General features: G+C 38.0%; 2 protein-coding genes across 5 annotated transcripts in view; one reads left to right on the forward strand and one right to left on the reverse strand.

Annotated features, from left to right (window-relative positions):
* Nucleotides 1-7,174, reverse strand: part of NTS (neurotensin) — a 13,137-nt gene extending 5,963 nt beyond the window's left edge. The window contains exons 1-2 of the mRNA XM_057429379.1: nt 7,000-7,174; nt 2,812-2,873 (exon numbers count right to left, since the gene is read on the reverse strand). Coding sequence (XP_057285362.1) covers nt 2,812-2,873; nt 7,000-7,060 — 123 coding nt within the window. The 5' untranslated portion in view covers nt 7,061-7,174. The remainder of the gene's footprint in view (nt 1-2,811; nt 2,874-6,999) is intronic.
* Nucleotides 7,175-25,124: 17,950 nt separating this feature from the next.
* RASSF9 (Ras association domain family member 9) lies at nt 25,125-53,307 on the forward strand. Of its 4 annotated transcripts, none has more exons than XM_057429376.1 (2): nt 25,125-25,418; nt 50,371-53,307. In XM_057429376.1, the coding sequence occupies exon 2, from the start codon at nt 50,387-50,389 to the stop codon at nt 51,644-51,646; it is 1,260 nt and encodes a 419-aa protein (XP_057285359.1). In that variant the 5' UTR covers nt 25,125-25,418; nt 50,371-50,386; the 3' UTR covers nt 51,647-53,307. The 4 variants fall into 4 exon arrangements, with proteins under 4 accessions (XP_057285359.1, XP_057285358.1, XP_057285360.1 ...); XM_057429375.1 differs by having other exon boundaries at nt 25,127-25,405; XM_057429377.1 differs by lacking the exon at nt 25,125-25,418 and adding an exon at nt 25,611-25,754.
* The last annotated feature ends 18,782 nt before the right edge of the window (nt 53,308-72,089 follow it).

Raw genomic sequence — 72,089 nt, forward strand, 5'->3', positions numbered from 1 at the left:
CTATGGTGTATACTAATATCTGCAAAAACAATGAATTTTTATGTGATGACTGAGTCAGGAAGTCAGTAACTACTATGCAGCTGTAACCTCATCTGCCTGTGACAAGAAGGCAAAACTCTCTGCGCGCATACAGTCAGCAATAGGCATCCTAGAACAGTAAGAAGCTCAGAGGATCCAAAATTTTGTTCTAGTGATGATATACTGTTCAAAGAAAACACCTCTTTTTTTTCCCTTTTCTCTCTCTCTCTCCACCCCACCCCCCACCCCAGCTTATATCAGCCTTGTTTGTGCTCGGGACATTCCTCATGGATGGTTTCAGGCAAGCATTTATGAAGCTGGGAATAGAGCTATTTATTTGATACAAAATAGGAAGAGCAGATAACTGCATATACATGGTACTTCAGGTTGTGTTGTCTTGCCAGATCTTCCAAATGCATCTTTGGGTTTTATCTTAGAGAAAAGACAAATCATTTTATCCCTGCTTTATCCCTGCATCTTCTTTGAGATTTAACAACAGGAAAGGGTAATAAACTGTATTAAATCATAGAATCATAGAAGAGTTAGGGTTGGAAAGGACCTTAAGAACATCTAGTTCCAACCCCCTTGCCATGGGCAGGGACAAATGTTGAAGACAGGTTGTAATAAGCCTGGACATACTACCTTAAAGTTGGAAAGCGATCCAGTATGAATACGACTTTAAAGAGAAGTTTGAAAAAGGCCATCAGGCACTGAACAGCTGTCTGTGAAGTCAAAAGCATATGGTAACTTTTTCCATAATATTGAATGGACTCCTGAAAGCTGCAAAAGGTGTGTGCTTAAACTCTAGCTGTAGTTTTGATATTATACTTCACAAGTCCCTATGTAAGATTTTTTCTGTCCAATACTACAACCACAAGTAATAATCCACTTTGCAGTTTTTTTGAGCTCAGCTTTCATAAACAATTTCTGTTCCCTTTTTTTTCTCTCTTTCCCCCTTTCCCCACCTTAATGTTATTTAAATTGTCTGAAGCTTCCTTGCTGCTTATTACTAAGTCAGTGTCAAAGATGTTTAATGTAATTCAACAGTAATTGCCCTCAACTGGAACCAGATCTCAGGCACAGTACAAAACAGTTATTACACGTACCATCAAATTTGTCTCTCACACCAAAACCATACTTTTGTTCTAATGAGGGTTAAAAGCTAGCAGAAAAAAAAAAAAAAATAATGGAATAATGGTATCCCTTTTGTAGAAAGCACTTAGGTACATTTTTTAGTGGTTCCACCATGCCTTACTCCGATGTCAAGAGACAATATATAGCAAACTAATGAATTCTAGGTGGTGATTTAAGCAGTAGAATGTAGAATTAAAGCAACATCTCCACCATGCACTTACTGCTTATATCAACTTCAGGTGTCACATGACTTACGGTATATACCACAAAAAACTTGAGTGCAACCTACACAGTGTAAAACGACATAAAAGAGTATTATCACAAACACCACTACATTATCAGCTGGTGCACTCTATGCATTTTTAGTTACCTGAGATTGTGCTCTGTGCTGAGAGAGAGGAAAAGATGGAAGTGGAGATTAGGTTCACAGTTCTACTGAAGTCAGTAACAGAAATACCAACAGCCGTAGGGTTTTCTCCAAGGCATACTATGCTTGGCCACACAGAGAAAGAACTACTTTTGTCAGCCTTCTAAATTTATATTTGTCTCAAGAAAAGAATATTTATTAATCTTTCTGTACTTTAAAGGAGCAAATGGCAAACAGGTTTATTTAGCATCTAAGGTTAATTACCGTGCCAGTAAGGAACATGGGAACCTAAGAACTGCCAGATCAGATCAAAACAATGTGTTTTCTGGCCTCATTATTCTCTTAGAGTCTTATTCTAGTCTATTCAAAGAATCCTGTGAAAAAGCTCACATACAAGCAAATACAGTAAATACGGAAGTCTTCAAGGCAGGTTTTCTTCCTAACATTCAACTAGTCATTGACTTACGAAATTTTTAGGGAAAAAATTTTCATTTCTCATTTTATTTTCCTTTGAATTTAACTTGAACTCCTTTAGAACAAAGGAATAAAGCATTCAAACTTAAGATCATGGCACTTGTTTCAGTGTTTGTTTTTTAATGTGTTGCTGAATAAATATTAAACTATATGTACCTTAGATCATTTGTGGAAAACAACACTGTTAAGAAAGTGTTTGTCTATCAGCCTGTTCAATAGATATGTGCAACACATGCTGCTTCACCTTGTCAATATGAGACTGGAACTGAATTTTTGTCTATTTGTATTAAATAACATGTACATTGTTCACAGTCTGGGGACTTGTCAAGGAAATGCCATTTATCGGATTAATATTTTCATAGTCAGGTCCCCCTGTTCCTGTGCTAAAACTGTGATTAAATTCTTAAACCAAAATCAGCATAAGTATTAACAGGTTTTGCATTATGACTGTCTTAGTTTTATATGCATATAGGAAAAATTCTGCATAAATATAGCACTTACAGATTTGATGCAAGGTTAAGTTAGCTTTCATCACACATAATGTTATTGGAAACACATTTCCTCCAACAGATTTACATCTCTGCACATAAGACAGTTTTGACAGTTTAATGAAAGAACCAGTGTTACAAGTGAGGAGCACTTTTAGTGTGTCACATCAACACCTTTAAATTTCCTTTGAACTGGAAAAAATCTTGCACCAAAGTAATGTCTAGCACTGAACTTTTTGCTCTAGACCATAGGTTATTACTTTGTGCAGAGACTTCTGTGTTTGTAATGAAATTCATTTGCTCTCTACCAGTCAGAGGAAAAACAATTACCTTTGATGTGTACATATTGGTCAATAAATCTGCTTCTAACGCTTTCATTTCCTCTTCTGAATCTGGGAATAAACCAGAAACATATGTTTATTATTTCATCATAAATTATGAACATTTCAAATTAGCATACAGAATTTAGATATATCACTTAGTTTTGAAAACTAACTGAATAAAACCCAAACAAATGAACAAACATTTTTGATAAAAACACAGCAGAGCGATCTACTGTGAGGAGTCTTCAGGCAGCAATGACACTATGCTAAAATAGATACTATCTTTTTAAAGCATGATCAAACTTACTGAAGTGAATGAATCAATTCAGTAATCTCTCTTCAGTGCAGCCCTTTCAGTAAACAAAACTGCTGAAATACTCTTCATTCAAAACTCAGTATGGGTTTCATAATTGCTATTTGTCACCTCTATTTACTTTGAAGATTTTGTATATTTATTTTCAAATAATATCTACTTAAGTAGCAGCTAAGTATTTACGTGAATGGCAGTTGTGATTACAGTACAGGATTTAGTCTCAATTATTGTTGGTTAAATTAAAAATATATTTACTGATATGAGGGAATTAGCTTCATCAGTTTGTGATACAAGCTTTTGACAATGCATACACCAAAAGAAAGTATTCTAACTTCAGATTTTTTTTACTAGTTTAATTGACCTTTAATAGCTCAGCAGACTTGCAAGATCTGTGATTTAATGAATAGGTTATAAATTGCTTTAGAAAAACAGCCACAAACTTTTCTACCTTGTGCTGTACAGAAGCAGAAGGAAGATTTGGCCTTGAAAATGTAGAAACAATCACAGCGCAAAGATAATATACAAACAAATCAGATAAGGCTTCAGACAAAACAGAGTTCTACACGGCTTTTAGCTTTCCTGGAATATCAGCAGTCCAAAGCCAAATGATACACTTTCTTATACTTTAAACCAAACTAAATCATAATCAATTCCATATTCATAGAAGTCATGGAATCATAGAATGGTTAGGGTTGGAAAGGACCGTAAGATCATCTAGTTGCAACCCTACCCTACCAGGGTCAGGGATGCCTCACCCAAGACTTATGTCACCCAAGGCTTTGTCCAACCTGGCCTTGAACACTGCCAGGGATGGAGCATTTATCACTTCTTTGGGCAACCTGTTCCAGTGCCTTACCACTCTCACAGTAAAGAACTTCTTATACCTAACCTGAACTTCCCCTGTTTAAGCCCACAGAATCATTGGATAAATTCTGCCTATGCCTTCATTCTGATAGCACAGAAAGCCAACCATTATATTGCTCTTAAAAACCAATCATGATCAATCTTAATCTTAGCACCACGATGTTTCTTCTTTGGGGAATTTTTCCAAAGTTTCAGTTATTATTCACCTTCTTCTAATTTTAAGCCGAATTTATTTCTAATTACAAATTTATTAATGGTTTGTACGTAACTTCCTTCACCATAAGTGATGTCTTTCTAATTGCGATATTTACCCAACTCATGTATTTTTGGAGAGCAATCACAGCCCTTTCTCAGCTCAGATTTTTAGGGTGTGCTTATGCAGCGATTACCAGATAAATACAAGATCATTCTGCCTTTTAGAAAAAAAAACCATTCCCTGGAAAACCAATAAATACTTCACTGAATGGCTATGCACAGGGCTACTAAACTCTCACCTGTTCTCCTCTTTTGTAATAGCACTGTATTCCCTAGCTCATCAGAGTGGCCCTCCTCTGTATCTGCTCTGATCTGAAGACAGCAAAGCATAATACAGCTTGGATCAGAAGCATCAGTACTTAACTACCTTAATGCTTACCATTAGCTACAGGAAGTAGCTCTCATGCATTTTTTTACTTTTTTTTTTTTTTATGGTTGAAAAAAATTAGTATCTCATAAAAAAAACAAACAAAAAGGTCAAGTCTTTTATCTCATTAGACATTTTCAATCACTGTGCTTCTGTTAAAAGGAAAATTAAATAGGTTACTTCTACTGCTCCCTAAGCTATTGCATTTTGTACTGTTGCACTGCTTCTCATTATTTAGATCATCAAAAACTTCTTGGCATTATGCTGACCTTCCTCTGTAGTGATGCTCCTGGTCACCGTTGCATTACCAGCACACCACATTCATTCACTTTTATTTTTTACACTGAAGTTGTTATTGAAAACATTAAATAAGGCTGGTTTGTAGATCAGTATTACAGCAAGCCATTAGCAACTAATCTCCACATTAATGCCTTTCAGTCCTTTCAGCACTACTGGTTGTCAGCATTACCTAATATCTTAACTGCTTTACCATCAGCAAAAGTTCTGCTGGCAACACAAGGTCACCTCAGCTGAATTTCAACTAGTGGTAGCAGCAGCTCCTGTGAATGGTGTCACACTGTGACAGCATCATGATTTGTGGTGTCCTGGGTCATACCAGCTGAGGACAATGAAAGTACTGGTCTGCTTAGCACCTGTTTTTTTCACGTTCCATAGAGGATGGAAGGTACCTTCAATACACCATCAAGGTAGGAAGACAGCTGCAGATGTGGTAGATAAGAATTTAAAAACATTTCAGTTGAGAAAAGAACTCTGGAAGACATTATTTAAGAGGCTGGTCAAGATCCCTCGAGTGAAGAATAAAGCAAAGCTTGGAGGAGAAGGGAACACATTCAGGCAATTCAGGAGTGAAAGAGGCAGATAAGGAGTAAAGGCATAAAAAGAGCAGACTCTCAAGACTCTTAGAGAGAAATGTAAAAAAGTCTGGTTATTATTGCTCATATTAGAGGGAAAGACACGGTTTGATGTCCTCTTGAGTAACTTGTTATTGATAAGATATACAGCTTCTATTAATATGTTCTACAGGAATAGTTACATTTTACAGTTACACACTTTCCCCTAAAGGCAAACATTTTCAAAAGAAAATTAAAATGTATTATCATTTTCTTTATGACGTAACTGTCCATATTTGTCAAAATTGATTTGGCCCTTCCACACAAGCTTCTCTATGGCATTTCTTATTTGAATATAAAATTTCATTTTCAAACAAATAAACCACTATGGCAATTACACCTACAATTTTGTTTCTGGGTGTTTTTATAAGCCTATTTTAATTTCACCTGTTTTGGTTTTTGGTTGGTTGGTTGTTTTTTTTGTTCGGTTTTTGGTTTTTTTTTACCTGCTTAAAAAGCTTTAAACATGGGCAGAAAATAATATTAAGTCTTGTCACTAAAATCACCAGCTCTCTACAATATACAGAATGATTGTTTAAACTGTGATAAAATGTAGGTATTATGTGTGTTACACTTTTTTTTTTTGCAGGGGAATACAAATTTCAAACTTTCATCTAATGTGCAGATTAGGAATTTAGAGTCCTCCTGACCACTGAGGCTGAAAAACCTAAGGTATTGTAAATTTACTCCTTAAATTTCATGGAGTTAGAAAATAAAGTAATTTGCAAGTTAGTTAAAATGGGATTTTAAAGCCCATTCTGCTTCATATCTGTGTGTGTGCACCTGTTTAATCCCACCATACCTATTTTTAGTTGTAAAGTCAGGGCATAAATGACACACTCTTAGCTGTGTCATTTTCCAAAGGAGCAGGCAATGTGTTTTAATGTATGGTTCTCTTATTTTTTTTTTTTTTTAAGGTTTCTAAAGCAATTGCTCTGAGATCAGAAATGCATTTACATTAACCTTCCTATTGTGTAATCTGCATCTGATTCATCATTTTTTGTCATAATTTCAGATCAGTTGCTAGCATTTTTTTCCCCAGGATACGAAAATTGTATTTCTGTTTCTGGAAGTTGACTAAAGTGCGTATATAGTTGGATTGGATTATGGTAGCTATTCATATGAGTTGCTGAAATTATAATTTCTAGGGCAGTTTGGAAATGCATGGTATTCAATAAATCGCAAATGAACCGACATAAGCGAGCAGATGGTCTAAACTGACTTATATTTCCCATGTCTAGTCTACCCATGGTACAGATGCTGTGAGGAGGAACGGTGTAGCTGAAGGGAGAAAGTATGACAGGTATATAAAAAAGCGATGCTGACCAGAGCCGGTTACCAGGGCCAGCTCCGTGGCGCCTAGAGGGCACAACCGCTGCAGCCCGAACCGATTTCACCTGCCTTTCCCAAGTCCCTGTGGAGACTGCGGAGCGGCTCAGTGCGCATCGGCCGGGGGGTCTTCGGAGGGCGATGCGGGACGCTTACCTGAGCAGAAGCTGCAGGAGGCCAAGGCCAGCAGCATGACACACAACAGCTGGGTTCTCATCCTTGCGGCGCCGCCCTCTAGAAAGTAAAGTCCATAAATCCTGGGGAGAGACGAAGAGAGAGAGAAAGACAGACAGACAGACCGACAGACTGAACGACCGACCGACAGAGCAGCGCCGCTTCGCTCCGCGTCCTCTTGCACACGCGCTGGCGGGCGGCTGCAGGCACCAGACGGGGCACCCAGACCCTTTCCCAACTATATAAGCCGCGAGGTGATGTCACGACGATGCCGACATCTCCTCCTGATGAAGCTCCCTCCCTCCTCCACACCCCTCATGCCCCCCCGCCCCCATCTCTCCCGCTGCCCCTTCCCCGCCTCTCCGCTCCCGCTACCGCCGACGCCACTCACCGCCTGACGCATGCGGAGCCCCGCATCTCCAGCCGCGGGAGGCGGCTGGAACCGGCTTTTCCCGAAAGGGAGTTATCCTCTGATCTGGAAAAGCCCCGAAATAAGATATCATGAGTATTAGCGTTATTAAAAAAAAAGTTACCGCCGACTGGTGGGACCCCTGACGCGCGCTGTGTCCGCGGTCCTCGTGCGGCCGCCGTCTGATGTGCTTTGTCTGTGATTTGTCTTAGCTTTCCCTGCAGCGAGGGCAGAAACGGGGAGAGAATGACACAGCGGGCTTGGGCATGGGTGTTAAACAGGGGTTGGGCAGGGGAGTGTGGGCCATGGTATAACTCTAGGCATGGGCAGAGGGATTACATCGGGCACGAGCAGCCGGGAAAAAAGACTACATAGAGAAGTCTGTATGTGAAAGAGCGATGGAGAAAGATAACGGGAAAGACACTTGGCAGAGATTTTTCATAGATGCAGAAGAGAATTCTGATACCCGGCAGGGCGAGACTTCTATTACTTGGTAAGAAAGCTTGCCAGAAGCCAGCAGCTAGGGTTTCAAGAGAGCAAGCGCTCCTGAGCAACATTTCTCCTGACATGCACTTTCTCGGCTGATTTTTACAATAAATACCTTTCCTTAAATGACCAGCAAAGAGCAGAGTTCGTGAACAGCACCCAGAGCTCAAGACCACGGAAAACACGCAGGGCACGGGGGGCGGGAGGCAGCTCGCAGGGGCGCGGAGTGGGCGCGCACTGCTGTGGCAGGGGGAGCGGGGTCCCCTGTTTCCCCATCGCACGCCCTCCGCACACACGGCTCTGCTGCCTTCTACATCTCATATCATGAGGCGTAAAAAAAACCAGCAGTGATCCGAAGTGGAGGGTCGGGCAGGGTAATCTTTGACGTCTGAGTGTATAAACGTAACGCTGAAGACTCGCTCGCATCAGCCTCCATCAAGCTACTGCTTTTACTGCCTTTTTTTACTGTCTTTTACTCAGATAACGGACAAATGCTCCATCTGTTGAACGCAGATACTACAATGCGGAATATTTTGATCTGCGTGAATACATTTGAGGACGGATACACATGCCACACATAGCAGGAACGCATTCCGTGAATGGCAGAGTTTGTTGGCGTGGATGTTCACTGCAGAAAGTTTCCTTTAAAACGCAAAGGGCAATGACGACCGCTGCTTTCCTCCCATACCCTCTGCTCACGTCCATGAGACTGAAAAGGTGCCGCAGAAACAGAAAAAACGCAGTTTTTTTTTCCAAAATCCTGGAACACTTGGTGAGAAAAGTTCAATCAATTGGATTCCCTTTTCCCTGAATCAACTTCGTCAAAATTTGAATTTTGTTTTGGTTTATGATTAAATAAATGCAAAAGGAAATTAAGTTGAGTGTGTTCCGCTGGTGTTGGCTGTTTTAAGAACAGAGTTTTGCATACAGTTGGGAACACATTTTTCTGTCCTACTAAGAGACAAATTAGAAACAACCAAACAGACAAATAAACTAAGACCCCAAAACACATTTATCACATTGTATGGGCTGTGCTAGTCTGCCAGAAATTTTCAGCTATTACTCATCTGCCTTAGCACGGAGGTTAGATAGCCACTCACACTCCCCTCTAGTCCCATTTTCTATTATTTCCATGATATAGAAAGACCAATCTGCAGCTGATTTTGCCCAGTGGGTGTTCTGCAGTTCAGAAAGCTCTATGAATGAGAATCATATTTCATAGATATTTTCTAGTGCCTACTCTCTGTCACAGATTTCTTCAGTAGTGTAATTGCCCATATTCTTATATAACTGGAATTTATTGGAATGAAGTTTTATTTTTTCCTCAGGAAGAGAGTAATTGTAATTTTGCTACCATTAAAATCTGTGATTACTTAATTGTTGCTTTTTTTTCTTTATGCCGAGATACTAATAATTAGTGATTTCTAGAGGATGAAGGTATAGTAAGATATAGGCATAATCTTTGTAATAATTGCTGTGTTTTCTCCTTTTTCTGGAAAATGAAAAGGCAGAAACTTTAGTGTTAAAAATCTCTGTTTTCTTATCACTTTGAACCTTCTTGACATACTATCTTCAAGTCCCCTGATCAGGCACAGCTGAGCTTCAACAATTACATTTTTTTCTCAATAGAACTCTTCTCTTTCTCAGATGCTTCTTTCCTTACTTCTTCTACCTTTTTCCTGCATCTGCAGCTTCTACTGCTCCATTAAGAATTGCATATTAGGAATTTTAACCATTTCAACAATTAATTCCCTAAATCACCTTAACTTCCTCAAAACATCTTCTTATCACATTTTGCATTGGGATCCAGAGAAGCTTCTTAAGAAACTCACCCCCCACTCCACCCCGCTGTTTGAGGATCTGTCTCTCTCTTTTTAACTATTCCTTAACTAAAGAAAACATTTATAATTGTTCATTAGTGTCTGTCAGCTTGGGAAACAGTTTGTCTTTACTTGCCCTCAACATGTGATTTAAACAGCCTGTCCAGGACTATAAATCAGCTCCATTCACAACTGTGAGGCATCTGAAGACGATGAAACAATCAGGCAAATGGCAGATTCAAGAAAGAACAGATACAGAGACCTCAATTTACTTTGCCACTGGAACATAAAACTACCATCATAATATATGGATGACACCAACCACAAAAGCCATAATCACCAAGAAGGAGAAAACCATTCTGCTAATGATCCAGCAATAGAAGGTACTAGAGACTATAATAAAGAACAGTCATGTCCCATTTAGCAGTCTTATGCCTTGGAAACAGAAATAACCACATTAATCATGAATGAAAGGTCATCAAGGTGTTCAGTCCTGTCATTAAATAGATTTTTTGTGTATTTTTGTATTTTTTTGGCAAACATTGCAGTAGTTATACAAGTATGGAAACTGGAAGAGGAAGGGAAGTATGGAAACTAGAGGTGGTCAGCGAGACAAAATTTCACACAGCAAACTGGCTCAGGATGCTCACTCACAATCTCAAATTCAAATTTAGTTGTGATGAAGCTGCTTTGCACCTACAGTAGTTTGGCGATCAGCAGTTTAAATTAACAAACTGGGCAGAAAACTGGTGTCTCAAATCAATTTATATCATGTCAGGTCAAGAGATAAAAAGCTTAAACAAAGCAGCAGGTCAGACAGGGAAGGGTATTTAAAACACATTTAAAGCATAAAGCACAGTCAAATGCTGCAGATTGTATTTCCAAGACATTGTGAGTTTTCAGCATCTCTTTCTCTAAGCTTAAAATATGTCTAGGGATTTTTATTCTGTTTGGCCATGACAATGACGCTTAAAAATTGATGGTGCATTCAACTGCTGAAGGTCTTGGAGATCACCTGTGCTGCAGAGAATAACAGAAAAAAAATCAAAATCAAAAAAGGAGATGATGTTTATCATTCTGGATAATTCTTAAGCAAGTAAAACATTAAGCAACCACTCTGCTTCAAACCCAATCTCCTTTAGCTGTTCTGTGACTATTTTTCAGATTTGTGAGGTTGTGCACTTTAAGGAAACCTTGAGGAGTCAAGTGAATAAGAGCTTACTGCTGCAATAAAAACCCAAACACATTATTATCTGAATTAGAAATATTTCTTTATATGCAGCAAATCTATGCCATACTTCGTAAGCAGCTGCAAATCAGCAGAAACTTCTTAGACATCTAATGAGCTATTTATTTATGTTTTAAAGTTCCAGAGTTTGAAACTGTGAAAGTGACATTCTGTGTAGCCTATATATATGAGGTCTACATGCATGGCAGATCTTTATTTCTTTATGCATTAATATTAATAACATCTCATTACCCCAGGGGATTACGATTTTCAAAGCACAGAAAATTTTAAAGTAACATCTCACCAGACTGATCTGAAGTATCCTTTCTTCTTTTGAACTCTGCTTTGGTTTTTGGTTTGGTTTTGGGATTTTTTTTTTGTTTTTTTGTTTGTTTTTTCTCCATTGAAGCACAGCCCTTTCAGGACTTTGAGATTCTCTAACCCTTCTCATGAAAAAATAGATTCTATATTTCCATTATTATAAGGAAAACACAACATGTATGCAGCTACAGTTAAAACCACTAAAAATGTGAACCTTTTTATCTATACATAAAACTCTTGGGAAACTGTTTAGGGAAAGCAATTTTGGATAAAAACAGCCACAAGGGAAGAATCTTCCCTCCTACTGCTAATCTGCATTTTCCTTCTGTTTTGTTTTTTGGTTTTTTTTTTTTGGTTGGTTGGTTGGTTGGTTGTTTTTTTGCTATTACTAGAATCCTCCTGTCTGAGAAAGCAAACACTGCAGTTAGAAGTGCCACCACAGTGTGTCATGGGAGTTATGCTTTGGGCACCTCCTCCTTACCTTCACCTCTCAGCAACGCATTCTCAGGCCAGACTGCATAATTCCCATTTTTCTAATTATGTATTTTCCCCAAATACCCAAGTTAATCAATTTTTCATTTCTCTCCAGTGAGCTGTGAATATTTTAATTCAAGTTGCAGGTTATAATATACAATGGACATGGGTGAAAAACCCGATACAACTTTGTTGAAGATTGCATATTCATGTAATCTACTGTTCATCAGAGTGATCATGCTTTGAAATTCCACGTTAAAGAGATGAAATAGTTACAAGATGCAAAATTATTGTTTTGATAGTGTTACTCTTGGACTGATCAGATTATCTACAGTTCCTGAAAGAGCAAAATGAAATTGATCTGAATTCAGGGGGGTGACTGTCTTTTTCCCATGATATTCAGTTTTTGTCTGGAATTATTCTTCATTTTTCCCTGGAACATAGTAACTGAAGACATGCAGTATGCACTGTTATATTACACTGGTTTAAGTATGTACTGTAAGTAGGAACCGGACTCCACATTGTGAAACTCTTGAAATCAATCTATTTTGTCATTCATACTGCCTTCACAAATTTCTTAAAAAATTGTGCAGTTTCCCTGTACCCAAGGGACAGTTTCACTTTTACTGTTATTCTAGTTATTCAGAATCACACAGCCATGAAAAATTTTGAGTTAAAAATACTAAGGAATATTTCTTCTGTACACAGTAGAGATGCAACATGTTCTTATTACTGTAAATCAGTGAGATTATTCTGAGACCTTCATCTTGTCCAGACATGATTTTTTTTACCAGGAGTCCTTAAGAGGTTTCCTAACAACCAGTAACCTCTTTTTTAATTTTTTTTATTTAATAAAAGGGGGCTTCAAGAGTCAAGTTGTTCTACTGTGGAATCAGTACATTGTAGAATCAGAGAATCACAGAATAACCAAAAGGTTAAGGTTGGAAAAGACCTTAAGATCATCTAGTTCTAACCCCGCTGCCACTGGCAGGGGGCCTCCCCCTAGACCAGGTTGCTGAAGGTCCTGTCCAACCTGGCCTTGAACACTGCCAGGGGTGGAGCATTCACAGCCTTCCTGGGCAGCCCACTGTAGCACTTCACCACTCTCACAATGAAGAATTTCTTCCTTATGTCCAACCTAAATCTCCCCTGTTTAAGTCTGAACCCATTACCCCTTGTCCTAGAAGAAAAGACTAAGAATCACTCTGTTATATTGTAGAAGTGTTTCCCTTATTTGATTTGTTAGTTTTCTTTCTGCAGAAAATTTCATTAAGCAGTGCAGAAACACTGGTTTAAAAATTATTCTTCATATGCAAGGTGCTTAGTTTGATCATTTATGAGTAGACCATTTAAAAATCATTATTAATTTGATTGTTTTTTATTTAGGAGTAAACCTCAGAAGCAAAATACGAATTCAAAGAGCTGTGGTTTCAGTACTGTTCCAGAATGCACATTCCAAATAACACACCCCTTTTGCAGCTTCCAGCCTTTTTACCTTTAGATGGAAAGCATCTGTATAATTTGCACATCTGTTTGCATGCATAGCATTTAAGAAATTCCTTGGAGATTGAAGCACAGGCATCCCAATAGAGACAGACAAAGTGGTAATAAGAATTCATGTTACAACAGCAAATACAGGCAACCAATCTTTTACAGCATAAGCAAAAACATAACTGACAAAGAAAGCACCCTTTTTGAAAAATAAAATAAGGCTTTGCATCTGAAGAATATTTTACATTTGCACAACACTTTTCAATTTCAGTGCTTTACAAGCATTAATTAACTATATCCATGTCTGAACTAGAATATAGCTTATAAATACACACTGCACTGAAAAAAAACCCTGTTTGTCATCTGTGGCAGCCTATGCCAGCCTTCTGTTTACTGGTAAGGCTTATCACAGGGAATGCTGAAGAGCTGCAGTCTTTACCTTTAAACCCTTATCAAAATCATCCAGAGCAGTGCATCTCCTGAACAGGTGTCATGACAGTAGTTCCACGTCTGTGGTCACCATCCATATCACAATGGCAATAAGCCTCGGTTTACTCACTCCCCTCTCTCTCCCCCCTCTTCCTCCCAACAGAAATAAGTTAGACCGACAAGAGAACAATAGTGATGTTACCACTGCAGTTAGATTCAGCGAGCACAGAGCACTCACACCCCAGATTAACACGGTGATGTCAGCCATACCTTGTGCTGTAGACATGATCTCAGCTTCAAACCACCCCCCTGGTGCATTGATTTGTGCTACTGGAGTCATGTTTAATTGAGACCCAGAGGGGACTGTTTTCTAATCACTTGATGATGTAGCCCCAATCCTGCAAACACCTCCATACATGCCTGATTTTAAGAAAATGAGTAGCATGACTCAAATGCTAAAACTTAAGCTTGTCTGTATCTGCAAGTTTCGTGTACCCACACTGAGGAACATGAATTGTTGATTTAAACAGTAACACCTGGATTGCAGCTCTTGATTTTAGTGAGATACCTGTGGAATACTTTGGGCATCAACTCAAAATACTAGCAGTCAAAGACCACAGGTAGGTTTGAAAAGCATTACATTTACTGGTGGTGCCTTGTAACATTTCACATTGTTGATTTGGGTAAAACTGAAAATTTTGAAAATCAGGAATAAATATTTACAGCAAAAGAAACTTCAATTTCTTCCTCTTTTGTTCCTCATTGTCCTCAGTTTCTCCTGGATGTACAAAATGCTTCAGCTCTGTTCACTGGTAACTGTCAGGACAGCTTGATAGTCACTGTTAGGGCTAACAAGTGTCAAGGCTAACAAGTAAAGGACAGTTTTGCCTAGACATAGCTGCAATGGTCTCTCTCCTTAAGGCCATATCTTCATAAGCAAGATAAAACACTGGAAGTGAACCTCTCTGCCTCTATTTCAACAAATATGCCTTAAGGGAAAACGTCTACACAGACAAGGTCCCTCTGCTGTGCGAACAACCAGCTGAGATCTTAATGCAAAAAGAATATTGTTAGATAGAATCCCTAAAGAGCTAAAGGGTATTAGAAGGTGTGCAGGAGTTAAAAAACTTAGCAAAACCATGTTATCTATGGCAGGCATACAAAGGCAAAGCAAGTATATGTAGTTCCTATTCTCTACAATCTCAAGCCATAGAAGAAGGACGAGCACCACAGACCAGCGATTCAGTTCAAGTGGCAGATGCATTTGATTAACTCTCTTTCAGTGTTCTCAGATATTCAGCTCTTACTAGAATCATAGAACCATATAATTGTTTAGGTTGGAAAACAACTTTAAGATCATTGCATCCAACCATAAACCTAGCATTGCTAGGTCTGCCACTTGTCCTTAAGAGCCACATCTACACATCTTTTTAAAACCTCCAGGGATGGTGACTCAACCACTTCCCTGGACAGCTTGTTCCAGTGCTGGAAAATCCTTTCAGTGAAGATATTTTTCCCAATATCCAGTCTAAAGCTTCCCTGATGCAACTTGAGGCCTATCACTTGTTATGTGGGAGAAGAGACCAACCCCCACCTCACTCCAACCTCCTTTCAGGTAGTTGTAGAGAGCAATAAGGTCCCGCCTTGAACTTCTTCTTCTCCAGGCTAAACAATACCAGTTCCCTCAACTGCACGTCATAAAACTTGTGCTCTAGGTCCTTCACCAGCTTTGTTGCTCTTTGGACACACTACAGCACCTAAGTGACTTTCTTGTAGTAAGGGGGCCAAAAATAAATACAGTATTCAAAATGTAGCTTCACCAGTGCCAAGTATACTTAGTAGAGAACACAGGACAACACTAAGCAACTCCAAAGTTTCTCAGAAACATAAACATTAGAGATAAGGAGTTGGCTATTTTTTACACATCTGTTTATAGAAGGTAATTCAGATTGCTGACTTCATCAGCCTTTGATCAGTGATCCTGTACACTTTCTTTTTGTGGAATTTGTGTCTTGCAGTTGTGTTTTGAAATGCTTACAGAGTGCAAACACCAGCACCATCATAATATAGTCTACAGCCCTTGCACCAGGACCAAATTCAAGATGTGTTTCTAACAGTAATTTTCACTATGAAGGAGAGAATAGGACACGGACACTTCTCTGCCACACATAACAACCATTTCATCTCCCCCTAGCCACTACACACTGCTGCTAGATGTCAATCATATTTGTAGTGCTGAACCTGTGCTTTTGTGTATACAATTCAATGGCAGCAGTTTCTTGCCATATCATACCATTTGTGGTTATGAAGCTGACTCTACACCAGTCAGCTGGCTGTACACCAGTCAGCTGGCTATATACCAGTACCAGTCATAGATTTGTGCACCCAGCCAACTAGATCTTTTTTCAGTAAGGTCTTCACAGCCAGTCACAGCTTACACAGTAAGCCTATCCTTATATATTAAAATCAGCAGGAGTTAGTTGTCTAAACAACTTTGTGGATTTGGACTGAGGTGATGATAAACGAAGGCCTCTATTCCTTTTTATTAGATAACTATATTTCCTTTATATTGCTTCAGGAATTAGGATGCTAGCAGCTTAGGATGGAGAAGAAACCAGTGGAGCACATTCCTTTTATTCTCTAGAGTTCAAGTGCCCAGACCTCTGGTAACTTTCTTGCTGAAATAATAATTAAATTAGTTGGGAAAAAAAAGACAAGAGGCATGAAATAGTTTCACAGGAGCAATTGTTTACAAGGAGGCAAGTCTCCTTTGTGAGGAACTATACCCCAGTTCAATACAAGATAACATCTTCAGGGGAAGATGTGAATCTTGACATATGTATATCTGCTATGTAAACTGGCTCATCCTGCTGCTTCTTTTTTGGTCTGTCAGATGCAAGCATGTATCCCACATGGCTTTCTGCCCTTTGAAAATCATCCTGATACTAGCTGGTCTGGAATGCCATCACTGGCACCTCTGCCAGAAACATTCAGGCATGTAAAATCCTCCCAAACCTTTCATTAGATAACTATGTTCTTTTTTTTGGAACGAATGCCAAATCTGTGATAGAGCAAATGTGTCTTAGATTTCTGAAGGACTCACATCGTTTTGATTGTATTATTATATTTGAAATAGACAAAAACACTAGAAAATACAATAAAAAATATTCTGCCCCATCTTGATAGTAAGCTCAATGCAGTTTTACCTTTTTATTTTTTTTCTTTCATTTCTGTGTTTTAAATTGGTCCGATTTGAATTGCTTTATTCTGAAGTTAACACCAGGTTTATTCTTAAGTTAATATTCTGTGCAATAAATCTGCTTCCCAGCTAGGATGAAAGGAAGCAGTTCTTTTGGATATGAATTACTGAACAGTCTCAAGAGTTTTGAGTCAGGTTTTTTCATCTAAGGGAGACAAAACACTTGTGATATCCCAGAGATTGGTCTTTCCTAACACATTTCCAATTGTTCATTTGTGTAAGAAGGCCTTGATCAGAAAAACTCCCACTGGCTGCAATGCAAAAGCTTCAAAAAAGCACACAGAAATGTGAATTTAATTGTCTCCAGGTATTACATCATATGCCGATTCCTACCCTTCTGATTTTATTTTTTTTTTATAAGAAATTGAGTGAGAGAAAGATTTAGAAGCTGTTTCAACCCAGAATTTTCATCTGTTGCGTATTAGATTTCTTATTCTTCATGATGTCCTAATTTCCTTCAAAAGCAATTCATGAGCTGGCAGTGTGCCAGTATAAGATTATGAAACAGCAGTGTTCTGCCACTGTGTAATTATTTGTGATAGCTTCCATGTTCCCCTGGATGAGATGAGATGAGATGGTGGTGGAGGGGTGTAAGCATTTGTTTCTGTCCTTCATGCAAATAGGCTCCAGGGATGGAGTTATTCTGTCATTTACGTAGTAGGGTTTGAGTACTTTTCATGCATGGCTGGAATTTAGCAAGGGGTGAGGGCTTGTATCTTAATGTGTGTCTGGCCCACATGTAAGCAGACATCTGGAGAAGATCTCTCTGCGCAGGAAGACGAGAACAGGCATGCTGGAAGCATACATCAGGAAAACAGTATCTAGGATTTTGGTGTAAAGTTGAAAAGTGATAGGCTTAATGGGTGCAGGTACTGACAGGATCTCAGGGACTAACATTAAAGAATATTAGAACTCCTTCTGTAATGACTGCAGCAGTGCACACCTCCAGGGGGCATTTCTTTCATATGTTTGCCTCTAAGATGTTCTCATTCAGCAGACAGGAGCACACTCAGAGGCTTGATTCTTTCTGAAAATAATTTTCAGTTGCAAAGGTCAGTTCTTCTAAATACTGTAAAATCTACTTAAATTACTTAAAAACATAGTTCTTTTGAAATATAAAATAATGTAACAAGACTAAAGAATGAGCCAGTTGATCCAGCTCAGTTGAACAAGAGACTTCTGAAATACAGCCACAAGAAAAATAAAATATTACCTCTTTATATGCATGTATTTGAGGAATCAAACCTTGCCATGAGCATGTCAACAGTTTAATTCCAGTGAGAATGCATCACTCCGTTAAGAAGCAGTTTTAAATACAGCATTCAGAAAAAGAGGTAAACTCCACATATATGGCATGAATATTCATTATCTCGGAGGCTGTGTGGTGGATACATGGTCCTTCGCCTTCTTAAAGCTTACATGATGAGAATTTGAGTAGGAACAGGAGGAAAAATAATGCAATTTTCCAGTTTGTGGTCTGAAACTGTTTCTTTTCCTACTGTGTGAACCAAGATCTTGGGACAGTCTTAACTAAATGTAAACCTCAGAAACCTGTGAAATATTAAATAAATGGGACCTTATCATTTCAGACCAAAAGGTGTACAATTAATATTCCCTTTATTAATCACATAGTGGAGTGCAGACCATATCATCATTAATGGAGGTTTAAAGGCAGGGGGACTGTTCTGAGAATATTTCCATAGGTTCTTCCTGTATCTCTTTGTTTTCTATGTGCTTAAAAACCTTCAAATCATTGAAGATAATATTATCAATTGCTTATCTACAGATCTTATGCTCATCTTTTCTTATTGAGTGCTGCAAGGACTGTCATTGTTTACCCTTGGATGTAGGCAGCATAATAGCAAGAATCTTTTTTCAGAGCATAGGAGTAAGTGATAATATATTATGCAAATTTAGCATATGTCTTTTGAAAGAAAAAAATGCTATATATATAGCAATAAACCATATATTTTATTAAAATATATTAATATATATTAGTATATACAGTAATATTATTATAAAATATATTACTAATATATATTATTGATAAAGCAATAAAAGATCTATTTTATTAAAGATGTTTAGAGCCCTATATTATATTTGTATCAGGAAAGTTTTTTTTGTAATATTTTTAAGTAAGACAGTGGGGGGGTTTTGTGTCATTTCAACTTCTAAACCCTTCCAGTAATAGATGTTTCTTTGGTGTACCTGGTGTGTTTCCAAGTGTGTCTGTCACGCAAGGATGCAGTTTGAGCTAGGGCTCCTAGGGGTATGCTCAGATCAGTTTTAAGTTTTGAAATAAATCCTCTACACCAGTTATTGGTGATTTAGGTATAGTACTTTGGGATGCAGAAGTTCATCTAAACTGCTCTCTCGGACTGAGATGGCACAATAGTCAGAGCTGTTACTAAGTCAGGCACACCAAAGAATATAACCATTACTGCAGCATGCTGCAAAAACTGTTATGAAAAATAATAAAATTATGTTTCACAAGAGGATTTTTTTTTTTAAGGATGATAATAGATCATTTAATCCTGTGCCATTTCCATGATTATTGTGCTAATCTGTAGCAGCTAAGAATTTAGTTCATGTTTCTTAACATATTTTAATCAAAATTGCATAATGAAGAAAAAGGGTCTGCTAGAGAGATGAAGAAAAGACACAAGCAGAGGAGTAAATGTGAGGTAGTCTTTTTGTCTCCAGATAATCATGAATTCAAGGATTTTGAGAGCTGAAAGCTAATTTGGACCATTATATTTAATAGACTCTGAAACAGAAGGATGTTCTTTCATAAACCTTGATGCTCACTTAATTTGCTTCAACCTCTTTATTGCAGACTGTTCAAGCACCTAACTGACAAGCATTTACAACATTATGGAAAGAGTGGGAACACATAAGGGAGGAGGGTGTTGGAAACTGAGAAAATGGTAAATGCAGTCACAGGATATCGTCTCTAATGAAAGCAAGGAGAGAAAAAGATACAGAGGTGGATTAAAAATGTCCTGACTGGAACAGTCATGTGCAGACAAAGAATATGACTCCACACCTGGGGAGCTGCTCTTTTCCTATGCTTAGGAGTACTTGGGGCTTGTAGAATACAAAAACATTTGCAAATAGTTCTGTATTTGCAATGCTGAATAAAATCCTACTTACAGGAGGACAAGCTGCCTGTTTTGTTTAGTGCTGTATTAAAGTGCAGGAAAATCTTTACATGGAAGTCCTCTATGGACGTCACAACAGCTGAGGTGATGCTACATCTGGACCCAATTTGCAAGTCAAAAGTAACCTGTGAGGTTTACTGTACTTCAGGCTATACCAGTAGCTAGCGAGATGTAGAGGAAGTAAGGGAAAAAGAAAAAGAGGTTTGAGAAACACCTGGACTGATGTGATAAAAAATGAAGAACCCAGTAATTTTTGTGACCTTTATTGGCCACTTTTGTTCTCCCTGACATCTGCAGTCAGAGGGCAGTTGTGTCATTTACTTACAAGTACAATCTTTTTGTGTGTGTGTTTATTTTAACTTTGCTGTCTGATTATTTCTTTCAGCAGGCCCTTGTACTTACACTGTGAGAAGGAACTGTTTCCGATTTATTTTCTCCATGATACAGATTATTGTAGAACTCATAATAATCAGATACTCACTTTTCTGCATGTTCAAGTGTCTTATCTACTTAATTTCTCCTCTTATTAACTCATTATGTATATTAACTCTATCTTGCTGTCATTTACTCTCCCTTCTATACCCTCTTCCCCCACCATATCCTTTTTCAGATGGGCTACCTGGGGTATTCAAAATTTAGGCTCAGAATGAAGCTTACAATGGCATAATGAGCTTTTCCTCTTCATTCTGTATTCTTTTCTCATTAATTGTTAACTCTGTTTTTTTGTTTGTTTGGTTGGTTGGTTGGTTGGTCGGTTTTGGTTTCGATTTTACCAGTACAGAACACTGACCTAAGGCCTCGCTTGAACTGCTCCAATTAAATTACATTTACTGAGATGTGACAGTTAAAGTTTTGTTTATATTTTATGCTCAGGGATATTACTCTGCATTCATGAGCAACCTTCACTTCCAGATTATCAACAGCTACTAGTCTTCTGAGTCCCTTCTGTAAATCTTCTTGAGTAAATTGAGCAGCACAAATCCACACCTCTCTGATGATGGATCACCCAGTTTCTTGCTTTTTAATCATTATAATCCCAGCACTGACCTTTCCCTTTTACTCTATTGGACCATCTAGACTAGTGTTTGCATCCATATACTTGGCTGCACTTAAAGCAAACATAAATACTTATAATGCTTTCAAATGAGGGAGCCAAGGTATCAGAAGGAGCCTATGCACAGTAATCAAGAGCAAAAAAATGGGCAAATTTTCCTGTTCTTAAGTTATCTTTTACTACTGCCAGAATGAGTTTACACAATGTGGCTGAACCAATCTGGCTGTTTAGGGCTGCTCAGATGAGACATCTTCCTTCCACATCTCTCTGCCCACATTCTTGGCTACATGGTCCTGTTTCTCCACACACGCCACAGTCCTGCCAATTGTCTGGCACCTCAGTAAGCCAATTTAACTAGTTAGCCTAACAAAAGGCTGCTTATTTACTTTCCTGTGTCAGGTCCATTTTCCATCTGTTTAAAAAGTTGAATTATGTGAGCACAACCAGACCTGGCACAAGGAAAGGCTCAGGAGTCTGTGGGAGAGGAATGACACCTCCCAATCTTTAAGGACAGCAAGCTATTAGATAAGATGAAATAATTTCATGTAAACCCACTCTTAGAATAGGTCTCACTGAGCTAGCAAGCTGCCCTACCACACAGACAAATTCCAAGTTCTCCTTTCACTTCGCTTCCGCTCTTTCATTCTCTTAGCTCTGCTTATAGTTCAACTCCTACCTTGCACCAGCTCTGGAAATCACAGTCTGACTGATCTTGTCTGATTCGGAGGTAAGCCAAGTCACCTCATCAATCAGTCCAAAACAGAAGTAACAAACTTTTGTTGCCGGGTTGGAATTTGAATGAATTACATCAGCTTACCAGGAAATCAGATGGGATCCCAGAGACTTAGCAAGGTAGGCACTGGAACCAAGTGGCAGGTAAGAAAGGAAAGGAGAGAGCAGTAGCACACTGTTGCATGTAAGAAGTGAATTTCAAACTATACCCATAGACTGATATGATTAAAGCTGGGGTTTAAAGCATTACTATGCTCCAGTATTTTTGCCAAAGAGATGTATACAACACCCAGCATGAGCTGCTTTGGAAGATGGAAAATGAAACATTTCAGTTTATTAACTTTAAGCCTTCTGATTAAGCACGCAGGGTTTCAGTCCAGATTTATTGTTCAGTAAGCTTACCCAGGTGGCAGGTTATACTCTGGCGTTTATAATTCTATTTCTTTCTCCTTTAAATACTAGAGTGAATTGTTGACACATTTTTTCTGATGAGCTCAATTTTGGTACGTATGTATTTTATTCAATATTTTCAAAAACTAAGTCCTGCAAACAAAGCTATCTTCCATTAATTCATTACTCCTCTTAGGGGGAAGATACGGTGTCAGAGAACAGTTTGAACAATTTGGCTGAGCTTATCAGATCACATATGAAAAATGCCATGTTACCAGCTATTTGCCCTCTCTATTTTTGCATGAAGAAAGCATAATTAGAAAGTGACCACCCTCAGAACATGAGCAGTGGTTGCTTTTTACATCCATGCATGGCATGCTGGGAAGTGCCAGGGCCCTGGTCTGGAATGTTGGCCCAATATTACTGGAAGATCAGAGCTGGAGTTTAAAGAAAACTGAGGACGTGTACATACAGATACAGATAATTTGAGGCACTTTGGAAGTTTAAGGGCAAGCAAACTGAACTGTTGTGTCAACACTGCCTACAAAATTAACCTGTCCCTCTGAAATCTTCTGCTACTATTCCTACTCTATTTAGAGACTGTTTGGAATGGAAATTCATGTCTCTTCTATTACTGAGAGAATTATCTGTGGGCTTTTGTCTTTTTTTATTGTGTTTTTTGTTTGTTTTTATGTATGAATAAACTCTGTAAATCTTTTTGCCCCTTATGATAATTTTGTTTGGGTTCTGAAGATTAGTTGAGTACCAACTGAAACAGCCTCTATTCAATAATTTAGGATATACAAAATGTCCTTTGGTCTTGTTTTTAGCAAAGAGCAATGTTCCTCGTTCTTAAGAGTCTCTCTTTTGTTAATTTGTAAGACTTTATCATGCATCCGGTTACTTTCTTCCTGGCTTTGGTTAGCCTAATTGTGAAAGTACATAGACTAAAAGCCTTCTTCTCTTCTTCAGCTCTGGGGAAAATGTCTGCTGGAGTCTTTCCTACAATTCTTTGACTAGCTACATGAATGTAGCCAGCATTTTGACTTACTTGTGCAGAAGGACCTGTTTCCCATATTACCTATCTTTGATTGAAAATGATTTTGCATTTGCTAGTAGAAGAGGAACAATTTGCATGGCATTTTAATATTTAAATAAAATAAAATGGTGAGATGACTATTCAGAAGTAATAAAACCAGCTACAAATATTTTCAAGATCCCTTTACTTTCATAATGAAAACTTAATATTATTCTGTAGATAAAGCTATTCCATTTTACCTCTGTCAATAAAAATAGTTATTTGAATACTAATTATTCTAGGAAATTCTACACTGATTTGATTTTTATGCCAAACATACCTTGAACAACTCCTAGGGACCAAAAAATTTTACCAGTCCTTTAGATATAAAGAAAAACTATTCTGTGGCATATATAACCTGATCCAACGCAAAAGAAAAGACTTCTGTGGATTTAATCTGCTTGGTTTTATGTTTATAATGCCAGAATCAGACTACGTAAAATCCACCCTGTCAGCAGGATAAGAAATCTGAAAGTTGTTTCTCTTCAGCTTCCCTATTTTTGTGTTGTTTGGATGATTAGCCAAACCAGGCTTGTTAAGAGGCTCCGGTCCCTCTCTTTGTAGTTACGACTCAGGGAATTTAGAGGCGTGGGACTGAACTGAAAATATGTTGGGTATTCCCAGAGCAGTTAGTAATAGGTAAACCATGGAATGGGCCTTTGCTTTGTTTTCTTCAGGCTGCTGTGACTATCTTGACTGAGGGAGGAAAGGGGAATTTTAAGAAGAGAAAAAAGTCTTTTTTTCAGATAAGCCCTTACTCTGATAGGTTCCTGTTTAACCACCCCCTTTGGTTAATAAAACAGTTCCCTATTGTGCTGCACCTTTGGGCGGCCACATAAATAATTTGCCCTGTAATATCTGAGAAACAAGGCGGCGGGAGTGGGGGAATGATTTACATCTAACATGTACCTGTTGTATTAACTGCAAAAAGTAGAGGGATAGGGTGGACTAGAACTGGGAACTTCCCACCCACCTGCCGACCCCGGGACCTTCAACCACCGGAACCAATCAGCCTTTGGGGTACCATGGCTTCGTTTTCCCCTGCTCCTCTCCACTCTGGAGGACGGAGGATTTAAAAAGAAGGAAGGGGAAAAAAAAAGGGGGGGGGACGACCCGACTTTTTTCCATCAAAAAGTTTTCCTTTCGGAAGCTTTACTCCAAATCTTTTGTTCCCAGGGGGTTGCAGTGAACAGGAACTGTAGTGTGCGTTCATTTCCCTTCTGGCGAAGCCAACTTAAAATAATAACAAAAAAGTCCTGCAACATTACAGCATGAACTGCGCTTTTCGCGTTGCTGCCTCGCTCCCTCTCTGCTAGGCCACGCTTATAAGCTTTTCTGAGGTGCTTTTAGTCTGGAAGGCTTTTCATGCAAATAGCTCGTTTACTTAAAAACCCAGGGAGGGTAGAGGGACCACAGCGGTCTGACTTTTTCCTTTCATCTTCCCATTACTTGTCCCAACACCTTGTAAAGACGTACTGAAAAGGCAGGTTATTGTGAATTAAGAACTGGTGCGACAACTGTAGCTTGCCCTTCATTAACGCTGATGTGGAGCTGAACGACTTGACCTGAAGTGGCTGGAGCCTCCCGGGGAAAGTTTTCAGTCCTTTTGTTGTGTGTTTTTTACCGAGTTCCCCACCGGAGCAAAACCTCCTTCTTTCCCATTTGCTGGCTGGTGCCCTGAGGGTGACGAGGCTGAAAGTTTAGCAAGTTCTGTGCATAACTTCACATCACAGGAGCAAGTGCGTATCCCCCCCCCCCTTCTTTTTTCCTGCTCCTAAACGCCTCCTTCAAGTTTGCAGCTGGGCAGGACTCCAAAGGTGCAGCAGCAGCAGCAACAAGCCGGAGTTCAAAGTTAGCAGTAAATTGCACAACTTCCAGCTCATCGCTACGCTCAGTGACTATTAAGAAGCTGGAAGGCGCTCAGGGGAAAAAAAAAAAAAAAAAAGGGAGAAGGGAACACCCTCGAATTGTTTGGGGATCGTTGATGTTATGCTTCTACCGCCGGGATCATGGCTCCCTTTGGAAGGAATTTATTAAAAGCCCGTCATAAAAACAGGTAAAGTGTGTGGGTACGTGGAGGAAAAGGAAGGGTGGTGTGGGATGGATTTCTTTTTAAACTTTTCTTTTGGGGGAGGGGGGTGTTGAGGGGAGCATGTGTTTCTCCGTACCCACGCCACTCCCGGGAGCTGTAACTTCGGGGCTCACCTGTGAGTGGGGTCGGCGTCTACGGGGGCAGGAGACGCTCCCCCCCATCCTACTCCCTCCCTGGACCTGTCTCTTCCCTCTTCTCTCTGGCTCTTTTGAATCCTGGGCAGTATTTTCAGTAAGGGGACGGTAGCTTTTCCTGACTTTCAACCTCCCCAGTCTAAACCAATACGATCACTGGAAGCCCCCCGTGTAACCAGGTGAGTGAGACTCGGCCGGGGCTGGGAGATAAGGCCCGTGGCGCCGGTGTGCGGGTCCTGCCTGTGGCGGCAAGTGTGGGTAGCCGGGGGTCACCTGAAGCCCCTCATTCGCCCTGCAGAAAAGCTTCCCCGGTTTCTCCCGGGAGGGCCCCGGCGGGCAGAGCTCCGGGCCCCTCGCTGTCCCCTTCCCCTCCCCCCCACAGTTCCTGGGAGGGAGAGCCGCAGCCTGCAACCCTTTAGGATCAGCCCCTTAGCTCGTCCGCTGGCTATCAGCCTGGGAGGTAGGAGAGCATGGTCTTCAGGCGTGGGCTGGGGGGGTGCTTTTTGTTTTGGTTAGCTTTAAGTGTGAGCTGGACTTGCCTGCCTACGGGTTTTTGCCTAGGAAAATAGTCGGGGTGACAGCTGTGGTCCGTGGGTTGGCTCCTGCGAAGTTACTTTACGGGGACTTGCCGTGTTTGCTTTCACATGCCACGCACAGCGACTGGAAAAAGAAGAAGAGGGGTTATGTAATCATTTTAAGTGCTAGGATGGCACGAGATGTTTTAAGAGTAAATGTTCTTGGAGTGAGGTAAGTTTGCTTGGACCCTGGGGAATTTACAAAGCCATACCCACCTAGCTTAGGTTTAACTGATGGTCCCTGAGATTTTGATTCAGAGAGAAACTCAGAAATCGCTCATAATCTCTTCCCCACTTTGACTGGTGCTCTCCACTGGAATTTAGTTCGTATTTAAGGGTATGCAATAGAAAATGTTTTCCAGAGGGAATATAATTTGACCCTAAAAGGTCTTGTAAAAATGTCCTGGTTTTTTTTCAGGTTTGGCTTTTGATTTTCCCATTAGATATGATGGAAGTTATTCGGGGGGGGTGGGGTGGGGTGGTGGATGTTATGAAAATATTAACATACTATATGGAATACAAATCAGAAGGACTGATTTATGTTCAGTCAAGGTTTAAAAAACAGGGTACTATTTAAGAAGTTTTAATGTAGGTTACTGATTAAACTGTTTTGTTAATGTGTCAGGAAAGCTTTGATGTGCTTCTCGTGGCCATTTGATGTTTAGAAGATCTGGAAAGGTGGACATGAACTTTTACATAAAATTACTTTTACACAGAGACATAAATTTATTAGTATTAAAATAGAAATTTTGCTACTGCTATCAGTTACATGAATAACTGTGTTAACTCACAAAGCAGAGTTCCACTTTGTTCAACAGTGAAACTGTTTCTCTTTTGGACGTGTAAAATATCTTCATAGTAATTGCATCAATCTCACTGTGTTTGCTGATGTGACATTTTTTCCTCAGGAGAAATGTCATAATCCAAAGCTTTAAATGGGCAATAAAAATTAAAATAACAAAGGAACCATTACTGTGAACATCTAGCACTTTCTTCTCATTTCACGCTCCTCCCCCACCCGTCTCCCCCCACCCCCCAAAAAATATATTAATACCTCTAATGGCAGAGGGGAGAGGTGGTGTGGCTGTAACAAGGGCCTGAAATGCTTGTGACTCCAGAAACGGGGGTGTAGAGGGTCAAGAACAATGCAAACTACATAATTCATAAGATGCGTTATTATCTATTCAAATATTTAAATTTTTGTGTATTTAATATTAGCTCGATACTGAATTTTAAGAATTAAACTTTGCTTATGTAGTTAGTTAAAGGGTCTTGTAATAGGACTGAAGAGCTACGCAAGAGCTCTTTTTTTTCATTATAATTTTATCTTTGTGAACTTATTTGAAACCTTGAAAAGGAATTCAAGTAAGTTTAAAATCCTTGGCTGTGTTTAGAGCAGTAGTTGGAGAATCAGAATTTCTGGCTCATTACCTTCTGTTAGTTTACTTACTGGTTGCAAGGAACCAAAAAGGGATATACATATGTCTTTAATCTGCTGTTCTGTTTATTAGGTCTAGCACTTGTCCATCTTTTTGGAGAAACTCAGGTTTTTTGGTTTTCACTGAAAATTTTAAATTACTATTTGGTACATGCAAATTTAACTCCTGTGAGTTATAAGCAAATGAGGGATAAAATCTGTTTACTGGAGGAGGACATAAAGCTAAGTCAAGGCAACAAAGGTTGTTGAAGGCGTTATAGTCATTTGCTCAGATAACTAGATGACACCTGTGTAATTAATGTTTCTCTTGCAGCATTGCCAGAGGTTTCAGATCAGAACCCTGTTTTGCAGTAGACTCTTCATATCCAGATAATAAAATGTCAGTCTCTCCCTCTAAGAGTTTAAATGAAGATATTACTCTTAAGTGCATCAGTGTGTATGAGATACTTGAGCAAGTGGTAGATGATGTAGCTGTGATTCCACTAGCCTTTAGAGAAAGAAGCTGAAATTAAACACCAGAAAGACAAAACCTATGCTGCACTGTTTCTAGTATTTGAAAAATCTTTGGTGGGTGTTACTCTCCTGGGTTGCTGAAATCTTCTTCATGCAGAGAGATAGCACAAGGCCTAGGTAACCTTGTAACATTGTAAGACCTGATTTGATTTCAGAAGGGAAGCCACTAGGAATGTGTTCTCAACCTATTTTTCTTGGTCAGAAAGGGAATGACAGATACCTTCTTTGAGAGCTATTCTTTGAGCTCCTACAACAACCAGAAATAATCAGTCCCCAGAGCGTGTATGTGCTTGTTAATGTGTCCCTTGGAGAACAATACACCCAAAGGTAGCAAGGCCATGCCCCACCCACCTACGAATCCAAATATGCTCATGCAGGGACAGGCTGTACCTTCTAAGGCAATAAAGGAAAAAGGACAGTTTCCTGCAGGAGTAAGCCTCCATAACATTAATAAACTCAAAGTGATTTATTCTGCTTGGTTTTTGGAAGAGAGGAATGATCAGCTCACATCACAGTTTGGAAGTGTGGTGATGTGAGGAAATGCTCAGCCCAAGATTAGTTAAGTAGCACTGAGTTCTTTGCAGATATGGTCTAGTATTGATCTAACACATTGCACTGCGCAGAGACAGAACAGCTCCCTATCCATACATGAGAAACAAATACAAAGCATTTATACTTGCACTGTTTGTGCATCAGGGTTTCACATTGTGCACAATTTTCCTGGTTGCTAAGTAGAACAGGAATTTATACCCCATTGATTTTCTGTAAAATTAGGACTTCTTTGCTCTTGGGTGCTAGATTTGGTTACTTCTGAGAATGAGTCTTTAGGTTCATTTAAATACTTTAAAGGTTACCCAACATCTCAAGGATATCTAGATTCACCATTGTCATATCTGCCCAGTGATATCACACCAAGCAAGCTATTTTTTCCATTGAGGACATGTCCTTGGATTTTTCACATTAACCTTACCTAAATTTGTAAAAGCTGTACTGTTCCATACAAGTGATAGCCAGAGAGGTAGAAAAATGAAAGGGAGAGGATTCCAATAATTCAATAATCTGTCTTCTTCAGATAGGTGTTGTCCTTGATGCTGTAGGGTTGTCCTATTAGATGCAGATAGCTTGTGAAACAGTTTTTACCCATGTAATTCATGCTGGTCCTAAGTTTACCATAATCATTTGTATGCTCTGTTGACATACAGCACTTCTGAACCCAAGGTACTGTTTGATGATGAAATAATTGTGTTACAAATCTGTTATTATTAAAATGTATTTATTGCTTTTGCTTTTCCTTTCTGGTTGTGTGTGGGTTTTGTTACTTTTTTGGTTTTTTTTTGTTTGTTTGTTTCTTTGTTTGTTTTGGTGGTCTTTTTTTTTCCCCACCTTTTACTGACAAATTGTCATTGCCACAGCAGTTAGCGTAGTGTTTCTGTATAGGAGGCAAAGGTTTACTTTGCCTACTCTTTATTCTGCCTCTCTTGAATCAACTCATTTCTGGTTCAGTGGCAGAACTGAACCAGAATTGGATATTATATGGCAGAAAGACCATATAATATCCATTCATATGTACAGATACAGAGGTATAAAGGGAGTTTTTCCTGTCCTGGCAGAGGCCCCTCCCCAGTGAGAAAAACATTCAATTCTCTAAGTTTTTATATTACAGTGCAGGGTAGTGAATTAGATTAGAGACTTCATCTATCTGATACTGACCTTGCATTATCATGTTCCCTCCCCTCCTCCCTCCCTCTTGCCAGTAATTTCTCATCACACCTAGTTAGCACAGTGATTTGAGTGTCACTCTGAACATCTCTACTGCTTTACGGTTGAGTACTGCTGTACATTTTAAGCCTTGGTGAAGCAAAACTGAAAATGCTCAGCATTTAGGTTTTGACTGCAAAGCTCTTGGAGATCAGCTGCTTATCTGAATGAACTGTGTATGACCTACACTGTAAGTCTCATGGGATCGTATGAGATGTCTAATACTTCTCCTGTGGAATGAGCATACCTGGATAAAAGTCTGTATGAAGCTATAAAGGTGCTTTTTGATTCAAGACTACCAGGCATTTGGTATGTATGTTGGAGGGGGTAGCTAAAAGCTTACTTAGAATCAGTGGTGCTGAGTCAAACTTTTAGATTTGAAAGATGGTGCCTTTTTGGAAATGGTGGAACGCATTCTTCTCCATAGTTTTTCCTTGAGTGTGAGGTATATTAGTGAACTATCAAAGAAGTTGTTCCTTTTGAGCCAGAGTTCATACACTACAATTTATTTTCTGGTCTGGCTTGTTAGTTTTGTCTCAGGGGTCAAAATGGTTGCATACATTTTCTTATAATCTTTGTATATATTTGTTCACTTCCAGGAAGAGCTTTTCGTCTAGCAAAACACTAACCTTATTTCTAAAGAGTTAATTATCTACTATTCCAGGAGGGCAGACAGCAATTTCATTCCAAAGAAGTAAATAAAATGAGTAATAGATGTGTGTAATACTACACCATCTAAGGAAAGAGCATTACTTAGGTTAAGTTGAAGCTAATCTGAAACACTAAGGCAGTGTAGAGTCAGGCTGAGAAGATATATTTCAGACACAGAAGCGTGTTTATAGTGATGCAAAGGGAAAATCTTGCTGGTCAGTCATGAATACCTATTTTACTGATGAATAATTAGCATTTTACATGCAGAGAAAAGGCTCAGACATTGTTAAATCTGTAATGATTTCAGTAGAGAGATGTAAGTTTTCAGATGTGTTTTTTTTTTAAAGTCTAATAACTTTAGTAAAGTCATAAAAAAATAAGAATTTAATAAAAGTCAGTGATAATCACAGAGCAATACCTCCTGATTGACCTATGCTCAGAAAATCTTTTTTATTTTATATAATGAATAATGAAAATGTGAAGTTATAGTCCTAAACATCTTTATTTGCAAGCAATAACATCATCCATGCTGTATAAGCCTTAATTAATTCACCTGACTTCTGTATTCAGTATGTAGATAAATCCTTATTAATGGTGACAGAAAGGATGATGTAAGATAAAGTTTTTGTTTGAGACGACACACTAAGAGAAGCCTAGAAGCTTGGACGTGTTGGTACCCAGTTGTGTGCATAGGTAACTGAGCTGTTATTGTCACTTCTGTTGTTTCACCATCTTGAGAGTTATCATAAGACATCTAAGAATTTTTGTTTTCTGCAGTGTTACTGTGCCAGCAATTCCCCAAGTATCACAGAGGCCACAACAGATAAGAGTCAAATGGTTTCAGGGTGAACAGAAAGAGTGACCAACCAAATGGAATTAGAGGGGAAAATAAATTACTAAATTTATTTGTGTAGCAAAGGTCAGAAACATCCTCTACAGAATGTAGGTACTGTAGTTCAGTGTAATTTTCAGGTAGGTACGACAGTGTATTACAAACAAATGTCATGCAGAATTATCTGAAAGTTTCTATGAGATCCCTTTGCATCTGGTCTTTTTTTCTTCAGCAGCTATTGCATGCCTATGTCTCCCATTAGAAAAAAATTAGAACTGATAGCAGTACATTTTTAATGCAAATTCTGGTGATGTCATTTTATCGTCCATGGCTGTAATTTTTCCATGGACCTGCAAAATTCTTGTAATAAGAATGAAACATTTTCATGAATTATTTCTCATGCTTATGTGTAACACATAAATATAAAAATCAAGGGCTAATTAGTGATTTTTAGAAGCTGCATTTTTTGAGCAGCCTTGTCCAAAAGAAAACTTTTTTGAACACCTTTCTGGAACTTGCCTCAAATAGACACCAGAATGAGCCACTAGTTGCCTTTTCCTGTCTTGACCTATCCACAAATGCGCTTAAGGTGCACGTGTTGTAATAGTGATAATGATACCGACTTGTTTCTGACCTCAGACAACCGATAAGCATAGTTAGTTTTCCTTAGCTGTAATTTGGGTGATAATATTTACACGCCTCAGGAAAATAAGTAAGGCATGACTAAACAGTGTAGAGTCTGTAGAAGTGTAGAGTATGAAAGCCAGTGAGTGAGAGAGGTGTAAGTAAAATCTGGGAGTTCCTTGTTTCTAGTTTTTGTACAGTCCACTAGAGTTGGCTGCCATGCAGGAAAATGATAATATGCTGTGGATTGTTTAGGTTTAATGTCACATGATTCACTGAGTAATTTTAAATGGTCTAAAATTTTTCATGATGTTAAAAACAGCTTGTGAGAAGGCTGGTAACCTCACAGAAAGGGAAAGAAAAAAAAAGTTGTGTATCTTACCATATTTTGAGGTGGTTTTGTGAAGTAAGCATAAGGGAAGTTAACTTTTGAAACCAAAAATCAGTAAGGAAGGTTTACACTGATGATGACAGTAAAGTTGTCATGTAATTATATTTTGAATGCTTTGAAGTTAAGTCTTGATGTTTTGTTGAGAGGAATAAAAGACACTAAACTTGAAAGAAAATTTTCCAGTGCAAGTTGGGCATGCCTTTCAGATGCAATCTATTTTAAAATATGTTTCTTTTTCTCCGGCTTTTTCCTATTTCACTCTCACTCCTGTCTGCCTGAGTACAGGTTTGCCTTTGCCAAGTTGAAGCATTTCATTTGTAGCTTAGATGCTTGCTAGACATATTTTTTTTGAGCATTAGCATTAGAAGAAACCAGGCTACCAGTTTATTTCTTATGTTGTAATCTCAGAGGTGATAAAAAAAATCTGTTTTCCTGGGTTGGTCTTTATCTTTTAAATCAGTATTTTTTGGTTGGTTTGTTTGCTTGCTTTTCCACATTCAGCTGCAGAGTAATGATAGGAGAAATATATATATATATATATATTATACCAGAGGGTAGATATTTGCTGTGAATGAAACACATAAATATAATTAATCTATTTTGAGGGTCAAAACTCTCACTGTGATTAAGTTGTTTTCCTTATTCTCCACCCCGTCTGTTCTCAGTCATTATGGTACAGAATTCTGAGTTATGTATTTCCCATTATAGTGAAAAATATGATCAGTTGTGTTGAAAAGCACAAATATTTATTTTGTTCTCCTTTTAATAATACACAATTAACAAAACAAAATAAACATGCAAAAACATAGCATTCTCATGTTTGGGACAAAACCAGGTTTATAAAAATGTAATAATCTATTAGGCTAAGTTTTGTTTTGGTTAGGTATATATATGTTTACCTTACTTTAACATGTAAGGATGTGTAACCTCAGTGGAATAATGTAGTCGAGTGAAGACTACTAATTTTTAAGAGAGTCTGTCCTTTGGTCTTAAACCTGCAATTTGCTCTGTGTTAATAGATTCCTTCATCCATGTGGAACACCTGACTTTGCTTTCCCCAGCCTCCTCCAAATTCAAAAGGATTATTTCTACAGAGGGTTTTTTCCACTGTGAAAGCACTTTTAAACTACAGAATTTTTCAGAGCAATGATTGGGGCACTGTTTTTATGACACAAAGTATGCCTTATTTGGCACAGAAAGTTAGCAGATTCTGTTCATTAATCAAAGAGGGATAATATGCCGATTTTCAGCTGATCTTGTTTCTGTTGGCTTCATAATTGGTAAATTGGTGTTCTGAACTTTTGCTTCACTTGGACATTTCTCTGTACTGATTGTGAGGTACTAAGTATACTGTTTGACTTGGTTATTACCTCTGTCTCTCAGGGCCACTCTGTTCTTAATATCCTGTTTTACTGAAAAGCTGTACAAATCCCGATTTCTGACAATAATTTAGGATTTGTATTGACTTTATTGCACTTTCCCAGCCTTCTGATACTTTAAGGTCTAGGTAGGTAGCTAATCATGTTTGTTTAGCCATGAAATCCACTACAGGTGTCAGACAAAAGATCTGGGTTATTTTTGGAACTGCAGTTGTGGATGTTCACAGTACTTGCTCTTATTGCCACCCATACTGTTCAGAAGATTCAGGTACACAGAAGTCAAGCTTCATCTTACTCAACTTGAGCCATTGAAAATACAGGTATCTAGTCATCTGGGTACTCTTTGTAGTTAATGGATACATCTAAACACTTCCAGAGGGCAATTCATTCAGTCTTAGACAGGCTTTCAGTATGGGATTAGTCACCCTTTTGGAGGTGCCTATCTTATGCCACTTGATTACAGAGGAAGGTCAGAAAATTATCTTTGACTACACATCTGCATTTTAAATAGCTTAAGGTAAATGACATGTGCTCCACCCCAGTCACTTTCAAAGGGAAGATCTTCATGGAGCATGCTCAGACTTTGTAGAGCACCTAATTAAACATCTTTTGTACCATTCATTTCAGAAACTAAAAAGGGAACAGTGGAGAGCTGAATTACAGGTGGATAATGTATGATTAAGGGAGACTCACCTTAATAGCATGGATGTTTTCCCTGCCCTGCCACAAAATTCCTATGTGATGTTGGGCAAGTCACATAAACCACAGTTTACAAAAGTGGTTACTCACTGCGTGTTCTTCATTTGCTAATTCAGTGTCCAGTAATCTGTTTTGCACTACGACTGACGAAAGGAAGTTTATGGATGTCCTGCTTTGGACATCTCTATAGGTATCAATTTAGTTAGCTGGAATGGGAATTTAAACAAGTGGATAGCTTTGGCCCAAATCTTTCTGAGCTTTGGTTTGTGTAAGGGAGTTCTCTCCCTGCAAGAGTGTGTGTGGAGATAAATTCAGTAATGTGTCAGCTTCTGAAGCAACAGAATATCTGGTGGTAAAAGGCACGCAGCAGAAGATTAAATTAAAGCGATGGGTAAGGGGTATAAAAGGTAATACCATATGTAGGGGAGATGAAAAATGGACACACACTGAACAAATCTAAGTAATAAGGACTAGCTTTATGAAGGAGACTTTGGTACCTAAATGTCATTGTAGGCACCTAATACAAGCTTTAAAAACTCCTGACATTCACAAAAGTATGATTAAAAGCTGAGGAAGTAACATTTTTACTGGCAGCACTCCCAAGCTACCTATATTCCCAGCATGTACTAAATGGTCCTGAAAATCTTGCAGTCATGTGTATCCCTCACACTTTACCAAAATTAAGAAAAAGACAGTCTTTCAGCTTTTTCAGCTGAATGAGATCCCATCTAATAGCCCTCTTCAGAGCATGTGCAACAGCACACAAAGTGCAGCTAGGTGCTCTGGTGGCCAGAACACCCCTGTGAGATGCCCACACTGGCATCCTGAGTATGTCCTGTCAAGTTATTTTAAACTAAAATCCTCTTGATATTTCCTGTTGTAGCTATTCCATTTTGTGCTGGCTTGTATGAGTTACAGTAATCCAGAAAAAGTTAAGGATTCATGCTGAAGTCCTCAGTGGGAGAAGAGGATCCAGTTTTTGATAGCTGTTCTAATTTAATATTGTATTTTTTACGCAGTGAACATCTGAATGTAGTCTTAACAGTACCTAAGTCTTGCCCTTTTGTTCATGTTTCTCAATAATTTATGTCATTTCCTGCTGAACTTGCTGATATCAGCAAATCCTGTCATTAGGAGCTGAACTCTTCTTGCTTTATGTGGAAGTTTAGGTGTCCAAGAGGGCAACGGGGAGGACACCTGAAAATTGCAACACTTGGTATCTACAATACCTCAGCATCTTCTGTGGCTCTGGCAAAACTGCCTATTGCCTCATGTACACATTCAACTGAGGCAGAGGTCCAGTGTAATACAGAGAGCACACCTTGCTTTGGATACACTGAATGAAATTAATTTTTATTGAACCAAGTAGCATAGAATGCTTTAACACCAGTGCTTGAAATCTTTGAGTAATTGACTGCAACTTAAGCATATTTCTTTCTGCTGAAGCATTTGTGTATGGTAGGCATATATTTAGTGTGTAAATGAATATGTGACAGTTTGTGTTGTGTGATCATATAATGTGTTTGTATAGCACATAAGATACACTGTCACATACCTTATTATAGATCTAACCTGTATCATCTACATGTGAAGTACAATAAAATATATTGTACTTTATGCAAGCAAGAACCCCCCAAATCATAGTATATAGAAACAGTATGTGCAGAAATAGCCCCTTCCATAGACTGCATATTTATATATATGTATATACATATATATGCTTCTACATTTTACAGCACTGGGTACATACAAGGGTGCTTTAAAAGTCAGAAGTGAAAAACAGAATGTGAACATGTCACAGAAGAATGCTAAATATGTATATTTTTCCAAACATCACAGTTGTTTGCATGGCAGAAGGAAAAATGTCTTCATTCAGCTGTCACTGTGGTATCCATTCAGCCTATGAAGTATCTTGTTAGAAGTAAACTGCCTTTTTATCCTCCTTGAGTATGAAGTCATCTGAATTGCTTATATGTTGAAAGGATACCCACATTTGGATATGTGAAGTAAAAAAACCATGGGATTAATTTGAATGTTGACTCAGTCTGACTTTCTGTGAACTAAAGGCAACAAGTAGTTTGCAATGTCTTTCTGGTGTCGCAGCCCTTTTGGCATCATCACCATCCTGCCATAGATGCGTCTTGCAAAACTGTCCCCATTGTTTTTTGGGCCTGCCTTGTTTTTTGGCCACAGACACCTGGCCTTGTTTGGTGTCAGCTATGCCCACTGCAGGGTTTTGGCTCACTTGTGCTACCACTCTTCATCACAAATCTTTCGCCAGAGATTATGGTCCTTTCAGCCGCATCAACCTTTTGAATGATTTCTTTTTAAACTGTTCAGTCACATTCACGTGTTATCTTAGATGGTTTAACAAGGTACTTACTTTTATAGTCTCATTCATCATGACTTGTGGTTTGGAGATCAGACTAGCAGCTCAGATCTAGTGATGGACAACTGACATGGCTAAGAGCCTTTTCAGGTGACCCTAGCTGGAAACTCATTTTGTACTCATTATCTCTGTTCTAGAAGAGTTTGGAGGCTTAAGTCATGACCATTTAAATATTTTAATGTTCACATGACTTTTTATTTGAGTCATGGAATGTCTTTCCTCTGCAGACAGCTTCCTTCATCTTCTCACAGCTAAAAGTTATGTGTGTATTCTACTGGATGCCATTCTCTGTATAGAGATACACTATACTACACTTTCTTCTTTGCATTACTCCAGTGAATTTCCCATTACTCTTGGTCTTTATGATCCAACATTAACCTTGCTTCCAGACAGCAATTCCTTCCTTCTTGCCTTCCGTACCTGTATTGCTCAGCTGGCTAGAACTAGTTTTGCAAGCTCCTGTGCCTTTTTTAACATATCCATTGCTAGTGTAAAGCACAGTCAGTAAAGTTAACAATTTATTTCATTTGTTCAGTAGCTTCTTCAGAGAGGATGTGGTGGTATTTCAGAGACGCTATCAGCTTGTGTCTGACTAACTTCATATTGAAGCATGCATTGATAAGCAATTTTCGAAAATTACTTGAAAGCATAAAAGCATAAGCTGCACAAATCTCTCACATTGTCAATGGACACTAAAATGCTTCGGATTTCTTTTTTTAAAATTTATGTCCATTCCTCTTGTTAGCATAATTATGTGTCTAGTACTCAATTTAGCTCCTTAGTATGAAAATTGTTTAAGAGTCCACTTCATCATCTCATCATCTTTTCCTTTCAGCTCTTCAAATACTGCAAGTAATGGAACACATTTGTCACTGAATTATCTTTTAGAAAATTTGAGGGAGAAATTTTTTTTTTTTTTTTAAGAAAGGGCTGTAAATGAGGTCTTGATAGAAGCCATTTTGAGGGGGCATCTTCGATATAATTTAATGAAGGCAAATTAAACAGGGAAGATCATACAGTATGATTTCAAAGTGGGGTGGTTCACTTTCTGTAAAATTTATTGCAATAAATAGAGAAGAAAATGAAAGCCCCCCCTGCCTTTCTCACTCCTGGAAAACTGTAAAGTGATAAACTAGGATTTATGATATAGAAAAGAAGCTATTTTGAAAAATCATTAGAGGTAAAGAAGTTAAGAAAAGGTGATGCCTGGTGAGCTGGCTGAAGAGATCTAAAGGCTTGTTGTTGCACTGAAAGTAGTCCTAAGCTCCCTTTCCAGGCTCCTGGCCATTCTGCCATTTCTTTTGCGCTGGTACTGTTCTCACTCAAAACTGTAGAACCCAACTCAGGGAGCACTACTCACTGCTCAATAAACAATTTTATTTTCATTTTTGTTTTCTTGGTTATATTGCTGCCATTTTATCAAGCTTGAAACCCTCTGGATAAACTAGCAGAGCTGGCACAAACAAGAGGAAGGGAATGCCTAAATTTCTTCATTATGTTTTAAATCATAAAATTGATAACCTATAATACTAGAATTAGCAGTAAAAGAAATGTATTCAGGATAATCACCTAGTTACGGCAGTAATTTTGTAGATAATCTTATGTATTTTTGGATGGGTCTGGTGAGCATTGGGGTGTTTAAAAAACAGAAGATAAAAATACTGCTCCTACAACGTTCCTTTTCTGAATCATGAAATAATGTGTCCAAACTCTGAAATTCACTGCAGGGTGCTGTGAGAGCAGCTACATAAATAGTTACAGTAGGTAGCCATCAGGAAAAGAGTATAAGGAAGGGATGCTTCTCTGAGCAAAGCAGCTTGAGGATTCATGAAAAGAAACCAAGTCTTATCTGGACTTTCTTTCCTGTCATTGGGAATGAGGTTAACACCTCCCTCACATGGAGCCATGAGGAGTAGAGAAGAGGTACACTGAATTGTTTGAGCCATGCACTATGTATAAGGATTCATAAGAAGGTAACCATCCCAGACTCCTTTTTCCCAAGGAGTATTGGAAAAGTGGCACAAAATCTTACTATTTCCTTGTTTGTGTCTTGCTTCGTTATTCAGCCTTATTGTCACTGGTCTAAGTAAAGTACGCTTTGTTCGTGTTTTGGCAGTCCAGCCCCAACCTCAGAATGCTTTGTGTCTATTTTTTCATTGAGCAATATGTCAACAAACCCAGAGGAGGGAAATAGTGTATGTTTGCTTTTCAGCAAAAGCTGAACTGAATTTCATGCAACAACAGCAACAACAAAAATCCTGCTTTCAACTCTTGGAATTCCCCTCAGTTCCTTGATCTTAAAAGGTCATGAACAACCAGGGTGTTTCTAAAAGGCAGTTATAAAAATTCTAATGGGAGAAGTTAGATAAACCAAATTTCTATTAGCTCTAATAGCAGTTCTAACTATTGTTTAAAAGCCTATGTTATAAATGAGCTATAAATGATTCTGCTTCCTCTATTATTGAAAATAATGGAATTTTAGAGATGTTCTGTAAATTATTAATAGGAGCCCCGTAAAGTTTGGGTAATATAACCGGTGCTTAAATATGCATAGGTATTTACACACAAAAATATAGAAAATTGTATTTTTGCAATGTACCAAAATTCATGTGATAAATAAAAACTACCACTGGTATCTTCATTTTTCCAAGTAGCAAGAGCTGCCTGCTGCCCACAGTCAACATGCAGCTTTTGCTATATTGATATTCCTAAAGTTTGCATGTTGCTTCCTAACACAGGAATTTGAAAATACCCACCTTCCTGTACCTCCCATCATGGTCTAAATAGTTATTGCCACTGAATACGTCAGTGTTTATTTTGGCTCTGGAGGTTTTCCTGGGTCTTTCACTCCTGTATCACAGCTGTTTCCTCAGTAGCAGTTGCAATATACCCATCAAAGCATGTTTTCCCAGTAAAGCAAATTGTTATTGTTGCTCATCTTGTGAAAATATTTGGTGGGCAGCTAGCTCGCTCTTATTCTCAAATCTCCACTGTGTCAGGGCACCAGAAATAGAGACCTGATACAGTGAACATGTTACCTGTCACATTGTTTTGTGTACACAGCACACCTGCTGAGGTTACTCACTGCAATTCCAGACATTTTTTGACTAGTATCCTCTTACCAACATTATGACTTTGAATATACAGTGGAGAAATGATTGTCTGACAGTAAGGCAGATTTAAAGCGTAGATGTAGTTTATAGAGAATGTGAACCCTTAGGGAAAGAGGCAAGACAGGAGAAAAGGGCAGGGGCACATGCAGTCCTCATCTAAATGGAGGCTTCAGCGTTTGCACTTGCCTGTAGGTTGTTTGGGAGCATAAATATGATACAGGGTAGAGCTAATAAGTGAAGGAGAGGAGTTAGTGGCCTTTTGATGACTTCTGCTGAAAATCTGCATTCGGACTTTGCAAATGAGATTTTGCAAGACAGTATCAGCCACTGAGAATGTCATGTCAGTATTAAATGGGTGGCCAGAGGGGTGTTCAAGATAATCCACCATAACTATCACTTTTATCTGGTGAGCAAGGTTTATAATTCTTCTTACAATGTCTTTTATTTCTTTCTTTCTGTTAGTACAACATTGAGTTAGTTGAAATTCTTATCTTCTACATAGTACAAATTTTGCTATCTACTTATCAGATGACAGTTATTTCTGCCAGTACTTGCTGATTCTACATGTTGGCTGCTTTTATTTCTTTTAAATCTGCTCTAAGTACTGTCAGGCTTTTTTTCCCTTTTTATTTTTCTTAACTATTGGTCCCAGTTCAAGCACCTGTGTCAGAGCAGTACAGTTATTAGAAAGAAGCACATCATTTCCAGTGGGATTTTTACGGAAGTGTGACATTTCAAGTCAGCAAGAACTCTGCCAATTACTTAATTGCAATAAAATAATTATCTTAGAGATTTTTTTTTTAAGCATGTCATACCTTTCAGGTTATTTATTCTATGATACAATGGTAATACCCCACTCCAATTAAAAATAATTTAACAGAAATTTGTCTTAGAGCACTATCATTCTCTAAAATGATTGGATGAACAGAAATTTCAACCATAGATCATTGCCAAATTCTAACATACGAAATTTTGCACAGTAGCTAACTGAGGTGATGGTATTCCTCTGCAGAAGGGTTTACAGAGCTAGTTACAGTTTTAAGTGCACAAATGATAATTAATATAGAACATAATTTTCAACAGCTGTTGCTAATTAAAATGTTCCATAAAGGCTTCCTGACAGTATGGCAATCTTGCTCAGTAAAAAATTTATGCATTTAAAAAGGAATTACAAAATGAATTTAAACTTATGTTAGGAGATATGTCTTGTACCTAGCTAGTTAAAATAGAATCATATAATAGCCTTTGTTTAAATTGTTTTCTTGTATCAAAGATATGAAATGTTTCAATTAGAACATCTAAAATACTGTGTATATCTGTATTTTTTAAAAAAAGTCACATAAATATCTAGATGCCTAATTTTAAATAAATACCAATGTACATTTCTGTAAAGGAGGAAGCTTTATCATAGAGTAACATTGAATGGGTACAGAAACAGATGGTAGAGAGAAATCAGTTATTTCTTTTGAATGAATTATTTTGTTTTCACAAGTTCTGTGGTGTTCTTTTCATGTCATGCTGCAATATTGGGGTTACTCTTATTTTTTTTTTTATACTGAAGGGTTTTATTCTTGCTATAGTCAAAGTACCAGTCCTGCCTTGCTATGGTACTTTTTTTAGCTAGATGTTCTCCTGGCTGTTGTCTGATGCAGAAGGGAAGAAGGAGTTTCTGACACATCATGTGTGAATTTTATGTCCTACATGGCATGTACATTAAATGTGCCTTCATTAATACTGTTTTCTAGGGATAGGGGAATGGGAATGTAGTTATTTTATAGGCTGTCTTGAATCCCGATGGCTTTTGAGTAATTCCAACTTCACTGCGTCATGAGAGAGTAGATAATTCCTCATTGCTGCCTGAGAAAACTCAGAAGCGTGTAATCTACTTACGCAGGAGACATACTAAGATTTGGCCTTTATTGCTTTCTGAGAGACTTTGCAGAAGATGGCAGAAAATTGAGAAAAAGGTGGATTAAATGTGGATAGTCTGAATAAAGTTAGCATGAACTTTCAATAAGATCCATTTGTGCCTGAAAGGTTGAAATACTTCTGACCTTAGCTTTCATACGGACTGACTGTTCTTTATATCTTTAATGTTTAAATTTACTGTCAAAAATCTGTTTGGATCAAATTAAGTTAGAGTCTTTTCCAAGCAAGGGCTGCAATACATGGTACTGTGCAAATTGCACAGATAAAAATCCCACAGAGCCAAAAGCAAAAACATGGTTTGATCTTTTCTTTCAGAATGTTTATCCAGTCTCATATATGCTTTTATTTTAAGTATCTATATATAAAACATGATGAGATTTTAAAAAATAATAAAAGCAATCTTACATTATGATTTCTAAATGTAATGTGGTGACTGATAAACTAATTAGCTCTTATGTAGCCTGACATGTAAATGGCAAGAAGCTCTCAAATGACATGTAGCACGTCCTGTGCTATAAATACAGGTTATGTCAAATAAGTATCCCTGTAATATCAGCCTCTCGTTATTTCCAGCAAGTAAATATAATTAAAAACCATAAGATTTCTTTGCTAAGTAGGTATGGCTTGGATCTGAGACACAGCAATAATAAGGTTATTAGCAAGTGCTTAAAACTGGCATGCGTTCTCTGAGCCCTTCTACATAGAAGAAACATTTCTGGGTGCAGAACAAAGAGAAGACCATAGCACAAATACACACTTGTTAAAATCCAAGGGGGCAGATTTACCTGCCCCTGCAGCGTGCTTAAAGACCATGTCCTTGAAAACACCAGATTATTAAATGTTTTTGTGGCAGATTTCTTTTGTTTCCCCAGGATGTTTCATGCCATTGTGTCATAAAGTTTTCCAAAGAGATCAAGTGGCTCAGCAACTGAACATGCTCGGCTCGGAAATTGTTCCCTGCTGTGTGGTATGCCAGGTAGGAGATGAGGCACTGAATGTCTTGGTGAGGAACTAGGAGTATACAGCTTGAGAAAGAAGGGAGAACCTGCTGAGAGGCACAGATGGCACAACCTTGCCTATGTCTGCCTGAAAGTTTCATGTTTCTTAATGTACTTCAGGAAGGCACTGAAGCTGTAGGCAAGGACTTCACTGAAAAGATGCAGTAGGCAGCAGGAGGTTTGTCTCTTGAAGCCTTTTTTTTGGCCTGTTCATCACTAGCCTCTTCTGGTTTTCATTGAAGTGAATTGTTCTGCGTGGTATATTGACACAGTGTAGATGTTTGTTTCTTAGAAGTTTAGAAGAGCTTTGGTCTTCCTCTGGAGAGGTCAGGGCAACAGCAGCAAGAGCTCTTGTCAACCAAGGACCCCATTCGTGGCAGCCTGTCAATTATCATCTAATTTGCTGCAGATTAGACTGTTATGTTCAAATGTGCTACTGAGAGGGTTTATGCTATATTTATACAAAAGGGATCTTTTAAGAGTATAAAATTTTATTCATTTTCTGCAGTGAAATGGACTAAATTAGTTATGTGCTAGCATAATACCAGAAAGAATCCTTCTGACATAATAATTAATTACAGATTATTTTAGATGTATTTATTTTTAGATTTTAGATTGGATATAAGGAAGAAGTTCTTTACTGTTAGGGTGGTGAGGCACTGGAATGGGCTGCCCAGGGAAGTTGTGAACGCTCCATCCCTGGCCATGTTCAAGGCCAGATTGGACAGAGCCTTGGGTGACATAATTTAGTGTGAGGTGTCCCTGCCCACGACAGGGTGGTTGGAACTTGGTGATCTTAAGGTCCTTTCAAACCCTAACTGTTCTATGATTCTATGATTCTGTGGTTATGTGCTACTTGCATATGCAATGATGAAAGGAAAAATGGTGACATTATTATACTAAGAAGTACGAGAATATTCCAATCCACAAGCATCTATGGTAACAGATACAGCATTATGGTATCTGATTAACAGTAATTTGTGCATAATAAGTACAATCTTTTCCATCTCTGAAAATTAAGATTCTAAAACATTATTTCCCCAGTAAATTGGTGAAAAAAATAACTAAGGTATTTCACACAAATGGCTTTCTAGCATGAACTCTTTGATGGCAAATTTATAAATTGTTAGCCGTTGTATACATTTTCAAGCGAAGGATTCATGTATTGATTTGTGTGCCATTTTTTTTTCTCCTACAGTTTCCTTATTCCCTATAATTTCAATAAAATCTCAAGTTTTGAATCCCTTTCCTAACACAAAACCTTTCAGTTGAATGCTCGGTTTCATTTTTTTCTTGGGGGTAGTAGGAGTGTGATCAAGGGAGGAGAGTGATCAAGAAATATGATAATGTTGAGAGAGGAATTACATTTCTGTGAAAGTCTACAAAGACTTTGTTACAGTAAAGGGAGAGAAGAGTTTTAGCCATTTTTTTTTTTTCTCAACAAAGAAAAAATATTCTTTTAGTGTTAGATATTTCAGAAACTCTGTATTAAGTTGCTAAATGTATGGTGTGTACATAATCTAGTCCCAACAGAATGTTTGCTGAAATTACTAAGCAAAAATGAGCATCTTCTAGACATGAAGTAGGGGGATTCTTGTATTTGATTGGCATTATTTATTGTAAAACTATATATAGCGTTTTCAGAAATAAAGTTTTCCAGAAAGTCAAAGATTTACATTTATGATGTGTGGTTTTGTGCTGGACATCCCTTAAAGTTAATGAAAATCAAAAATACCACTTCCAGCATCTAAGGTAGCTCATATTTTGAATTTGTGCAGCATAAGTACATGTTTTTGTTTTGTCTGTGTGTTGCTGGAATGTATTACCTTTCTTCCCCTAGGCCTGAATAATAAATTAACAAAGTGTGTATCTGACATGCAACAATCAGTTTGTGCTGCCTTAATGAAGACTTTGTGTGAGGTCTCTAACATGGTTAGAATGTTTTTTTGGGTTATCATTAAGAGAAGCAAAGAGTAGAAGGCATGAAGCCAACAATCAAAATAAGCAAACAAACAAACAAGACTGGAAATGTACCTTTGATCATTCTTAAGCTTAAATTCCCATCTGTTCCTGAGCAACAAGTGGCACTTGATAAAATTGTATCTTTTTGCAAGGCTTTAAAATCATAGGTGGTTAAGTAGAACATTTCAGTGATTGATTCAAAAAGAAGAATGTAAGCCAGAATTGGAAGCTTTAAAGCCTGCTTACAGCCACAGAAAAAATAAAAATAAAAATTAAGAAGTTATGTAGCTAGTTTTGAAGAAGTTGCTGCTGAAACTATTTTACATGAAAGCCAGACATTTAAGCTGGAAACAAACTTTAGCTATTACAGACTCATTAATTGATAGGTTATTTAAATATGATAGTTCTTTTGCTTCCTTTATAAAACCGGTGGATGTGAAGGCCAAGGAATGAGAAAGATGAGAAGCCTGCCTCTTTGTTAAAATAACCATCCAAAAAGCAAATCTCAATGCTGAATATAGTAATTTCCAGTATTGCATCTCAAAAAAAAAAAAAAAAAATTGCTATCAGTGACCAGCATTTATTCAAAACGAGGAGTTACATACTGCATCGCATCACATCTTCCTTAGTACTGAAATTACTTAATGGATTTCCATATAAATGGTAGTAGTAAATTGAACAGCAAATGGAATAGTCGCTATCGAAACTAAACTGTGAAGAAAGAATGTGTAGGTCCCACATTTAGCTATCTTTAGGAGATCTTATTCTGTCTGAACCATTTTCATCACATTTCTCTCTAACAATAAATAAGAATCTGATTGGATTAGTGTCACCTGTATTTAGCTACATGAAAATGAGCTACTTAGCGGAAAGTGGCCACATAGGTACCTTGTAGTTAATGAAATAAATAAACAGATTCATTTGAGGATTCATCCCAATGATAATAGATGGTTTAGGCTGTGGTGACTTTGTTCTTGGAGGTCCACTCATCTCTAAAGAGAAACTGATGATGAATATGTACTGAAATTGTAACTTTAAGGTGCCTAAGTGAAAGGAATTCCACTTTGTACATGCAGAATCTGCTCTCCACTTCTATGAGGAAAGCACAGCATAATGAAATACATTTCCTAGTATTAACATCTTCTTGTATCTTGAAAGCAAATCTCTAATAGTTGTTATGCTGTGACTGAGACGCTGAAGCTTTATTTTTGTTTGTTACTATCTGAATTAACTATGATTAAAGAATAATACAATGAATTTTACTTAAGAAAGAGGTCTGTGGCAGGCCACATCAGTTTACCATTTTTTAGTGGAAGATGATAAAGGACACTTTAGATTTTCTTTTTTAGAAGGCATTAGAATTCCGTGGCATTGTAAGTTTATAAATGACTTGCTAATGCTTTTTTATTAAAAAGAAAGATCAAAAATTTAATGAGGCTAGTTGTCCTGGGTTCAGCAGTAGCAGTCATTTTTTCTCCTTCTTGGTAGCTGGTGCAGTGCAGTGTTTTGACTTTCAGCTCGGGAACAGAGCTGATAACAAGGATGTTTTGGTTTGGCCAAGGACTTTGTGAGCCTCATGCTCTGCCAGGGAGGAGGGGAAGCCAGGAGGAAGCAGAGACAGGACACCTGACCCAAACTGACCAAAGAGGTATTCCATACCACAGCACGTCATGCCCAGGATGTAACTGGGAGTTAGCCGGAAGGGCTGGGAGACTGCAGGGTTGGAGGAGGTATCGGTCGGAGCTTGGTTGGGCTTGGGGGCCGAGTTATCGGTCAGCTGGTGCTGAGGTGTTGTATTCTCTTCCCTTGTTATTTCCTTTATCATTATTATCATTGGTGGTAGCAGTAGTGATTTGTGTTATACCTTAGTTACTAAACTGTTCTTATCTCAACCCATGGGAGTTGCATTCTTTCCAATTCTCCTCTCCATCCCTCCGAGAGCAGGGGGAGGGCAAGAAAGGGGGGGGGAAGTGAGCGAACGAATTACCTGACTGGGTTTAAACCACGACACTAGTGAATGAAAATTAATATGTGTTGCAGCAAACACATAAAAAAATAATGAGAGATTTTGCCCTTTACAGTTCCATTTTGATCCAAGAATTACAGTGATGTTCATAATTCCTTGGGGTTTTTTCTCTCCTTTTCAGTAAAAGGTGACGGTATAAGTACAAATTGTATGTTACATAAGCTATTCATATATATGTATTTATAAATATATACTTTCATGCATAAGCTGCTTAATTTCTTTGCGTACCTGCATGTGCACATGTTAGTGCACTACTAGTTATAGATTTCAGTATGTCACATTCACTGTAGACAAAGTAAAGAGGAATCCTTCCCCAAAAAGCTCAATGTAAAGTATGGGTAGGCAGGTGCATTGTAACTGAAGAAATAGAGGGGAGTGACAAACCATGACAGAATATTGAAACAGTAATTCTAAAATGTTATTTTATATCCATGTTGTTTGTGGAAATCCTGTAGAGATTCTTTTACGATAAACAGTGTATTTCCATCAGAGGCTTGCTTAATTCCTGCTGAAGTCTATGGGAATTCCATGTAAAAAGATGGGTATAGCAAAAGTATTTATCAGTACACTAATACTACGGAGTATCTAGAGGTTTTCAGATTTATCTGAAGATTTAAAGGGAGAAACTGGCTTCATAAGAAAGCTTTGCAGGAGCCAAGAGGGAAAGAGCCAGTAAGGTTCTTCTTAACCCACATAATGTTACTTACTGAAAGTATTGACTGGGAGAAAATATGACAATCAAGCAGAAACAGGAATGAGAAAAAAATTGGAAGGGTTTCAGTGTGCAACCAAATTGAGTAGGACTCTTGGAAGAATGCTAAAATACTGAGATAACATGCATTCCCTGAAGCATATTTATTGATTACAAAAAAAAAAAAAACAAACCCTCAGGAAAGACACACTCTGAATTTACTGCTTCAAAGTCCTGATCCACTATTTACTATGTTTTTATGCCTTTTCTTTTTTTCTTTTTTTTTGTCCGTACTTTTATAACTTGAAATTCAATGACTGGTAATAAATTTTTGTTTCTAGGTCAGTTACTTATGGTTCACTACTGAACATGGTTTGAGACACTGTACTTTTGAGAATTTGTTTTGCATACTTTATTATGCAAATTTTATTATGCAAATTTATTTGTAAATAATTTTATTACCGGTTAATTTTATTATGCTTAACATGGAACCCAAGTCTGTAGCTTATCTGGCTTTGCTTTGTTTTTTATCTCTGTGCTGTAAAATACTGATTTATTTTACAGTTATAGCTGACTTATGCTGCAGTTGTCTATGTAAGTTTCATTTAACTACCAATCTATCAACAGAAAAAATATTTCTATAGCATCCTGTATTCTGTAAACATAAAACCAGTTACAGATACTGACCTTTTAGCATGTGACATACTTAATAGTAATCTTAGAATCATAGAATAGTTTGGGTTGGAAAGGACCTTAAGATCATCTAGTTCCAACCCCCCTGCCGTGGGCAGGGACACCTCACACTAAACCATGCCACACAAGGTTCTGTCCAACCTGGTCTTGAACACTGCCAGGGATGGAGCATTCACAACCTCCCTGGGCAACCCATTCTAGTGCCTCACCACCCTAACAGTAAAGAACTTCTTCCTTATATCCAATTTAAACTTCCCTTGTTTAAGTTTTAACCCATTACCCTTTGTCTTATCACTACAGTCCCCAGTGAAGAGTTCCTCTCCAGCATCTTTGTAGGCCCCCTTCAGATACTGGAATGTTATTTAATCTGACATCATCTTTGTGCCATTGTGCCATTTTCTATATCTGTGGCTTAAGCTTTACTATTTTGAGAAGTAGTCTATGAAAACATTATTAACCTTATGAACATAAGTTAAAAAAAAAAAATTGTAAAATGCTGGACTGTAAGAAGGAGCTATTGAAGTGGAAAAATGATGTCATTACTTAAAGTAATCTAACAAATCACAGATTTTACAGAGGAATGTTCCAATACCTGGAGCGATGTAGCTGGACAGAGCTCTACTGTGCGATGATACTAATAAACTCACTTCTGTAGATTTTATTAGTATTCATTTGCAGTCTCCTGTCTCCTGACTATTATTGACTCCTGGTCAGAGTGGCACCTAGAGCTGAGTCAATCATAGTTCAATTTATTGGATTGCAGTGTGTGTCATGTTGTGTAATAATTAAGGAAAAGAAACAAGTTGGATTGCTTTAATAATCATAGGGCATAACCCTAATTAAGTAAAGTAAAATTTCTTACTGCTTCTCAGAAGACTAGAAAGGTACTGAAAACAAGTAGTCCTAGAAGCAAATAGTATTGAGCCCTTTGAATATTTTTCTGAATTCTTATTTTCATTCTCTAGCTTTCTCTGTCAGGCTGAGTTAAATCTTATTCATTCAAATGAATTGGAAGTGACACCAGAAATTCAGGAGAAAAATGCATTTTTCCTCAAGGAATTTACTATTTTGTCATTTTAGGAAAGAGGTAAATCAGCAGGTTTGGGCAAGCAGTAAACTATGCATGTGGAGGCTAGAGGACAGGAATATCTTGGACAGGTTCCACAAGGCCACTCTGCCATTGTACGCCCATGGCAGTCCAGTGGACAAACTTAAGAGTTAACTGACATTTGGTCAGCTGAATTGCACTTTAGGCTCCACTGCTTGTGTTAATTAGACAGCTACATTAGTCATAATAGGGTCTTAGACACCAGAAGTTAGATATCTCAGTGTATAAAGAAGTACCAGCTGCTGCTAATGTCAGGTTAATAGCACTTTAACTGGATATTTATTTTTTAACATTTTGTGGAATTTCTGTATCATTACAAAGCTTATAAAGTATGTACCTATATATGTATTTTTTAACAGCTGGTATTCCCTCACAGCTCACTGCAGTTCAGGCTTTTTGGTTCTTCAGGAAAAGCAACAAATTTTTTCAGACTTATTAATGAAAAATCACAGTGGAAAACAATGGTGTTTATGCTTGTGTGGGTGCATGTGTGTCAAAAGAGCTTTAGATTTATCCTGTCATTAAGTTTGTTTATCTTAGGTGGTGTTCAATCGTCTTCTCTTAGTCCATCTATGTTCAGTGCATATTTAAAGGCATGATTCTTCCTTTCAGAAGCGTCAGTGATATTAAGATCTTACAAATGTTTGCACAATGTCTGTGTGATGAAAACAGATATGCAGATCTGAAAGTTATGTTATTCAAGGAACAGTCTAGAAAGTAATCCAGATTGCCAAATTTTATCACTTGCTGTTAATACACACTTATAAGAAGCATGCAAAACCTAAACTTGATAAAAGACATTTTGTGTGAGGTTCCCATTCAGCTGGACTAATAATAATAATAAAGCAGTAGCTGAAGTGTTAGTTAATCCAGAAATACTTCTTCATGTAATTTAAACAAGTATATTGTCTTGTACAGTAATACTGGAATTTTTCAATGTGGTAGTCACATCAGAATTACAGTTATTATTTGCACAGTCTGCACTGTTGACATATAATTTATATTTGGTCTTTTCTTGTTTTCCAGGTCTCCCAACAGGGACATGGCTTCAAATGAAAGAGAAATTGTGGTTTGGGTTTGCCAGGAAGAGAAGATCGTATGTGGCCTTACAAAGCGCACAACTTGCGCAGAAGTGATTCAAGCACTGCTTGAGGAACATCAGGCAACATTTGGAGAGAAAAAGGTCCTTTTTGGAAAACCAAGTGATTACTGTATTGTCGAAAAATGGAGAGGCTCAGAGCGAGTACTTCCTCCCTTGACAAAGATCCTGAGACTTTGGAAGGCCTGGGGGGAAGAGCAGTCTAATTTGCATTTTGTGTTGGTAAAGTCAGATGCTTTCCTTTCATTTCCATTGTGGAAGACAGCTGAAGCTAAGGTAGTACAAAATGTAGAAAAACAGTGGGAGCTCAGTCCAGCAAATTACATGAAGATGTTGCCAATAGACAAGCAAAAGAAAATTGTGAGGAAGACTTTCCGGAAACTGGCCAAGCTTAAGCAGGACAGTGTTCAGCAAGAGAGAGATAATATGGAGACACTGATTCATCTGATCATTTCCCAAGACCATACTATTCATCAACAAGTCCTTAGAATGAAGGAACTAGATATGGAAATTGAAAAATGTGAAGCAAAATTCCATCTAGATCGTGTAGCCAATGATGGAGAAAATTACGTGCAGGACTCCTATTTAATGATCAGTCCAGGTGAGGCTGAGCAGCAAGGGAGTAGCCCAGATGATCAAAAAGAGATGCATGACTACTTGAGCAAAAGTGAGGGTATTTTACAGGTTGAAGAGAGACTGAAACATCACAAACAATTAATAGAGAAGCTGTGTGCTGAAATTGAAAGAGAGGTACACGGTATATGCACAGAAAAAAATGGAGATGATGTTCGCACAGAAGGAGCTGCTAATGGTGAACTGGAAAACACAAATTTGGAAAGTGTAAAATGTGAGCTGGAAAAAAGTATGAGAGATGGTCTAAGAATCAACTCATACCTGAGCTGCATTCAGAAAGAACTTACATACAGGGACTCGCTACTTCAAAAGAAGGAAAAAGAATATGAACTTCTTACAGAAGAATTTAATTTACTACATGTTAAAGACAACATTGAAACTAGGGTTCCATCAAATGAAGAACCATCCAAGGGTAGTGTCATGTCCAGTAACAGAATTGCTGTTCCTGACGTTGTTCATAGAGTGACTAATCTGGACATAAATGATACAGACTCTGACACTGGAATCAGCTCTACACACAGTCAGGACTCTGAAATAACTTCAGGGGACATGGTACTGTTGTCAACATAGTTGAAAACAGTCACACATTTATGAAAAGTCATATTTTGGACAATATTTATAAGAATTAATAAACCTTGTCTTGAAAGTTCTCTCCTTCAAAATGTTAATGCACTGCTTTAGCAAAGTATACGTGTCTATTTATGTGCCTTAATAGTATACTTGTGCTAAAATGCATGGGCAGTCTCTTGGGTTGACTGCTAATAGGTGCAAGACTGTTGGCTTTGCTAAATCAGGCCAGACTGTTCAGCCCTTGTAATGTCAATACTCAGTGAAACAGCAGCATTCTGACTGGATTGGAACAAAAGTCTGGACATTTGATATCCGTAATCTTTGTGTCCACTTCTGCATCTCTCTAACTTTTTAGGAATGTGAATTAGAGATTAGATCAAACCAGATAAAGAGCTTGATTTTCTGCTCTGTTCCATTAGCTTTATTCAGCTGGAGTTTCCTGCTATGAAGCTGCTGTAAAGGAATACATAATTGAACATGTAATCTGTTAAAAAATAATTATTAGGATATTGTAGGACAAAAATAATGCATTTATGCTATATATTTAAATTCAGTTTTGAGTTATCAGGATGATATTTTCAATAACATTTAAGTCCCATTTTAAAAAATTATACACAAGTTTTTAATTTCCATTCTCTTTCAGCAGCATTTAACTGCTCCTAAGATACTTAAAACTCCTACTTATCTGCTGTTACCCTGTAGTTGCCCCAGTGATGCTTAAGTCCACATAGTTCCTGCCAGCGGGCATGTCAGAACTGCCTACATCCTGCTTGTGCAAGACGCTCAAAACCCAACCTCACACCTAACCCCAGGGGCATTTTCAGTAAGGCTTTCTCTTGCCTATCTCACCAGTTGGATTCAGTGTCTTAGGTCTCCCCAGATCATGACTACCAAATAAAGCATAACAGAAGGGACAGGCAGCAACCAGACATTTTTGGCTCTGGCTAGACACTGTTTCCCAATAGCCAGGTAGTCACCATTTTCACATAACAGGTAGGTTGTCAGATCCTGCTTACAGGTCAAGTCCTGCTTTTTGGAACAGGAATACGGACCTGTAAATCTTACTTCCTTGGTGAGGACTTCAGGATGCAGCTAAAGCTGATCCACTTTATATAGCTAATTAAATATTGGTGTGTCGTCCCCTTCCCACCCTTCCCCACCCAGGAGAATAAGGAAGGAATTCAAAACATGAGAATTTTACAACTTTGTAGTTCACTTAGGATGTAGTAGTTGATCTCAAATCTTTCTCCAGCATGTTGCTGTTAATCCAAATTGAAGGTGTATTAACAGGTGTTCTCAGTTAGTGAACAGGATTTCTAACTCTGAGCTAGAGACTATGCTAAGAGTACAAGTAATTTCTGAGTGGCCATGTTTATATTTTGCAGATCAATCTGTTTAGTACTTTTTATAAATGAATTGAATGGAGGAATATTTACAATGTTTCTAAATACGGTTTAGCTTTATTAAAATTCAAACAATCTGTAATTAAAAGCCTACAAAGTAAATAAATGGACAATACCTAGAAAGTATACATGTAAAATACACTGCTTTCCCTTTCTGTCTTACTTTTCTCTTAAATGTCTGTCAATAATTTGTTTTCTAAAATGATCAAAGTGCTAGGACTGCTGATTAACACATATTTGATGCAAAGGAAAAAAGAAGGCCTTTTCTAAAAAGGCAATTTTTGTGGTTTTTTTTTTTTAAATCCTGTTTATTATAAATAGTTTTTGTTCCAGGAAAATGTGTTAATTGTCTTAATATATTTTGTGGTTTGTTTTTGTCATACAATGCTATTTGAATACTTCAATAATAATATGTCATATTTAGACTTATCAGCTCCTGATGGAGACACATGTATCAAACATATTACCTTACCTTTGTAATAATTTATTAACACAGCTCGGCATGTCTTGAACTTTGTGGTATCACTCTGACAAGTGGTAAGCACAGAGCTCTGTATGTTGAGAGTAGACTAATGTATTCTGAGTTCTTTTGAATTTAGTTAACAGTTACTTCTAATGACTCATTTTTTTTGTATAAATACTTAGAGGATAAAGAATTCAAACAATAATATTCACAGCTTTACAGGCTAGTACAAGACACATGGGGAAACTTTACTCATACTCTATCAAATTTATTTCACTCATAGGAACTTGTACTGGTTCTCATAACTGATCTTTATCCACACTATGTGGCTGATTGTACATCCCCTGCAACATGTAGATCTTAAGAGTATTCCTGTGTTTTAAGAAGAAAATAGGAAAACTAGAGAGTATTTCTTAAAAAGAGAGTATGTCTTAAAAAATAAAATAATATTAAAAAATCCAGAGTTTTGGAGTGTATGTTTGAAGCTTATACTTCAATATCTCAATGAACTTGATTTTTTTTTTTTAGAATTTAGAGGAATGTGCAAGATGATTGAAGACTATGCACTCTTTGTTGTTTATCTGCCTCTACACTTTTCATATACATGTTTGACCTGCTTTTAGGATGCTAAAAGCGTACTTTACGAACATTTATGCCTGGAGAAGAGAGGGCTGCGTGGAGACCTCATAACAGCCTTCCAGTATCTGAAGGGGGCCTATAGGGGTGCTGGAGAGGGACTCTTCATTAGAGACTGTAGTGATAGGACAAGGGGTAATGGGTTAAAACTTAAACAAGGGAAGTTTAGGTTGGATATAAGAAGGAAATTCTTTCCTGTTAGGGTGGTGAGGCACTGGAATAGGTTGCCCAGGGAGGTTGTGAATGCTCCATCCCTGGCAGTGTTCAAGGCCAGGTTGGACAGAGCCTTGTGTGGCAAGGCCTCAGAGCTGAATGCAGTATTCCAGGTGGGGTCTCACACTGAGTATAGAGGGAGAATCACCTTCTCAACCTGCTTTCCTAACCTGATCCCTGAATGCTCAGAAAATTTCTCCCTATTTCTCCATGTCCTTGCTTCCATCTTCTGTAGGTTTCAGTTTTATGCTGGGGGTTGTCCAGGAGCTCATTCCACACAGGCCTCCTGGTAGAAAAGTAGACCAGGTTTCTCAGCGTGAATCCCATGGTCTAAGTAGATGAACCTATGGCTGTGGCACCAGTCCTGTAACCATTTGTTGAATTGCCAGATCCAGCTGTCCCTTTCAAACCGCTTCTCTTTGAGTGGAAGGATTGGTGAAAAAAAACACCTGCACTCCAGTGTCCCTTATGGCTGCTCCCAGGGCTCTGTAATCCTTGTTGATACTCCTCAGACTGCTCCTGGCTGTGTCACTAGTGCCCACATGAAACAACAGCAGCAAATAATTACCAAGCCTTGTACAGTTGGCTATCTCTTCGTGACATCCCTGATGCAAGCCCCTGATGAGCAGCACACCTTCTCAAAGAAGCATGTCAGGTTGGCAAATGGGCACCTTTGTACCTCTCAGAAGAGAGTAACCTACTACTACTGCCAATTGCCTTTTCTTAGTTGTGTTGGTTGTTACATGGAGAGCAGATCAGGTTGCCTTACTCAGCTCCAGTGTACCTCTTGATATGGTGGATCTTTCCTCTTCAGTCTGTAGATTGGCAAAGAGATTCTGCAAGGGCACCTCAAGCTTTGGGGGAAGTCTCTTAAACTACAGGTCCTTGCTGTTGAAAGCTTCAATTCTTCTGCATTGCTGCCCCCCATCCCTTCTGTGTTTGCTGCTGGGGAAGTTTTTGACTGTTTGGCTGGGTGCTCTGGGTCCACTGCAGACTCTGCTTGGAAACGTGTGTCTAACTCAGGTTCCCTGATGTTAACTCGGCCTTCTCACCACCTGCTGCGGCTCAGCCTGCTTGCTTCAGGAGGTCCTCCACATGAGGGAGGTCCTCCACAGGGAGGGCCCAGTTAAGATAGTAAGTCCACAGCAGGTCTGTTGCCTGTCCCTGCCCCAGGAGAAAGGTCTGGGCGCTTCCTTCACCCTGAGGTCTGCGCTGCAGCCTCTCCCTTCAGCATCTTCTTCTGTGTGGAGGCATTGGCCATTGCTGGTGTAGATCCTGCAGACCGCCAGCTGGAGCTGCAGCCTTTGCTCTCAGACAAGTGTCTACAGTTCTGTCTTGAGGGTCAGGTGTGGTGAGTGGCTTTGACCTGTGCAGACGGTCACAGAATGGTGTCTGATTACTGGGTTACATGGACTCTCCACTCAGCCAGTGGAGTATCCCTCCTGCAAAGAGGTGCCACATGAACTGCTGCACCAGCTGTGGCTGATGCATCAAGGCGGGTTTGCCCACTCTGGTGGCAGTGCTCCTGCTTTGTTCATCACAGTGAAAGTTCCTGACGACAGGAAAAAGGGTAATATAACCCCCATTTTCAAGAAGGGGAAAATGGATGACACAGGAAATTACAGACCAGTCAGTCTCACCTCTATGCCCTGCAAAAGCTTGGAGCAGATTCTCCTGGAAGGCATGCTAAGGCACATGAAAAACAGCAAGGTGGCTGGTGACAGCCAGCATGGCTTCACTAAGGGGAAATCCTGACTGACCAGTTTGGTAGCCTTCTATGGTGGAGCTACAGAACTGATGGACAGGGGTAGAGCAGTTGACATCTTCTGCATGGACTTGTGCAAAGTGTTTGACACTGTTCCACATGATATCCTTCCTTGTCTCTACACTGGAGAGATATCAATTTGATAGATGGACCACTCAGTGGATAAAGAACTGACTGGATGGCCGCACACAAAGAGTTGTGGTCAATGGCTCAATGTCCAGCTGGAGACCAGCAATGAGTGGTGTCCCTCAGGGACTGGTGTTGGGACTGATCTTGTTCAACATCTTTGTTGGTGACATGGACAGTGGCATTGAGTGCACCCTCAGCAAGTTTCCTGATGACACCAAGCTGTGTGGTTTGGTTGATATGCTGGAGGGAAGGAATGCCATCCAGAGGGACCCTGACATGCTTGTGAGGTGGGCTGATGACAACCTTATGAAGTTTAACCATGCCAAGTGCAAGGTCTTACACCTGGGTCAGAGCAATCCCAGGCACAGCTACAGGCTGGGCAGAGAAGAGATTCAGAGCAGCCCTGTGGAGAAGGACTTGGGAATGTTGGTCCATGAGAAAATGAACATGAGCCGGCAGTGTGCGCTTGCAGCCCAGAAAGCCAAGCGTATCCTGGGCTGCATCAAAAAGAGCATGACCAGCAGGTCAAAGGAGGTGATCCTGCTCCTCTGCTCTCATGAGACCTCACTTGCAGTATTGTGTGCAGTTCTGGTGTCTTCAACATAAAAAGGACATGGAACTGTTGGAGCAGGTCCAGAGGATGATCAGGGGACTGGAGCACCTCCCGTATGAAGACAGGCTGAGGAAGTTGTGGCTGTTCAGCCTGGAGAAGAGAAGGCTGCGTGGAGACCTCAGTGCAGCCTTCCAGTATCTGAAGGAGCTTTACAAGGATGCTGGGGAGGGACTCTTCATTAGGGACTGTAGTGATAGAACAAGGGTTAACAGGCTCAAACTTAAATGGGAGAAGCTCAAATTGGATATAAGGAGGAAGTTCTTTACTGTTAGGGTGGTGAGGCACTGGAATAGGTTGCCCAGGGAAGTTGTGAATGCTCCATCCCTGGCAGTGTTCAAGGCCAGGCTGGACAGAGCCTTGGGTGAGATGATTTAGTGTGAGGTGTCCCTGCCCATGGCACGGGGGTTGGTACTTGATGTTCTTAAGGTTCTTTCCAACCCCAACTATTCTATGATTCTATGAAAGGAATATCATGGCGAGTAGGGGCAAAGTCATCCTGTATAATGACAGTCTTGGGTGGGATAGGTTAGTCCCTAATACGAATCTAGGCAGACATCATCAGTGACTGTCACCCAGGCTTACAGTGCTGAAATGAAGAGACTTGCCTAATACAAAGTTCTTTGGATCCCGCATAGTTATATAGTCTCACATATATATATATTTATAAACAATATAACTAACAATTTCCCGGGAAGACAGTGTATACCCCAATCTCATGTTTCTGCCTGACTTTATTATATACTTTTACAAATTTGATGAAAGCAGATGAGTCAGTTTAATTACCTGCTTCAGTTCCTTGATGACTCTTTCAAATATAAACCATAATTATTATTTGGTTACATATAGATTTACAGTATTTAACATCCATTTATATCCTTAAAAATTACAATGTAATTACAGAATGTTTTTCTTTTTTTTTTTTTTTTCCTTCAAAATTTAGCAATCCCCAGGAACTTTTATCACTTCAGACTTATGGATTGTATAGTTGTCTTCAGATTGTGCATTCAGGGATTGCTGCACCAGATGACTTGTGCTCCATATGTATGTATATTCATATTGCTAACACAGGCTATTTGATTATATCATACTAACAGAAATACACAGAGAGCTTCAACTTGCAGCTTTAGACTGCTAAGATTGATAGGCTTTACTTTTCTCTACATTGCCAGTTATCATCATTTGTTAGTTTCTTTTATCTACAACTGTGTAAAGCCATAAATAGATGTAAAAAAATAGTATTACAAAATCATTATAATTTGAATTTCTAATTGCCTAATGTTGTTAACCTTTTGTCAAAGATTTAGATCCATGCATCTAATTCAGCAAAGTACTGATGTCTCTGACTTCCAGCAAATAGTAATTTGAATGACCCTTTATGTGATTGTATTGGGTTTGCGTGGCTAGGTGTTGGTGATGAGGGGGCTACAGGGGTGGCTTCTGTGAGAAGCTGATGGAAGCTTCCCCCATGTCCAATAGAGCCAATGCCAGCTGGCTGCAAGAGGAGACCCACTGTTGGCCAAGGCTGAGCCCATCAGTGACAGTGGTAGAGCCTTGGAGATTACATAGTTAAGAAGGGGGAAAAGTTGCTGCATGGGAGCAATTGAACCCAGAGAGAAGAGTGAGATGTAAGAGCTCTGCAGTTACCAAGGTCAGTGAAGAACAAGGAGAAGGTGCTCCAGATGCTGGAGCAGAGATTCCCCCGCAGCCTGTGGTGCAGCCCATGGTGAAGGCAGGCTGTGCACCTGCAGCACATGTTGGTCTGTGGTGGAGCAGTTCTCCACTTGCAGCCTGTGGAGGACCCCATGTTGGAGCAGGAGGATGCCTGAAGGAGGCTGTGACCCTGTGGGCAGCCTGTGCTGGAGCAGGCTTTTCACAGGACCTGTGGCCCCATGGAGAGAGGAGCCCATGCTGGAGCAGGTTTACTGGCAGGACTCGTGACCTTGTGGAAGGGACCACAAGAAGAGCTTCAGCCCATCGGAAGGACTCAAGTTGGAGAAATTTGTGGAGAACTGTCCCCTGTGAGAGGGACCCTCCATGCTGGAGCAGGGGAAGAGTGTGAAAGTTCTCCCCTGAGGAGGAAGGAGTGGCAGAGACAATGTGTGATGAACTGAACATAGACCCTATTCCCCATCATGCTGTATCACTTGCACAAAAGAGGTAGAGAAACAGGGAGTGAGGTTGAGCTTAGGAAGAAGAGAGAGGTGTGGAAAGGGTGTTTTAAGGTTTTGTTTTATTTCTTATTACCCTACCCTGGTTTGATTGGTAATGCATTACATTAATTTCCCTGAGTCGAGTCTGTTTTGCCCATAATGGTAATGGATGAGTGATCTCTGTCCATGTCCTTGTGCCAACCCAGTACCTTTCATATGTTCTCTCCCCATGCAGCTGAGGAGGGCAGTGATAGAGCAGCTTTGGTGGGCACCTGGTGTCCAGGCATGGTCAAACTGCTACATGATGCATATTACATTTAATAATATGTGAGCATTCCTTGATAAATTCTGGTGACTGTTCATTCTGTTAAAAAAAAAAACAAAAACCCAAACCTAAAACAACAATCATTTATTATTTTCCATTTTTATCTATGAAGCACTGGTTTTGAAAAAAATTTCTTTGGTAATAATAAATATTTTCATTAACAACGCAGGTGGAATATGCACTTAAGAACAGAAGACGCTAATACAAAGGGCATTTTTCTAAACCTGCCTTAGACATTCTCTTCCTGTCTCACCAGTTTAGTTAGCTTGAACTGAATATAAAGGACTCTTTTCTTCCAACAGTATCATGCTCATAGTGATTACACATATAATATTTTTCTTTTCATAAAGCCATGGTGTTTATCCTTCTGGGTATTTTACTACATCATTTAAAAGACAACAAGGTTATTTGGGATATTGTAATTTTCGAAAATAAACATGTTTGCTGTCTTTCTCAGGGCTCCATCTGACAACAGAAACTCACTTAAAAAGAAACAAACTACATTTTTAGTGTCCATAATACAATAATTTTTCTATCTATTAAAACTGTTATTTTCTTCCTGAAACGTATTTCAAATAGTATAGTTATTTTTAGTATTATATTGTCTTTTTGATATAGTATTTTGTGGAGCACAATACTCTCATTCCGAAGTTTTTTGGATTTTGGTTGTTTTTTTGTTTTGTTTTGTTTTTAATTTAGCAAGCAACTCAGAATATATTATATTATGTCAAAATCTCATAATCCTTTCTTAAACAAAACTGTCCATGACTGCACTGTCCATGTTGTCCATATTGTCTTCCAAAGAGCAGACTGATGGCATATGAAATACAGTCATCAGGTTTTTATTTCTAATACTTAACAGACTGTAATATTTAGTTAATATGCCTTACATCAAACATTGCTTTTCAGACAGATGATCACAGACTGATTTTCTGGAATCAGATTTGTAGCTGCCTTGCATCTCCGACAGATCAGGTCTAACTGGAGTCCAGTCACTAATTTCAATGGAAGCTGTTAATAATGTTTTACAAAAATTCAGGTTTAATTCAGGAAACATTCCCAAATCAGAACCTATAGTTACTGTTTTGGCACTTTTCCTGAATTATTAAGTAAGTGCTTACATTTCATGCAACATTAATTTTTTGTGTGTAAAAAAAAACAAATCAAAAAGATCTCAAAAATCAAATATGACTAGAATTTATATCCATTTTGTGTCTTATTCATGTGAAATTTGAGGGGTTTTCCATCAAAGATTCATTTAAAACCTGAATGATCATTCCATTTAAAAAAATATTTGCATTAAGAATTTTTGACCATGCTACCTTTGTCAGTGAAATCCCATATACAGGTATGAAAATGTCATCTTTGTGCATGCAAATGCAAGGTTTTGCTTATGCAATGACTATATGCAGATTTGGCTTGACTAGCCTGTTAGTTGAGATTTTAATTCACCTGAATATTTGAAAACTTAACTTGTTATATTTAATCCATTCACTGACATCCATTTTTCAGGAAATAATAAATATTTCTGGGAAAGAAGAATAATTTTGTAAAGAATAATGCAGAGATCATCTTGCTAGGCCCCAGTTAAGATAAAGTAAAAAGCCCAGATGGTACAAAAAGTTCACTGTCAGCTAGAAGTTCAATTTAACTGTACAAAGTATCAAGGCTGGATAGATCATATAATATTAATTTTGGAGAAAGTCATGCAGTTATTTGCTATCATGAAAGAATGTGTGTGGAACCACAATGCAAAGCATTAGAGGACTATACAAGACAGAAAAGTATCTGAGCACTTTGCAAGTGCATTCCTGAGAACACTACATTGGAAAATATGTTACAGATCATAGGGAGAAAGAGAATTATTTTAATGAGGAAGTAACTGTTAATTCCTGACTATCTGTATTCATAGTTTTTGCTAGGCATAGAGAAGTACCTTTTGATATAGAGAGTTTTGTTGTTCTTGACCTAGAAGTAGTGTGGACTCCTTTTGTATTAGATCACAGCAACAGAAAAATAAACAGTGTTCATGTTAATTTTAATTCTTCTGCAGGTTGCCACAAATTGTGTGAATGTAAAACTTATTTGACTATTCTTTCCCCTTCTGATTTAATTCAGCTCCATAATTTACCTTCTGTATTTGCAACTCCATGCAACTACCATTATGTTCCTATCTGCACTTTTTTGAGTTATTCACTGGTTAGTTCAGATTTTATTTATTTTTTTCAGCATCAAATATTACACTCTCTAAAGTTCATTCCTTTTTGCTCAGATCAGCTGTATTTGAAGTTCTTATTTCTGAGTACATGTACTTGTTTAAAACTGCAGATTTTGTAGGTGCCACTTATATTTTACTTTGCTTAAATATCTATAAAACAGATATGCATACTTTCATGGGGTAGGAGGTTACTGCTAAAATCCCAGTTCACCAAGTTTAATATCCTCTTAAGAATTTGCGTATAGTAAATTGCCGTCATTTTTGCTCTTCTTTATGTAAGAAAAAGTTTAAGTGGATCAGAAGATGCTTTTATGTAATAGGATTGTCTTGATTAAAATATTTCCTACATTATTTAGATTTGCACTGAATTCTAACAAGAGAGGAGTTATTAAAAAAAATAAAATCTGAACTGGTATTTCTTTTCTGGTATTTTCATGTCAAACAGGGCCAGTTCAATCATAAACCCAAGACTATACTGCACAGTCACATTTTTGAATAATAGATTAACAATACATGGATTAGCTACTGTTCACTAAACTGTTTTGATGTGTTTAACGCTGAGAGCTTGGAACAGTTGTTTTTAAACTGTTACTGATGATGACCCCAAGAGGCATAGTCTTCCTCTTAACATTTACCATTTTCAGGATTGCATATTTTTGCCATCTGGATGACTATTTTATTATGCAAACACTTTTGTTCTGTAAATTTGAACCCTCCCTTTCTTTGGGAAGGGCATTGTATTAAGCAGATATTTAGCTATTTTTCATTTCTTTTTTTTTGCAAAAGTGGGATGTTATAAGCAAATTTTAGCTCGTGTTGAACAAAGACTAAAATTGTATTATTCCTTTCTGTACAGATTGCCCACTTGCGTACTCTTGCTGCTTTCATTGTTCTTTTCCAAGACATATTTCATATATTTGATTTGGATTTCTAAAATTACAGGATGAGAGTGTTCGTAGTTAAGTCAATATTTGAGCTATGCAACATAGGCATTTAAAGAAAGGCCACATCCTGTGCTTGTGTAACTGTTTCATTGCTGTAAAATACCATAAGATTCAGGAAAGAGAAATTATTTATATGTGACTACAGGGTAGAAGCAGAGCCATCTCACAGTCTCTGCTGTAACACAAGTATTCTGCAATTGCATCTTGGTGAAGATGGCAAGAGAATGCTTTATAAACTGTAATTTCGTAAGCTGATTTCTCAAATCTTGTGATTATGTGGAACTCTGCTTTCACTAGGAGAAGTGAAGGGAATAAACTTCCTGTTCTAGCTTTGCAGAAGACTGCCTGAAAAGTCATTGACATGTAATTTTTGCTTAAACACAAGAAGCTAGTTCAAAACCAACAGATATTTATGATCTGTAAGCTAAATTTATGGTCAGGAGGTCTTGATAATGTCTTTTAATTCTTGGGATGGTAAAACTGTAGATTTAGATCAGATTTTCCTCAAAAAAATTGTTCACACCTGAATTTACTGTACCACAACAGAACCTCAGATTAGCATCTAAGAAAAGTATGCAAGAGAAGCATCCATCAAAATAGCGTTCTGGCATGTGAGAAATTACTTTTACTCCATCACTGGAATCTCCTCTATATTGTAAACAAACTTCATTAAATTTTCCTCAAGAATATGTTACACTGCTTATATTGAATGACTGATACAGTAGTTCAAATTTATGCTATAAGTAAATTCAGTGGAATAAACCAAGGAAAAAATACTCTTACCTGTTTTCTAAAAGTAGGTTAATATCCTTGTATTTCCACAAAACAGCAATCAGTTTGATGTGATTCAAAGTTAGTTTTTCACTGGTTTATAGTATTCTAGTCATATATAGTATATATGACTTCCCTCTTCTTTTTTAAACATACTGCATTTTTTATACACTACTGGATTAACTAATCTTTTATGTTACTAAGCAATAATCTTAGAGTTTGTATCTGTACTTTTTTAATTAACATTTACTTTTCCTTCTTTTTAGTCTATGACTCTCACAAAATAGCTTTTTGACCCATAATCAGTGCACAAAACTTTAGATGTGTCTGTTAGTGCAGTTACTACATTATTGAGATAGGCTTTGTATCAATACTTAGAAAAATGTATTTATAAAGCAAATAAATGATTTTGCTAATTACAGTATAAGTTGATACTGACAATGGAAAATCACCAACATAAAGAGCATAAGGAAACTGTAGGATTTCATTGTGGGAAAGGTTGAGGGTTTGTTCCTTTTTTTTAGTTTTTGGTTTTGTTTTTTTTTTTGTGGGTTTTTTTGTGTTTTGTTTTTTTTTTAATCAAAAGAGTATGGAAATATGCTGGGAATGGACTTGCTATGACTTGCGCATTTATATGTATCTTCCTCCAATTTCAAGTTTCCCTGTTGAAACACTAATATTTCTGGTATTCACCATGCTGACACTCTCATACTCCACAATCTCATGTGCCTGATGCAGTCAGGCAGGCTTAGATATGACCAGTTGCATTTGGTACTTGAGATCCCAGCGTGATTTATGCAGAAGTCGGTAAGTTTATGCTTGGCAGATGCTTGGATCACAAGGCAGATAATTCTGAGTGTCGCAACTGAATTGTGCTACCATAGTTTTTCTCCTAACACATAATTTTATATGGGTAAAAAGCACCATCATCACGTAATCCACAGTCTGTTACATCCTATGACATACCAGATAATTCATGTCTTTCTTTTTTGTGTCCTGGGACAACTTTTGTGAGGCCTGAGAGAGGAATGAATTTAAGCATGATGTAGCATGAAATAGGATAAAAATAAAGTAAGGATTGAACTGGAGTCAACCATAATCTAAACCCCTTAAAACACAGTTATAAAAGTCTATCAGAGTCAAGGACATGTGCACAGATATAAAGTAAAATATTTTGCCCCTTGTGGGTGTGACAAAATCTCGGGCCATACTGACCTGTATCATATGGCAGCCCTGTATTTGTTTCTGGTTCAAAATGAAAATAAGAAACAACTGTTCTGCAGTGATGGTTACCATCCTTTGCCAAGGAAGAAGGAAATTCATCATCTCCAGGATTCCTTAAATTGATACAGGATGTTTTTATGCTGAGGTAAACCGCAAGTTATTGGGCTTGACAGAATTCACTTACATTTTGGAGGAAGATGGTATGTTCCACTACAAGAATTTTTGGTGAAAGTTTATGGACTGTGTTAGGCAAAGATCAAATCAGATCATCCTTATGTCTTAAAATCTACCCTTAAAATTTACAGTTGCTCATAAACAAAACCTTCTCAGAAAATGGTGACGGGAAAGAGAAGAGCTGAAACACTAATCTAAAATGTTCTTCTCATAATGAGCACCAGTGTTACCAAAATGGGCAAATCTTGTTCTGGAATTATTTTGTTCCCAGACTTGTTTGTAATCACAGCCTAACTGAACATTTCATACACAGAAAAAAACAAACTTTGAGTAATGGTTTCTCTTCTGACAGTTTAAAGAAGTGTTGCCTACACCTCCACAGTGTACATCTCTCATGTCAAGCCATGTAGAGGTTTACCTGCCTGTGCAGTAACTGTTTAAGCTAACAAAGATATAGTGTGTTCTTACATGTGAGAAACAAGGCTCAGAATGACTGAGTCACTCAAAGTTGTGAAGTTTCTGTCAGAGCCAGGGAATAAACAGAATTAGGCATGGGTCTATCATGCTACTAATGCTGGAACTTTCTATCTATTTTCTACCACCCAGTCTCATCATGCACTTTACTGAAAAAGAAAAGAAAGAGAAACACTCTAAGGAACTACACTGACAAAGCACCGTCAACATAGTAAACCTTTCCTACTTCTTCTTTCAGAAACTGTGATACTATGCAGTGCTCAAAGAGTGGGAGTACTCTGTGTGCAGCACCTGACAACAGAAGAAAAGATGGGGAGAATGGATGCATGCAAAGGGAGGCTAATCTGACATAAATAAAGAGAGAAAGCAATTTCTGATCAGTGCAAAACATGGAGAAGGGAAATACCATAGCCCAAAGGCATTAATTCTATTTTCTGCTTTAGCTTTTAGTTATATGCGACATTCCTTTTAGGATGAATTTTAAATTTCCAAATTAATTCAACTTTAATTCTTAATTTTCCATTGATTAATTCAGTTTAGGCTTGGACAGTTCTGCTGCATGTGCACGTATGAGGTAAAATTCTAAAACTTGTTCTTGATTTTTTTCTCAGGGTTAAAATCTTAGCTGGTTTAGGCTACTTTCTATCATAATTGAGTCAAAACTCTTTAACCCATTCCTATAAAACTATAGCTGCAAAGATGACTTCTGCATTTTTTTGTTTATATATTCATTGTAAATCACGAAGCACGCAAACAGAAATGCTGTAATTATGTTAGATTTGCACTGCTAGTTACATAGTTTCGTAAATTTTCAGAACCTGTTTGCAAGATTAAGGAATAAGAGGTACATTACATGTACTTGGAAAAAATGTCAGAAACATGAGAACAGTGTCACAGATCTTGGCATTGGCATGATCTTGGTATTGACATATACCCTTTTAAATCACAAACTATTGATGTGCTCACTTAAGCTCACATAGAAAAAAGAAACTTTGTGCCAGCAAGGGAAAAAGAGGTTTTCCCATCTTTTTCATAATGTTTCCAGAAGTTTATACACAATGAGCCCTTCAGATGACCCCACCCCAGAAAACTGTAGGAAAAACATTCTTCCATCCCTTCTCCCTTTCCTTCCAGCTATCTCGACATCACAAGCTTGTCATGGCTGGAAAGGCATCTAAGGTGTATTTCAGAAGAACAGTAACTGAAAACTGACCTCTACTAAGAAAAATGGCAGAAAAATGGTTAAAAACTTTAAAAAGTTATAAAGAGAGAAATCTGGGATGTTTGATAACCTCCATTCACAAAAACGTGAAATTTGAACACCCCCAAAAATTGTGCTTTGAGATAACTGATGGGACTATGGGTAATACAAGTTAGGCTTGAGAAGGATCAATCACTCAATGTTTTAAACAAAAATATTCTGTCTTACATGGTGTTCCTCATTTATGGCTTGAAAAGCATTTTATGAAAATTATTTTACTAGTAGTGATTTAACTGGAACTCATTTAGCGTCAGTATCTGATCTCACTTTCTTGGTCTTCTCTACTGATATTTCTAATATCTGCACTGAAAGCAAAAAGCCTGTAGTTAAAAGAGGCAAAGTGAAGCAAAGCAAAGTAAAAGCTTTTACACCAAAGTATCACTTCCTTGAAATCAAGAAGCAGGTGTTAAGCAGAGTCTACCTATCTTTAAGTTATCAGAACTTCATTGAGACAGCAGGTTTTAGTAACCACTGGTGTGCAATTTCTGTTTATGCCAGTGTACTGAACCACAGCTCTTCATGTATTGTTCAGTTTCTAGCACACAAAAAATTCAATGCAATGCCCGCTCAGTAGAAGAGATATTCAGTAAAATTGCATTTTACCCTGATTGACAAAAGTAAGATGAAGGATCTCATTTAAGGTGTGAGATCACACTAAGTAGAAATGCTCCTGTGCATTCTTCAGCTTTAGTTTCAGAAAAGGCATCAGCTAATAAAATTCATATGGTCCTATATGAGACATCATCTAATTGCTGCACTCCATATGTTGTAATGGAAATTGGATAATTTACTGCATAACAAAGCTGATAACTATTGGTGCAAATATGCTTTTTTGATAGTGGCCTCCAGAAAGTAATTTTTCAGATACCTTTATATTAAAGTTATTTGAAAACAGACTGCTTTCCCACAGAAATGTGTGGATCTCTGAATATACACACCCATGCTGAGAAGCAAATTACATGTGAAAGCGTAAGAACATCTGCAATTCAAGCTCAGTTTTTTCCTTAAATAAATAGCTATTTCACATGGAATTGCATGACTTTCCTCTCTAGTAAGTTAAACACACCTTTCCTCACCCAACTTGGCAAATGATACAATATTCTTGGGATCAGACAAGTAGAGACCAAAAGAAGAACTGGAATTGCTGCTTTGATAGTCTCTCAAAGCCTAGATGTACTTGGAAAACATACCATGAGGCCTGCGAAAGCCAGGAGGCATTGAAAAAAAGGAAGAATTGCTCAAGGGTTGTCAAGATGGAAATAGTGATCTGATGTCACATAGCTGGCAGGGAACTTGTTACACTTAGTTCTCAAATAGGCAGGGCTGAATCTTCAGCAAACATTATGCTGCATCTTAAAGCTATTTCAAGGCTGATACAGCAAATGCAGTCATGATGAATGCTATATGACGCTACTAGCATCAAGAAGCAATTTCTCTGTTATTCTGTGTGAAAGCATCACACGTTTGTGCAGGATGCAAAACAAAGCTCTTTCAGTTTAGAATGAGAGTGGCCGTTCACATCCAAAAATTTGTGTCATTTGCAGACCTATCGTATGGATTTTTTTACTACAAATGGAAAACTCTGGTAAATTTTTTCCCTTTATTTTTCTTCAATAATGAGTGCTTTTTATTTGCATATACTTTTTTTTTATACATGTCAGAAAATTTGTGTGTGGCTTAGAAGTTTAAAATTTTGCAGAAACATTGACAGAGAAGTCATACATAGAAAACCATTGCTGTCAGGCAAAAGAATTAAGGAGCATAAGGTATTTTATAAATAAATTAAAGGGAGGAGGTGCTAGAGAGAAAAGTGGTCCCTAAAAAACAATTCAAAACTAATTATGGCAATATAGAGTTCTAAGAAAAAAAACTTTCACAAGTGAATGAAGTAAAAATGGCAAGATACCAAAAAATACTCTTTCAAGTCTGTCTAACCTCTTCTGTTGCTACTCCTTTTAGACATACTCATCTCATAGAAGGAAATTGTTTAATAACAAGGAACTTTGCAAAGGTTTCTTTAACAAAGTCTGCATCAGTTATAACCCAGACATTCAGCAGAACATGCCTCTGTTGGGAATGGCTTTTGAACCACAAAGAAAAAATGACAAGGAGAGGTGAGGGAAGATGGCAATAGTGAAATTAGTGAAATCCCCACCATACTCTCCTGCTAGAATACTGGAGATGAAGGGAGAATAAATAAGTTGCACATAGATTTTGAAGGGAGAATAAATAATTTGCACATAGGTTTATTTCTTTAAAAATAGACTCCCTCAGCTCACAAGAGCCTGAGAAACTGTGAGACTTCTGTGTAATGTGGCTGGCAGTGCCTCTGGTTCAGAGGAAGAAGAATCACTCTAGTTTCTTTCTGTAGCTCGAGCTGGCATTTCTGTATGCATGGAGTCTAATACCTGCACCACAACTGATCACGGGCCCCAGGAAGTCTGTGCATTAACTACTGTTTAAGTACGGTATAGACCAACTCTTAGCTTTAGAGCATATCATAGCTTCCTCATGCCAAAGGTGCCATTGCACAAAAATTTTCTGTTTTTATGGTCATTTTGCAAAAGCGACAGGGTTTTTACCAAATGTGCAGAAGCTGTGCAACAGCCTTTTTATGATATTTGTAGAACTGCTTAGTTTCACACTGCAAATGATGTGCTGCATGTATGAGTTAGGAATGGCATGTAGGATTCACTTAGAGTTGTCTGTCTTATGATGCATCATCTGGGGCACGGTTAGGAGTTTCCTGCTGTGGCAACAAACGACATTTGGTCTGTCACTGCTTCTAAATATAAAAGAATCTCATGGCTTTTGTTATCACCATAGAATCACATCTAAAAACATTTTCAAAGCAAAAGCAAGAGACAAAGTTACTAGTGTTAGAGTCATTGCCACCTGTGACCATGACTGGGTCTATTAAGCAGTGACTCCAGGGGACATGTTCTGAAAACTTTCTCTCATATATTAGCTGAACAGAAAAAAAACATTGTTCAAGTGCCTGCTAAGAGCTTCCTTTTGTAGATTTGTACTAGGGAACCATTCGACCCACAGAAGTGTGGGATGTATTCATAAACATGTTTGCAGACATGCAAAAATTATGTGTAGGTTTACATTAGGGAGGACGAATGAGAAAAAAGAAAAAAGGTAAAAGGAGAATGACTGAGTTTTAACATAACATGCATCAGCAATTTAATTACATCTGACCATTTCAGTAACAGCTTTTAGAAAAGCTCTTCTAACAATTTTAATCCTGGGATTTTACAACATCTTATGAAATATTTTATTATTATTATTTCCAAGGTAAAACAGCAGAAGAAGAAAATGAAATTGGCTAAGATCACTTAGCCAGTCAGTGGTAGAGTCAATTTTTTTAATGAGATCACTGAGTCCTAGAATAGTGCTCTGTCCGTTATTGTCTAACAGTTCCCATTTAGGTGAGTGAATGAAAATATTCACAGTAACAGTTATTGCTGGGACTAGAGGTTTTAACTCTGCCTTCTTTCTGGAAGAATTTTGTCTTCTAATCCAGAAACATGGTTAATGGCAAACAGAATAATAGCTCTTCTTTTTTTTCTTTTTTTTTTTATTTCTGGGATTATGAAAAATAATAAAGAGTTGTCTGCAAGCAAACCCAGGATTTCAGGATTTCAAACATGAAAATTTTTTGGGTGTTGTTTTTTTTTTGTTGTTTTGTTTTGTTTGGTTGCTTTTTTTTTTAAGTAAAATAATTTTGCATATTTTTAGCAATTTATGGTATTTCTATCAAAACAAAAATAAATATGGAGTTGCCTTTTGCCTTTGTTGATATGCAACTACTGTATATAGAAAAAGATTTGTAACTTTTAAAGTGACATTGCCCCTCATATAATGGACTTAATTCTTCAATTATTAACATTTGGGGTACTGAAATAGCTTCCTATTTTTTTTCATATTTTTTGTTTTTTCTTCATGGAGATTGCAGAGGCATAGCTTTAATTTTAAAATATACTATCCAAGAATACTTTAGAATTATATAATTTAACTGTGATTTTAAGCAGTCAAACGTCAGCACAAGTTTTCTTTCACAAGAAGAATTCACTTCTTTTGACTTCATGTATTATAATATGCAGGTACCAATCACATTAACATATGCTGTTTTTCAGGAAGACCATCCTTTATGCAGTGCAAAAAAAGTTCTTGTCACATAATGGACTGCTGTTTCAAGTGTTATTATCTTTTGTTCCCTTCGTGTTCTTCTGCTCTATGCATTGAACACTATTCTGACATCAAGAAAACATTAATTCCTGTCTGGATTTCATTGTGGGAGGCATCCATGGACTCAAAGACACAAAAAATGCACAAAGACTTACAAATTTCTCAGAAGAGGGGAAGCTGAAGCAGAAGGAGCGTAAGGTTAAACATTTCCATGAGTATTACATATTTAACAAGAATTCTTTAGCACTTGACTCATGGCATTAAAGTACAGCCTTGATGACAAGTACGAGTTCAGTCCTAGCTTCTATTGATTTCATTTAGATTTCAATGAGTCTTCAGGATGCCCCTTAATTAGACATTCAAATCTTATTAGAAAGAGTGGTCCAGCTTGAGCAGGAGAAAATGCAGCTGCAGCACTACAACCACATGTGATGAATAGCACAGGGATCAGGGATAACATGGGATGGTACTGTTTGTCAACAAGGCCTATCAATCTTCCTATGGAATCTATGTCTGTTTAGGAGTCAAGGAATGCAAAATCAGTAGCTGTCCTTGAAACGCTTGTTTCATCATCATGTCAGAATCTGATCTGTCAACCAGCTGCTTAGTTCTTTTGTATATGGTGGGCTCCCAGGGTTTCTAAAGAAAAAAAAAACACAAACCTAACCAAATGAAAAAAATTCAATGCAACCCCATCAAATCTTCAGCTACTTTAGGATTAGATGCTACAATGTATATTAAAAAAAAAATAAGAAAAGGAAAAAAGAAATAGAAATAGAATAGAAATAAGAAAGCCACATTTGCTTTATCCACTGTGTCGCTGAAGAAGGGTCCTGGCTTGACACAGTCCCTGCTGATCCTTAGGTATTTTCTCTTTCCATTGTCTTAAAAGCATGTATATCTGTTCCTTGATCTTCATAGTGGTTCATGCTCCCAGTTTCTTGCTGTTGCTTCCTTTTTTTCTAGTCTTCTCTTTTCTGCCGTCTCTGGGAAACTTTTTCCTTGTCCGTGATCTAAGGAGCAACCTCTTTTCTTCCTGAGGAGTTGACCTGACCCTCTAACACTGTGATAGGGAAGATAACATGCAAGTTGGAAGCAAATGAATCAGACACACATTTTTCTTCAGTGTCAGGTAGGAACTTCAAGAAATAATCTGGGTTATGATCCAAAAATTCAGTTCTCTATTATTTTCCTGAGGTTTCCTATTTGGTTTGAAAACAGTCTGTTGTTTTGTTGTTGGTCTCTCTTTAATGTATCATTCCTATTCCTCACCAGAAAAAGTTTAGTTAGCAGCATGAATTGTTTGGTCACAAGCAGACAATTTCCTAGCTCTGTCTCTAAATCTGATATTTCGCAGGTGAAATAATGCTGTTTTATTAGGTAAGTCAGAAGACAGGTAAAATATTTTTGAAGAAGAAAAGGGGAAAAATGAAGTTCTGTGTTGTGGTTTTGTATCGACACCTGTATGGGTGATCGGAGTTGTAAT

This window comes from Pezoporus wallicus, unplaced genomic scaffold (genome assembly GCF_028554395.1).
Source record: "Pezoporus wallicus isolate ANWC-B61680 ecotype Strahan unplaced genomic scaffold, APGP_CSIRO_Pwel_v1 contig_5069, whole genome shotgun sequence".
Classification (NCBI taxonomy): domain Eukaryota; kingdom Metazoa; phylum Chordata; class Aves; order Psittaciformes; family Psittacidae; genus Pezoporus; species Pezoporus wallicus.

Coding starts and splice junctions, on each gene's coding strand:
- RASSF9 (XM_057429375.1), top strand. CDS start 25,359: ATGGCTCCCTTTGGAAGGAATTTATTAAAAGCCCGTCATAAAAACAG. Junction 25,406..50,370: donor AAAGCCCGTCATAAAAACAG/GTAAAGTGTGTG, acceptor CTTGTTTTCCAG/GTCTCCCAACAGGGACATGG.